Below are 58,640 nucleotides of genomic sequence, written 5' to 3' on the forward strand. Positions count from 1 at the left end.
AAGTCCATCTCCCCCACCCTGTTCCGTTGCCTCTGATGTGCAGTACCCAAAATCAACAGGAATTCTACCAACCGATCTTGAGCTGGGGCATCAACCTACAGAAAGCCAGCTGTCTGTGTGCTCACGGCCCCCGAGGCTTCACTCTCAGGCTGCAGAAACGTGAATCTGAGTCTGCGGAGGGCAGGGCTCCAAAAGCTCTCAACCCCGAGACATTAAATATACAGTACATCCAAAACAGAGTCGGTACATTCTGTACTCCAGACTATGCACGTGCGCAGATGTATGGGCTTGGACAGAACTAGGAAACATGCACAACAACACTCTGGGGGACACAGATGCTTGCTAATGTGACTATGCATGAAAACAACTGGACAACTTGAAAGACAGAAAGTGGTGTTAATAAGAATCTGGAGATGATGCTTCTCTTACAACAGATGTGCAGGGGAAACGTGAAACGGCACTGTGTAACTTAGTCATGTAAACAAATGTCTGTTACATTGTCAACTGAGTTTACACAATGCTGATTAAGCCTATCAGCTCCATGCAACTCGCGCTGTATTTCCCAGGAATAGGCGCGTTGAGCTCTTGTGTCGCCCAGTAACATTCCCACCCTGCACACAGGAAGTGACTTATTATGACAACACAAAGATAGTGAATTCTACTGCTAACACGTATTTGTATATAGAAGAGCTACGATTTAAATAATATCACTATCATTGTCATGCAGATATATAAATAAGATTATCCTTTATTATTCCATTATAAACTGAACATGTTGCACTGATTACATTGATATGATATTGCACTGATTATATATCTCACGGCTGTGTGGAATAAAATGAGGTGTGGTGCCTGTGGTCTACTGGGACAAACAGTGCCGGTGATGCATAAATCTAGCAATTTAGATCTGTTTTTGATCTCGTACTGGGGTTACAAAGTCAGTGCTTAACAGCCAGATCCCTGTCCGAACAAGTAATGGGAAACAAACGTCTTTCAAACAACAAATAAAGTCGCATGACATGACTCACAGAGAACATGTCAAAGCCAAGAGTCTCTGATATCTATCTATCTATCTATCTATCTATCTATCTATCTATCTATCTATCTATCTATCTATCTATCAAATCATATTCCTAATGCAATTTCCAGCTTGGACATAACAACTGTAGTTAATAAGGAGATTCTATCACAATAAGACCATGTTATTTCCAGATGAATATCAAGGCAATCGCATGGTAATGAGGATTACTGTAGGCTATTATTGAGTAATACCTTCAAAGATGATAATTAACATATTCTAACATTAAAATCCATCTTCATCAAAAGAAGATGACCTTACCCTAATATTGCTTTCTTATTACAAATAATTAATTCTGCTGGTGGATTGTGAGCCCATTTAACCCAAAGACACATCTGCCAGATTATTTCACTCTCGGAAGCGACCATGGGCAGAAATCTGCACTAGTTTAAGACTCGGCTAAGTTCTGAACTCTCAAGATGTGTCAGGCCTCCCTGTGCCATCGCACTGGGGCCATTGTATGTTTATAATTTCACCCTGTTTACGGGGGCCCGTGGCTTGGTCTTACGTAACAGCTCCCCAGATCTTCAGAGGATTGGAGGAGCCACGGCAGAGGATGTGCCCAGAGCAAGCCGAGACTTTAGAGTATACAACGGCAGGCCCACCATGCTCTCCTCTGTCAACTCTGTGGGGGGGGGGGGACAAAACTGAGGTATTGACAAACAGGGCAGAGGGGACGAAGAGAGAGAGAGAAGAAGAAGACAGTCTAGGTTTTCTCAGCTGTAATAACTCCAGTGATGGAGTGGCGGTGCAGGAGCCTACTTCTCCACTCCAAGGCTCGCAATTTCTCAACGACAGGCCAGACGGCTGAGGAAACGTTTGGTGTGTGTGTGTGGGGGGGGGGGGGGACCACACAGGAGCCCTCTACTCACAACGTCTGCTCACAAATCTCTGTCTTCCCCTCGCAGGAGCTACACTCTGCTGTCTGTGCTCTGCTGCAGAGGGTTTGAAAAGAGTGAGCGACGATGCAATTTACAGTAACTGTGGAAAACGGTGCAAGGTGGGGTAATCGCCGACATGATCCCTTACCCTTTTACGCCCCGTTGCAGATGTTTACAACATGCATTTGAGACGGAGAACCAAACAAAGCATTGAGCGTACGTAGCTCTAACAACAGAGCGAGAACTACAGCGCGAGAGCGTGATGAATACACAAAGAAACGGGAAAATAAGTATGATTTGCAGAGCAGAGCAGCTGCGTACGTGGTTTTTATGACCCATTTACATTTAACGGCCCTGAATTAAACGTGCTTACAACTCAACAGAGCTGGGAACGTACTGTATAAGCACACATCGCTTACGTCCACACAAGTGTGTTTGCGTTTGTGAGTGGAATTGTGGCTCTTACAGAGTTCAGAGTTCACCGTGCAAACAACATTCATTCAACATGATAAAGAAAGCAGGAATAAGTCAGTGCAGCAAAGAACCAGAAGGAATGAGTTAATAAAAAAGTGAAAATCACAACATTTTTATTTTTACTGTATAGCATTTCTCACGGGACTCTCTCTCTCTCTACGTTGAGTTCATCATATATCTCAGGATAAATATCACCTCCCCTCCGTTTAGGTGAATTAAATGGGGGGAGTCTTTCAAAAATAATGGGGGCAAAACGGGAGTCAGGATAGAGGAGATGGGAGCATGGTCATGGGCTAAGGGGAGAGGGGGGAGTGGTCTCCACCAAGCAAGGCTTCAATAAAAGGCTCTTGTCTGGACGTCTGAGGAGCCCAAACTTTCCAGTAGCACCCCAGGCGGCGGCTGCAGCACGAAGACAGACAGAGAGGGTTGCACCGATTGATGCGTCAAAATTCATTTAGATTTTTTATTATTCTCCACTTGGTGCAGTATTTGTAACTTTTAAAGTCTTTTTTTTAACTGAAGTGGGTGCGAAAAATCGAGAAAATGACCGGTCTGCTGTGCATCACAATCATCGCCGTGGCCCTGGCTGGCGGTGCATACAGTTTTGTGACTCCCCCTCCCTTCGCCCATTTCACAGGTAAGGTTGTCAGTGTATTCATGTTTTTTTGTTTTTGTTTTTTTTTGCATATGCATGCAGAAGAGTGTGAGGATGAGCCGGGTAAAGTGGTGCCACACAGAAGTGGCTTTGTGTGACAACAGGCTCATTGTGAGCCGTAGGTAACTCACTGACTGGTTTCTAGGGTAACACACACACACACACACACACACACACACACAGCCCCAGTGTGACTTACTCATTGACTTGCTGCAGACAGACCACCGCAGCACAGAGCGGCTGCTGAATAAATCACTGTGTCATTCACTGAGGCTCTCTGCCGACACTATAGTGAATGAGGAGGACCACACCATTCATTCATTCATTCATTCATTCATTCATACTGCTGATTATACTGTTAAAATAGGTCACAGGTGCCTCAGGGGGTCCAGGACTGGAAGTAGACTGTAGGTGCTCGTTCCCGTTTCTTAAAGTGAATTCCAGTCTGCTTTGTTTTGCAGGACGAGCCCTTAGCCTCAGAAATAAATCATGCCAGGAGGCAGCTGCACCGTATCACGAGGTTCAAACGCGAGTTTAATGACATCACGTGACGACGAAAAGTTGTTATTTTTATAGTTTTAGTTTAGTATTGACGTGGTTTTTACATGACGTTGCAAAACTCTTTGTGTGTGGTTTTGATTGCGCTGAATAAAAAAAAGATGTTTAAGTTCAAATTCCCGCACGTCTATAGGTTGACGCTCTGAGATTTTCCACTGCAAACCCCCCACTCCCCCCCACCCGCGAACTAGACGCCTTCATATTATATACTGAGCGGTATTGAATGTGCTTTCAGTAGCCCTGCGAGCTGACTCAGTAGATGTCAGATTAGGGATGCGTCAGGGCTCTCGCTCTTCCAAGAGGAAATTTGCTCGTCCGTGGGGAGAAATGTTTCACTCTGGGAGAAGAGTGAAATTATTCCCATTTACCAGTGATGTCACAGGTGTGTGTGTGTAGCACATATGTGTTTATACCGAAAATGACCTCACAGCGTACATTTGACTGGTTTACGAGTTTTCTCTGTCTGTCTGTTCACTGGGTGTTGCCCCGTCCTTGAGTCTTTACTGACTCACGCTGGCTCTCTGAGCTTCTGGAGACCGGCCATCGTAACAGGAGCACAGTAATAGATTAATGACCCACAGCCAAACATATAGAGCCACCGCCCCCCCCCTCTTCCAGAGGAGGTAATAGCCTGTTAAGTCTAAAGCCTACTGTGGTTGCTGGTTACTGAGACTTGGCCCCCGTTGCTAGGGCTGGGTGGGAAAAAAAAAAAAAACGGAGGTTTGGCTAAAGATCGGATGAGGAGCTGTGTTTAGTCTTGAGGATGAGACATGGAGAAGTTCACATTTACTCCTGCCATACATGTGCTAATGCAATTAATATGTGAAATGTGACATGATGACTCTGCTGACAGTTGGCCGCTGCAGATGTGTACCCGCGTAGGCCCCGAATCTCCGTCAGAGACCACCGGAAAAGGAGTCCAAATGGAAATACCGTGCAGCAGTTGGGCGTCTGCGTTTGTCCCAGCTGTGCTTGTTAATTGTTTTTCCACACTGAGCAGTCACTCAGCAGCAGCAGCAGCAGAGTAGAACATTTTCAAGAGGGCGTGGCACGCCGTGCACATGCCGATCGATGTGCGAATGCAGTCACTGCATTTTGAAGAACATCGCCATGATTATCAAATTAAAATGCAAAATATAGGTCAGTGAGTAGATTAGGACACGCGTCAGTGTCGCAAAGAAAGCAGATGGTTTCAATCATTTGCTAATATCGGGGGGGGGGCTTGTGAGCCTTGGCCACACAGCTGTTGTCTTTTCTTTCTTCTTTTTTTTGCAGCAGCACTATTAATGAAATTCATTAATTTAATTTGTTAAACATGTCAATTTGGCCCCGCCCTCTGACCTCTCTTATATAAATAGGACGCAGTGTGAGGTGTGACAAAGAAGAAGAAAGGGTTTTCTTCCTCTTCCCGAGACGACTAAGTAAACACACCAGGCTGTGGGCCCCCACACATGGCCACGGTCTCCGGTGAGACCTGTAACTGCTGGTAAACCCAGGAGCAGCAATTAGGAGTGGAATTACTTTTTTAACGTTCTGTCTGCTATTAGTAACATTAGTTTTAAGGGTTAATCTGGTTAATCTGCTTTAAAAAATCCCCCTCCATCCAAGTACAAGTAAAAACCAACAGTATTTGGACAGAAATAGTCTCAATCTGAGCGGGTGTTGATGTCACCGTCGCCTGCACCTTTGCCAGCAGGTTTAGTCATTCTGGATTCTTCAGGTTTCAAACCCACCTGGTGTGAAATGTTACCCATGCAGAGCGTTTTTATGAGGCACGCCAACAAGCCTGTGAGTCATTCCTCGCTGTGACAGAGCGGTCGGTCGTGGACGAGTCTTTGCCAAGATGACTCGTCAAGACTCTCGAAGATACTAATTAGTAGCAGCAGGACGGCGTCGTAAAAACACCTGGCATCTCGCTGACCGGTCGAGTAGAGCGAGCGAGGCGACTGGGTGTGGCCACTGGGAACGAATCCACGCACAGTTGAGTCACCGCAGCGTTTAATCGGACTCTTACGATCCTTGGCCAAGTCTACGAGCACTAACAGCTAAAGTCTTCCTACCGTGCATCACTTTTTAAAATATGCGATCCTTTGAGCTGACAGAGCAAAATCTCAGTAATTTGACTCTCAAACCGTGTTAAATTCAACTTTGGGAAATTAGATTTCGTACAATTTCAGTCAGAGAGTCGAGCTAAACACCGACTATGTAATAATCATGAAAGACAGGCCGCTGCCGATGAACCTCGTTCTGCAGGAGAGCTCAATACTAACGATCTAAGTCTAAGTTTAAAGCGTTGACTTGATGAGTTCCAGTCCCTCTCATTTTTAGAGCGTGTCGGCGACGGGCAAAAGGGCCGGATTAGCACAGATGGCAGTTAGCCACTCTAGCTCTTATTAATTCCTGTATTATGCATGTGGGAAACATTTCCCCATGCCGCAGAGCCACTGACACTATTCTATTCTTCCACCCACGGCTCGGATGTAGCCGCTCGCCGCGAGGAGCCTCCGCACTAACGCTTGGCATCCTCCATCGGAAAGCAGAGACTGATTGGTTTAGACACAGATCTTAGAGACTGAGTGAGCGGTAAGGAAATCCGAAACCGGTTTTCAGAGAACTGTGGACACAGGAACAATTAGATTTGTAAACCTGGATTTGTCCAATCCCACTCGCTTGGTCTGCAGACTACAGTTTTTTTTAAAGATTTAGGTGTAATTTAATTTACACTGTTAAGTAATTACCACATTATATACAATAATGGAGCGTGTTGACTCCTGTATCGCAGAGGTTAATTGTTTAAGGTTGGCCCCCACGGGGGCGGCGGTCAGGGATCCTGTATATCTGAGCATCTGTTCCTCGTTAAAGCCCAGTAAAGGTCACCTCCTTGCTGGTCCGGGGGCATCTTAACTAAGCAAACCCTGTGAGGTCCCAAAACACAGACGTGGAGAACCTGCGGTGAGTCACAAAAGGATAGTTTTACCTCTGACCTCTGGTTTTAAACAGGGAGGACAGAGCGAAAGGGTTCATTTTTCACAAATCGGCGAGAAATGAGCATGTGAAGGGTTAATGTGGAGGGATTACATGAACCAGGACTGACAAGAGCAGGAAGGAGACTGAAGCTGTCTGCTTGTACAGACTCTGTGGGCTAACGCCTGGCTGGTGGCCAAGACTGGGCCGCTCCAGACTCTTAAATCATTCTGTGAGGGAGAACACGTTTGATGGCGAGCATATGTGTATGCATGTAAATGTGCAACAGTAAATACAGTATATGTATGCATGCTTGCCAAAACATGCTGCGGAATAATTGGGGCCCCCTTTTTTTGGGGAGTTCAATCATCAGAAGCAACATTTTACAAACGGTACACCCTGATTTGCTTTATCATCTGTTTTCCTCTAAGTGGGACCAAAATTTACAGAACTGACATCATGCCCGATCGGAAAAGACACGAAACTAGCGATTCAAACCATGAACATGTCCTGGAAATGTTTACTGACGTTCTAAATCCAGTCCAGGACTTCTTTTTTCAAACATGCCACCATGCTCTTCTCTTTCTCCAGTTAAGGTTTTCGCCGACCTGGGCGCCAACGTCACCATGCCCTGCATGCTCATGTCCAAAGACCACTCGCTGTCCGACGCCGGCGTCCGCGTCAAGTGGACGAAGGTGGCCGACGACGAGGCGCTGAACGAGGATGTGATCCTCTCGATGGGAGTGCACAAGAAGACGTACGGAAACTTCGAGAACCGCGTCTTCCTGGAGGAGAAGGGCGACCACGAGGACGCCTCCCTGACGATACTCGACGTCTCCATGGCCGACATGGGCAAATACCTGTGTGAGATCACCAACGGGATGACGGACACCGTTCAGGAGGTCACACTAGAGGTGCTCGGCGATTTCACTGCTGGTAAATATGCTCGTTTTCATGTCTATTATTTTGCTTATAGATTTTCACACGTGTGACAGATTATAATCTGATTATAATCAGATTATAAACATTGTAGAAACGAGTAATGGTTGAGGGGGGAATAAAAATAACCTTCTATTAGTTAAAAACTAGGGAGGCAGAACTTAAAGGAGTCGCCAACGATCAGAGCATCTATATCATCGCAGAATTACGACTTCATTTCTTTCTTCTGAGTGCAGCAGAATTTAACACCCAGTTTCCCCTCAGATGATCTTCTTCCTTCTGCACAGAGGTTTAGTCAAGCACAAAATGAATGATTAAGCAAAGCCTGGCCTCATTTATTCTGGACCTACATTCCGTAACATAATACTTAACATATCGCAAAGAAAAAACGTGCCGAGCCAGCATTCCCGGAGAAACTGCAGCAGACTCAAAAGGATGCCATAAAAAAAAAAGTCATTTACAGAACAGATTTATCATCATCACATTCATTCCGTGCCGTCTGTGTCCCTCAGGTGTCGTCTTTCCGTACCACCCAGAAGAAGGCCGCTACAGCATGGACTACGACACTGCCGTGCAGGCCTGCCTGGACCAGGGCGCCGTGGTCGCCTCCCCCGAGCAGCTGTCCGAGGCCTGGGAAGCGGGTCTGGATTGGTGCAACGCTGGCTGGCTGAACGACGGCTCGGTGCAGTATCCCATCAAGAACCCCCGAGCACCTTGCGGCGGCTCCAACAACGGGCCCGGCCTCAGAAATTATGGCCAGATGGACAAAAATAAAACCTACGACGTGTACTGCTACACCGCTGCACCCAAGGGTGAGGCTTTTTAGGATTTGTTTGTCATTTGTTGTGCGTTCGACAAGAGCGACATTGACTGATGGCTGTGGTGAAAATGTGTCAAACGAATCCACAACGCTGATTAAACCATGCAGCCACTCCCCACAACTCCGTGGGTGTCTGCATGGTCTAAGTATAGCGGTGTTCAAATCTCGCGAGGGACGGAACAACAACATTGCGCTAGTAAATCCAAAGACACGCCGACAAAAATTGTCCATTGTCTAATCCTAATCTTGTCATGCCACAGTTTGACAGACTTGATAAAATGTTCTTGTCTCCACTCTACTCACACACAAACGCGCCCTAAGTCAGTGTCTGATAGTATTGCTTGACATAGCTTAGTCTTGAGATGAAGGACGCATCATGTTCAGGAAGAACAAACTAAAACTCACCGAACGTTACCCACTGCAGCTTTAAAATCAATCAGCAACATTTAGAAAGCTGATGTTCTCCTGTGTTTTCCGCCACCAGGGAGTTTCTACTGGTTGACCCAACCCGAGCACCTGACCTTCGACGAGGCCGTGCAGGCCTGCTTAGACGACGGCGCCGAGATCGCCATGGTGAGCCACATCTTCGCCGCCTGGAAGCTCGAGGGCTACGACCGCTGCGACTCCGGCTGGTTGGCCGACGGAAGCGTCCGTTACCCGATCTCCAGGCCCCGCAAGAACTGCAGCCCCACGGAAGCCGCGGTGCGCTCGGTCGGCTTCCCGGATAAGACCCAGAAGTCTTACGGGGTCTACTGCTTCAAGTCCCAGCAGTGAGAAAGGTGGATAGGATTAGACAGGCCATAACCACCAAAGAGCAGCAAGAACCACAACAAAAATAAGAATCAACAAAAAAGCAGATAAGCTTTGGATTTTGAAATTAGCATGAATCTCTTCTGATGCTGTGATAGCTGTTTTCCGATCATAATAATAACAAAAATTGTAGCCCTTCAATCCATATTCCTCTTTTCAACTTTGAGGCTGATAATGACTGATGAATAAAAAGATCAGGTGCTATTTTATATCATTTAGTATCTCATCAGTGAACGGCCATGAGTCGATGGACTCTAACAAAATAGATGCAGAGAAGTTTTTTCAGAATTTACTTTAGTTTTCTTTTAAATAAAGAAAATCAATATAAAATCTGACCGTTCCATCAGTTACAGTTTGAAATCCATATTATTTTTTTTAACTAATGTGTCCTTATGAATGTTTTAACAAAATTTTTTTTGTTAGGAGTTTTTTACGTTTGCCTCACTATTTTTCCCCTTTTATTAGATGTAAATAAATGAAATTCATCCCCGGTAACCACTTACACATGTCTACTACTATTAGTTATAGCTTTTATTCTTCCATGTGAGTAAAATAGAATCACAGTCGGACCAAATTCTGTTTCAATTGCCTTAAAAAAGAGAGCAGTTATTGTTGTGATGACAGCTTTGTTTGTGTTTTGCTTTTTGCTACTTTTTTCCTCTCCATTTTCTAACATATATTACTTACTGCAGGTGAAATGTGGTATGGCAATGTTGTTTGTAACAGCTAAAAAATGTACACACACACACACACACATAAGAAAAAGAAAAGTGGTGAAGGTATTTTGTATTTTGTACCTTTTTTCAACAAAGCAGTTTGAAATAAAAAGAAATACAACTCCAAAAATCAGCGTCGACGTTGCCGCTCCTTCCTTCCTTCATTCTTCCAAATCGAGCATCAGTATCACGCGACGATGATGATGATGCCGAGGTTTACCCACAGAGATTTACCAAGGCATTGTTTAAGGCGCCAAACTAAAGGGCTATTTACAGTATCTGGCGTGGAGCCACATCACACGGAAGGACTTAAGATCACATTCATTTGCTCATAGGCTTTCTACCAGCCCACCACTCAGTGAAGACAAAGGAGCAGTAACACAGTCCGTGGGAACTGGGTCAGATTTGGGCTCGTACGGCACTGAACTGCCAAAAACCCAATGACGCCGTGTGTGTCAGCGACCAGAAGCAAGAATTTCACTTTAACAAAGATCCTATAAATAAACGTTACTATTGCACATTTGCAGGGAAATGCACAAAACCTACTTTTTGCACACTTAAAGGGCAGTTTCACCCATTTTTTCCTACTTGGTCAAATGAAGACTTAAAATTATTCTATTCTAAAATTTGATCAGATTTTGTTTTATTATTTTGTTTTATTATTTATTAGGGGAAGAGCAGGGCTTTTATTTTCTCTGACGTCGACTTTTTGTCAATTTATTTTTTCTCTTCAATCCCAACTTCCTCTGTTGTTGTGGGAGTGAGACATGTGTCTCAGATCTACTCTCTGATGACCAAATAAGACATTTATCTCTGGGAATCTGTAAAAATTGTTAGGGTGAAGTGGCCCTTTAAAAACCTCAGCTGTTCCCTTGTCTCTGGATATGTTTACATAAGCCGACAACTGAATTGAATCACTTCTCTGACAATAATCGTCTCATTGTTGGCTCGTCCCGCAGTAGCAAAAAAAACGCTGGACATTCTATTTATTTTTTCCTGACGTGGTTCAAAAGAAACAACTCCTGTCAACTCCACGGGTAAACCGGATTAAATTACATGTGACAAGAAAATGACGCGGTAACGAGTGATTTGGAAACGGATGGACAGAATCCGAGATGCCTGAAATGGAAAAGGAAGTGGCAGGGTGAATTTCCTTCTCAAAACAGAGCCACTATAGGAGCTGTGGGGTCTAAGGGTTTTTTTTCCCCCACTAATCATACATGAGACATCTGTAATTCATGAAGCAAAGACTGAGAGACTTCACTCTCTCTCTGTGGGGGAAACTGAGGACCGACCTTTAATCTCAAGTAAAAACCACAGGACCCCCAAACCTGCACAAATTACCAACACTGAGGTTACGACGTTGGTTATGGCTGTTTCATGGCAACGTGAACTTCATGTCATTGCCGTCTGTGAAGGAGGTTATTTTAGAAGTGGTGAAGGATAAGTGCTTAAATGAATAAGCACCCACATGAAAGCACAAGAGGTGTTTGACATTCAGCGAACAGAAACGAGTAGTGTGGTCTACGCACTTCTGCAGCATCAGCCATTTCGGCATAATCCAGTTCTTTCTACACACATGTTACCAAGAAGGTCTGTGGAGCGTGTCTGATAGGGTTTTTTTTGCAAAAATCTATAATGCAATACTTTGGAATGAGACACTGGCGTGGTGGTGTGTGATTTAGATAATTGAGTTTAAAATCACATTATATTTAGTGTTTTGTCACAAGCTGTGAGCTGAGAGTGCTACAGGGACAGAAATGAAGCAGCTCTGCTCCCTGGGACTGAACTGACAAACACTCGCTGGCTTTGTCAGATAGCACTACCTGCTGGTGAAACCACTACAGGCTCCTGTTTACTCTTTCTACCTTGAGATGATAAAATAAAATAAAAAAATGCTCCTTTTATTACCCTACCGGAGAAATTCCAACAGTTTCTATGAAAGCTAAGAAATAGAATTTTAAAGCCAACGATGGTGGTTATTATGGACAATTTCACTGACAGCATAGAATGTTATCAAATATCTAAAATATATTTTGAGACAAATACTTCATTGGAAATAGGTTTTATGCTGCTCAAATTTCAAAATTAAAATGCAAAATCTCTTACTCGTGTACAACTACAGTGTTTTATCTCAATAAAAATTGTTTTCCTCGACTTTGAACTGTTCTATTGACATGCAGTAAATTGTAAAATAACTGCCAGATGTTGAATGTTCTAATGGGGCTTCAGAACATTCAACACCTGGCAGTTGTTTTTTTACCAGGTGGGTCCAGCCGGTGGAAACATTCCAAAAGTATTGTGGAACAACATTTTCTGGCTCTTTTATGGGTAAAATAAGCAATAAAGGCCAGACAGACACTTTAAGGCTTAGGTGTTAAAGGGTTAACAAACACAAAAAAACACAAACAATGATCCCCTCCCAACATGTTCCCAAAGTACATTGCACTGTTCTTAATATAATGTCTATATATATTTATTTTTATTTCTTTGGTGATTTAAAGCAGGGCGGGCAGGGGGGAAAAAAGTTGGATTTTCTGTTTTTTTTTCTTCTTTTCTTTCTTAAAAATTCACAAACGTCCCGAAAACATTCACATTGTAAAATAAAAACTGCTATAAATATGACATTATGTGCACATTAAGGCTGGAACAAACACACATTCACAGGCAGACAAAATAACATTGGTTCTCCCCCTCCCCCCCCACACACATTTACACAAAATGGCAGTAGACACACACAACCATCCACATGTACAAACATTTTTTTTGGTATAACATTATTGCAGCCAATGGGGCCCCCTCCATTTTTCTTTGGTCCACTGATGTTGGCATTAAAAGAAAAAAACAAACATATAAATTGCTCATATTATCTTAAATGTGACTCATTTGGATCGTCGCTGGTCTCCTGTTGAACATAGAATAATAATAATAATAATAATAATATATGAAGAAGCACTGCTGGGCTGGACAACAGCTTCATATCTTATTAACAAGTCATCATGAGCAGCTTGAAAATAAATTATATGTCTCTCTCTCTCTCTCTGTGTCTCTCTGTGTCTCTCTGCTTACACAGCCTTTACTACGTTCAAGTCTATTTGAGTGTTTCACAAAATACATTCTCTCAATGGCTGATTTTGACTAGAAAAATTTAAAAAACAACAACAGTAGAAATAAGTGTGCAGAAGGAAAAAACGACGAGCTACGGCACAGCAGCAACAGTTGAGAGACAGTGGAGAGCAGAAAATATTCCCTTCTTTCAATGAATGAATATTGATCCGTGGTTAAAGGATGTTTTGATCGGCACTTAAATGAGAAAAATCAAATGAAAAAATCAGTTTTGGAGGTAAAAAAGAAACATTGATGACATCCAGTGAAGGCTGCTGATGAGAGGCGGTCTTTAAATCTGAATTATGAAACCATCAGAATATGATTCTGTTCTTATATATATACACATCTGATGATTAAAGTTAACAGCAGACTTTAAAAGTGATAAAATACTCCACTGATGCCAATTTGATCCGAGAAGTCAAAGTTAAACAGAGTTAAAGGTTAAAAACAGCACACCCATATTATTTGACTTCTTTACATAACATAAGCGCTATAATTTCACAAGAGCATTGTTTTTTTTGGTGTTTTTTTTTTTGTTAAGGATCACTTGTGGTAATTTGAAATAGCACAGTCGGTGTACAAAGGTTTTTACACAACAGTCATGAATGTATAGGAAGAAATGGAGAAATGTCCACAGTTTTTAAAAAAAAACAAAAAAATAATCTGAGATTTCTTTTTTTTTTTTTTTCTTTGCTTTTCCAGTAGCCAGCTGAAAGTGTTTCATCCACGATGGCAACGATTATGAAAACGCTGCCCATTGGTAGGAAAACGTTGTCCGTCAACATCTCTGAAAATAAAAAGGCACTTCACGAGATTCCGTCGTCGTCCCACACGCAAGAAGACTGCAGGTTTATCCTCTGGTGAGTTCTTTGAGAGGAAATGATCTTTCCTCTTTTCACACAAGCATCGGCCATGTTATATATTTATGTATATATACGCCCATCACTGTCTCCTCTGCCTGTGTTCAGTCCTGTCCCTCCTCCCCCGGTAGCGCTGATGGCGAAAGTTAATGGCCTCCTCCGGCCGTCTGAAGTTGTTCACGCTGTAGAGACTTTTGTGCTGATGTCGTCTGACGAAGGGCCTTTGATAGCTTGATGCTGTCGGTTCCAAAAAAAAAAAGTCACATGTGAAAAAAGAAGCCACAACACAGTAAAAGAAGACAAGAACATGGCAAAAGTCCACACTGGTACTTTATTTACAGAGGAGGACGCCAAGTTTATGCTCTGCTACCTCAAAGAAATGAATATTTAAGGGGAGGGAGCCGTGCATCGGACATGTGCACTAACGGTCGCGATGTGCATCTGTTGTAACACGGCTGTTTTTCTATATATACACATTTTGGAATGCAGCAAGTACAGTTCAATGTGTCTTGGGCCAAAGATCCACTCTGAAATAAGATATGAACCTCCATCATCCAGATTATTATTATTATTTTGTTTCCACACATACCCAATTGTTAATTAGACACTTTAAAGCCGTGGTTCTCTTATTATTTTCTTTCATGCCCCTCTGAGGACAGAAATGTTTTCACGCTGTATGAGTTGTCCTGCCCTGCCTCTCACGCCCCCGACACCCGACCCACTATTTGAGAAGTACTGCTTTAAAGTGACCCCACAGCCACAGGAAGGCCACATCCAGTGGAAGCTCTTGTGCCGGTCCCAAGCCCAGATAAATGGCCGGGTTGCATCAGGGAAGGGCATAAAAACAAAATCTATGCCAAATCAAATATGCAGACCCCTAAAGAGGGAGAAGCCGAAAGAGCAAAAACAAACATGCAGTCTATCAAGTAGCAAAGCTGCTGTGAGGGGAAATGTGGTGCTAATTATTCATCGTCTTTGTTTTGATTCTTTTTCTAAGTTTAATGTGTTAATTCATTCAGTGAGGCTCGTCATCGCAGCAGCACAAACAGCCCCTAATACTAACTAAGCTGAAATGGAGACACATTGTCACCTCACGCAGTGAAAGCAGATGAAAGTTGTACAATAAATTGACTCTCTACTCGCGCTTGAATACCGGGACAAAGACGGTCAGCGTGGTCTCGACTTCACTGCGCACGGAAATGACTGAATGTGCATCTGTTGAGAGTAAAAGTGGTTATACTTACGGTTCATGCAGGTGATTTTAGGGATGTCCCAATGTCCGTCTCCGCGGCAGCGTATAGTCGGGATGTGTCTCTGGATGAAGCCTGTGCGACACTGGTACCTCACCAGCGTGTTGATCTCGTACCGCTCGCGCTTTTGACCAAAGGTTCGCGCGTTCTCCACCAGAGGGGGCTGACTGCAGGCCACTGTAGAAACACCAGGAAAACAGTTTGTAAAATGCATTCAGTAAAGTAAATTTAGAAAAAAAAAAAAAGGGAAAGATTTGTGCTATAACGTCTCGTTACCTGTGCCCTTCTTGCAGGTGTACGTGAGGTGGTAGTTGCAAGGAACGTCGTTCCACTGACCGTCCTCGTGCCAGATCATCACCACACAGTCCTCGCCGGAGGAGAAGAAGCTGTCAGGCTGGTTGGGCCTCCAGTTTTCATATTGCTGAAATAACAGCAGAGAATAAGGTCACAAAGTCTGTGTAACGTCTATTCTTTTTTTGAAATGGCAGTTTATCGTTATGCACATTTGGTTTTCAGTGCAACCCTTTATCTCATTAAAAATAAAACAGTCCTGGAGCTGTGTTTGCTGTGTCCCTTCGCTATCTTTTTTTTTTTTATTATTATTAATGGCCACAAGAGGGGGTAACAGTATCTATCTAAGAGTCAACATAAACTATGACATCACTCCTTTGCAGAGCTGAGGAGACACTTGCAGGTTGTGTATAATAATTCACCAAAATCATACAAACGAGGAAACATATGCAAGAAGTTCTGAAGCCACTCTACTGTATATCTAAGATTTGCACAGATTGTTTATATCATACACTCATGCGACGTCACGAGCAGTATCCGTGTTACGCGTGTTTCGGCATCAGCGGCTCTGTGATAGCAGACACACACGAGTGTGACGTCATGTCTTCACCGTCTGCATACCTGCAGTCCTCAGGCACAACATTCCCGACAACACAGATGCACACATGTGCAAAAATGTATACAGTACACACACACACACAGCTGTAGTGGTCAGAATTGGTGCTACCTGTCGTCTCTCAGCGAATTTCAAAGTTCAAACAGTTTCTTCAAAGCTGTGACCCCCCCACACATTCTTCCAATCATCCCCTGAGGCTCAGCTACCCTGTCATTATAGTTCACAAACACACACACACACACAAACACTGACTTCCTGCTCTGATTACTTCACAACAAATAGCACAGCAGGCCGACATCCTCGTCAAAATAATCAAACAAACTCTCATCACCCACTAATCAACACTCGTCAACCTGGATGTCTCGCTGCCTTTTCTGGAGTTAATAATCAATCAATTACAACTGACGCTTTAAATACTTAACACCTTTTTAAAATGTAGCCTCAGCGTTTAGTATTGCCGTTAAATCCTCTGGAGGTGATCACCCACCAAGACCCCCTGGGCTGCTGCCTCTGACCAGTTTGTTTCTCTTACTGAGGCCGAGCACAGGTGCTGTCCATCTGTGTCTTCCTGTCAGATGGCCCTGTCCCTGGGTGGCTGGGCCTCCTAATGTGAGCGGGGACAAAGGGGGGGGGTCCATACCTGTCTACGCCTGCCAAACACAGCAGAGCGCATACCCCGATCACCCCTCAATCTCTCAGCTGAGCAAGGATCTTCATAGGCGGTCTGTGCTTATCTTTGAACCCCCCACCCCGAGGCTGTCTTCCATGCTTCCCCTATCTCTGGTCCTAGAGGATTAACTTTGAAGTGAGGACATCAGTCTGTACAACACCAATGCACATAGTAATTAGCCACTTTCCTGTCTTTAGGGGGAGGTCATGTTGAGTGCTGCTTGTTTTCTTGTGCTGGTTTCACGGTGGATGAAAACATTTAATGGTGCCTCACAGCGTGTTCCATATCAGACTTACAGCCACAGCAGTCACCCACCAGTGTGTGTGTGCGTGAGGCAGCAGAGGAGAGTACGTCATGAGAAAGTGACCACAGCCCTCGCGAAGAACGACTCCCTAGATGACCGTGCCTGTTCACGGTATCCCCTCCAAATATTTACACGGTTCCTGTGCCATGTTTGTGGAAGCGAAACTAAGTGAGAAAGGAACCCCGTCTTACCACGGTGCTGCCATCAGTCCAGCGGAAGTCGCTGTCAAACATCTTATCATTCAGGCCGATCCACTGGTAATCCTGTCCAAGACCTGCAAGAGTGACACATAGCAGATTACATTTCTCTGCTCAGCTACAGAAAGTGAAACACAAAACGTTCAGTTTATGCTCCCATGCTTACTACAATTATCTACTGTACAACTGTGACCTTTGACTTACGGTTGACAAACAGTTGCTCCTCATGAGAGATGATGCTGGTGAGATGAGCCCCATGCATGCGACACTCTCTCTCTGCGGTGTCCCAGTTTCTCCTGTGGGGGAAGTACTTGTAGCAGTGGCCCTGGAACTTATGCCAGCCATATTCACACACTTCTGTGTCTGTAGGAAGAAAGGGCAAAAGAGAGATTGTAACATGTAACAATATTCAAAAAGGAGGATAAACTTTTAGCTGTGTCCATCTATCTAATTTACTGCCTCGGTTATCATGACATCTTCTAACCTGAGAATACCAGCCCCACAGGTCTGATGCTATCTCAAGTCAATTGTCTCTAATTAAGATGAAAGATAAGCATGATGATGGATTAGTTTCTGTGGTTTCTAACACCAGCACTGACAGGCAAGGAAGTGGAAAAAAGCAATAAAAAAATCAAAGGTGTCATCGTAAGTTAGACAATTATTTTGACAGAACCACATAAATATTGATATAAATTCAAGCATGGTAATTTTACTGTGCTTCCCACCTCAATCTAAGGTCACAGACAAGTAAGATAAAAACAGAGGAAGACATTTTTCTCTGGCTTATTCATCTTCAAGTTACATTTTCTCCATTTCCTCTGGCAAAGCGTTGCAAGACAGCAGCTGTGCCTGTGTACACAGACTGGGTGTGATTCACTTGTGAGTGATACTGACAAAAAAATGTAGGGTGTAGACACTGAGAAATCAGGCCAAGGCAGATGATGCCCCGAGTTCAACACACTGGGGATGAAAGCGGGGCGCAACTGGGAAAACCAAGTATGGATGTCAATATCAAGAAGTGACTAAGAGCTGCATACCTGAGGCATAGAGTATACAAGATCCAAATGCATGCAATGGGGTAGAGTAGGGAATGTTTCAACTGTTGGTAGAAAAATGGCAGGAGAACCAGGAGTACAGAAAGGCCCTCAGGTGGACGTAACCTGGGACTTTTTGCTGTAAAGCAACAGTGCTAGCCACTCCTCCTCCATGTGGACCACACATTTTTCCCAATGAATTAAAACAGAGGAGTCATCAATAATCCCAAACCTACCCTCTTCACAAAACAGCCCGGAGTAGCTTGGGAGGCAGACACATGTGAAGGAAGCCAGCCCGTCAACACATGTGCCTCCATTGCGGCAGGGATTTGACTGGCACTCATCAACATCTGCAGAAGAGATGGACATAATTAATAAAGGGAGATGGCTCAAAGACACTTAAATCAGCTAATGCAGAGAGATATTGTGAGTGCAACTCCTGATGCATATTTTCCTACCTGTCTCACAGCGAGCACCGCTGTATCCAGGAGCACAGCTACAAGTAGGGAGAGAACCAACTTTGTGGCAAGTCCCTCCATTCAGGCAAATGTCTTCAGTACATGTTCCTGTTTGGAGATTAAGAGTTGTGGAGTTAAGTAGATTTTCTTCTAGAATTACAAATTAACTTTTATGTTCGAGAAAGGCTATTTGAAAAACATACCTGCAATTTCAACAGCCTCACCGACAACAGTGGGTCCCAAATTGAGTCCTCCACCTGGCATTATGGTGACTTCCTCCCTTATTATCGGTGGTTTAACCTCAACAAATGATGGACGTGCAGTTGAGTCAATGTCCAGGTCTTCATCATAAAAAGATGATGTGGAAGTGGCATCAGATGGAACTAATGGTGACTGGCTTTGTGCCTGAGTCACTAACACTGTTGTGGACTCTGCATGGGTTCTTGTGGGCATTTCAGTGTAAGGCGAGACATCTCCTTCAAGGTCTTGTTTCCCATTGGTGTTCCCAAAAGTAGTTGACTCCACCTTTGGAGCTGAGGTAGTATCAGCCTTGAATACAGTCTTGATTTTGTCAGGAGACAGAAACTCTGTACTGTCAATATGTGGATTATTTGTCATCATCTCAGCTGACACACTGTCAGGCTTGACAGAGATACTTTCAGTCCCAGTGCCAAGGACATGTGGTGATGTAGATGGGGCTGATGGAAGCTCAGCAGTGATGTTATCAAACTCATTACTAGTGCTTTCTGGGGCCACACTTTCTTCTGAGCTGCTCTCAGAACTAGAGGAAGATGATGGACTAATGGGAGTTGATGACGAAGGCATGACAGCAATAGCTCCTGCTAATATAGGTTGCTGAGTTGGCTCTTCTTCTGAACTACTTTCAGTACTGCTAACTGAGGCAAGGGGTGAAACCTCAAGACTGTCACCAGAAGGTGTTATTTGGCTATGAGTGTGTGGGGATAACTGTGTAGTCTTTACACCATTTGAAACCTGGCCCAGAGTCGGTTTAACTGTCCCATCTTCAAGTGAGAAGGATACAGCTTCAGCCACCAAAGACACAACAGGGAGAGTTGTAGTCTGGATTGTTTCCCGACTTTCAAAAATGGGGTGAGTTGTGGTCAGTGACACTGAGGAAAGATCAGTGTGGGGACGGTGAGTTAGTGTGATCTCTGACTTCACTTGTTCAAATGATTCCTGGGGGGTTGTTAGGCGTTGTACAGGGGAAACTGTTGTAGCAAATTGGACCGTAACATCAGGCTGTGATGGTGCTAATGTGGAAAGGACAGCTGGACTAGACTCAATGGAAATTTGGTCAACTGGGCTTGTGGCAACTGCTTTTTTACTCTCTAAGCTTGTAGAAATGTCAGCAGCCTGTGTAACAGCAGTGGGTAGATCCATACTGGTTTGGTCTGAACCTTGGGTGTCTTCATGTTCAGAGCTCATTGATCCTGACTCAAAAGAAGTTGGCATCACTGTTGACTTGGCGCTGGTCTCAGCAGGGTGTTGTGTTGTATATGGTTCACTGAATAAGGTCTTAGCTGACTTCACATCTGTGGTTTGTCCATATGTAGATGGGGCTAGCCGATCAGTTTGGGTGATGCTATCAATCTTAACCGTACCAGACTGTGATGAAATCGATGGAGTGACAGAGTCGGAATCAAAGATACTTGATGTCTCATCACTTGAACCATCCTCTGGAATAATACTTGCTTCTGGTGATACAGAGATTTCCTCATTCTCAGATGATGAAGTGTTTTTATCGGTGGAAACTAATATGGAGGCCACCAATGGAGTCTCAGGGCTGAACAGTGACGGGACAGTAGAGGATATAGTATGTTGTGTTTGCTTTGTAACTGCTGATTCCTGAGCTTGTTCACTTGAACTCTCTGATGGATATGCTGAGCTTGACTCAACAACTGATGTTTCTTCTTCAGGGTTTGTAGACTTTTCAGCTCTCGGTTCTGGAGTTATAGATGTAGCATCAAAAGGCCCCCTAGAAACTTCTATTTCATCAGAAGTTATTACAGCAAGAGTTGAGGTTCCCTGGACTTCACTGTCTTCATCTGAGCTCCGCTGATTATCAGTTGAAACTTCTTTAGTTAAAGGCGCTTGGCTTGGTTGATGAGTTCTATCTTCCAGTGATGTGGCTGTTACACCAGTCCGGAGTGTTGCATCCATATCTATCGTGTCAGGTGCAACAGTGGGTTTCTCAGTGCTGAACAGTGAGGACGCTGTAGATGTCACTAGTTTTTCAGTTACTGCTGATTCACTCACAGTAACAGCTAAATTAGTCCATGATGTAGCCATCCCAGAGCCTTCCTCGGAGTGATCAGTGCCAGTGTAATTATCATCAGATTCTTCACTGGATGTTTCAACTGTTCCAGGTTCAATTGACACAGGTGTAACAGGGACTGAAGCGGAAAAGGAGGAACTTAAGGTTTTATCTGTAATGTCAGTATTTGTGGTTGTATGAGTCTCGCTAGAGAAAACTGTATGTGATGTAGGTAAATCATTTGCTTCCTCAAAGCCTGACTTTGTGCACACAGTAGTAACTGAAATAGAATGTAGTGATGATGTGACCATCTCTTCACTTGATGTCTCAGTAGTAGAAACGGGTTCCACAGCTGATGTATTCGAAGTGGGCTGTGAATATTCAGAGGATGTTGAAACAAATGATACAGGTGAAGTGGTGAAAAAGGTGGCACTATCACTTCCTGAACCCTCTGGTTCTACTGTTCTCTCCAGTGTTTGTGTCATTGTAATTGCTGTGACGCCTCCAGCTTCTTCTGTCTGGATGGTTGGGTGATCTTGAGAGGGTACCATGGAGATAGTATCTGCATCAATGATAATTTTGTCTTCGGTGATGAGCCTAGGAATGGTGATGCCTTCACTCATACCACCTGTAACTGCAGAGAACAGCTCCTCTTCATCTGTGGAATCCTCTGTGAATATGACGGTTGTGCTGGTCGATGGTTTAGACATATGCAAGACCATGGTAGGGGTTTGTTCAGTTAGGTCAGTCTTGGGTTTGCTGCTACTGGGAGTGATTATCACGACCTGTTGGTCTGTAATGCTCTGATATATAATGGAGGGAATTGGGGTGGACATTGGTGTGAGTTCATCTGGCTTTTCACTGCTAGAGCTAAGCGTGGTGAAGTCAGATGTAGAGTGATCACTAGCTGAGGCTTCAGTTGTATGAGAGGACATAGATGTAAACAAGGTCTGCGTTATATGTTCACCTACAGTACCTTCAACCTTCTCAGTACTTAATGCAGGTCGCTGAGTTGTTTCAGACATGAAGGTACCAGAAGTGATTTCAGACACCTGTGAGGAAACCTGTTCATGAAAATCTGGCGTGACTGAAATAAGGGTTTCAGTTTCACCTGTTGCTTCACCAAATGTAACACTCTTAATCACTGATGGGTTTGAAGTAAATATCGCAGTGGTTTGGTCACCAGAAGCCTCCTCGTCTGTGAAAGGAGTTGATTTATCAGTTGTAAGTAATGTGCCGGTTGGCTGGGCAGGTATGACAGTTAACAATGTTGTGATATTTGGCTTCTCTGTGACAGATGTTATTGCTGTTAAAGGTGTCTCTACGCTGAACGATGGAGATGCTGTACTCTTTTCAGTATCTGGAATCCCCGTGTTGTCAACAGCTGATGGTAACACTGAAGATGTCTCAGAGAATATATCAGCTGAACTGCTTAGAGCTGTTGATGTGTGGATTTCTAGAAACATTGCTGTAGTCTTTTCTGTGCTATATAGGGAAGAAGCTGGAGTACCAGTGAGAGCTTGTGCATTGGCATTGTCAACTGATGCATTTTTCATTTGCTCCTCTGGGGCAGCAACATCACTAACAGGCACTGTGGTTTGCATGGTAGTTTCTACAGTAATGGACATCAGAGGACTTGTTACTGGTACAAATGTAGTAGAAACGTCAAATAAGCCATCACTTGAAGTCTTATCCTCCATAAAAGTCTCCTTACTGATGTAAATGTCAGTGCCTGTCATGTGTGGATATTGGGTTGATGACAATCCTTCAATAGTACCTGTGCTTGAGTAATTTGAGGATCCAGTACTTAAGATATCAGATGTACTCTCAGGCTCATCTTTTTCAGCCTCATCTGTTACAAATCTAAATCCACCCTGGGGTTGTGCGGTACTTTCAGCTGGTAACTCTTCACCGGAACCATCTGTACTTGACTCCAAATCTTCTGCACCAGAGCCAGAGGCCTCCATGTCAATGTAAGTAGATGTTTCCATTAAGGCGACACTGGGGATTGCCAAGGGTTGTGAGGTTCCAAATGTAGAGGGAATACTTGTGACAGTAGCAGTGCTCTTTGTACTTTGTGTGGAAACAGGGAAAGTGGCAACACCAGACAATCCTGTAGTCTTCTCTGTGCTGAGTGATGAAGCAGCAGGAGCTGCAGTTGAGTCTTCAGTAAGATCAGTTGTGCCTTCTGCAGAACTCTCTGTAACGGTTGTGATGAGGAAGGATGCTGTTTCAGATTTTATGGTTGATGACATGATGGATGGACTAGACTCAACCATTGTAACTTCACTGACAAAATCTTCATCAGTGCCCTGTATGGTGGGTGAAATAGAAATAGAAACTCTTGGAGTCATTGTTATCTGGCTCCTCAATGACTCATCAAAGACTGTAGAATCCAGTGGTTCTCCTGAAGGTGATGGTATTGTTGTCTGATCTGTTCCAAGACGTTCTGTTGATCCAGGTGATGGTGCTGTTGGGGTCAGAGTGGTAAATAAAGATGATGGATCAGGGACAAAAGAGGATGAAGTGAACATTTCTGGTGTTTGGTCACCAGATCCTTCTCCCTGTGTTGCAGTGGTGGAGGAAAAATCATCAGTCTGATATGAAGGCTTTGCAGTCTGATCTGTGACAGCACTGTCTTGGTCCCTAACTGGCAGTGCTGTTGGCTTATCTGTGCTGAACAGCGATGAAACAGAAGGAGATGCAGTGTCTTTGATTGATGCATCAGTTGTCTGTTCACTTGAGCTTTCTCCATCAGTTGTTGGGGAGGCAGAACTCTTTTCAGGCGTCACTGAATCTCCCTCTGTCTGACTCATGGTAACGGTTGCTTGTGTTTTAGATGGCAATGAAGTTGGTTTGTCAGTACTGTAAAGTGATGAAGCAATTGTACCAGTGGCTGATGAAGAAGCACCTGTTTTGGATTCCTGTGATGCAGTAACTGATGGGGACTGTGAACTCAACTTTGAAGGGAAAACAGTTGTAGTGAAGACTGAGTCTTCAGTAAAGTCCGTAGTGCCTTCTCCAGAACTATCTGTGTCTGTTGTGATGAGGAAGGATGCCGTTCCAGATTTTATGGTTGATGCTAGGATGGATGGACTGGACTCAACCATTGTAACTTCACTGACAATATTCTCATCATCAATACCCTGAATGGTGGATGATATGAAAGAAGGTGGACTTTGAGTCAACATTATTGAGCTTCTTAGCACCTCATCAGAGACTGCAGACACTGGTGGTACTCCTGAGGGGGGTGATATTGTTGTCTGATCTGTTGCAGGACTTTCTTTTGCTTCAGGTGTTTGTGCTGTTGGGGACACAGTGCTGTATAAGGATGAAGATGTATCAGGGACAAAATAGGATGAAGTGAACATGTCTGGTGTTTGGACACCTGATCCCTCTTCATGTACTGAAGTGGGGGAAAAAGTAACAACAGTCTGATTTGAGGGCTTTGCAGTCTGATCTGTGACAGCACTGTCTTGGTCGCTAACTGGCAGTGCTGTTGGCTTCTCTGTGCTGAACAGCGATGAAACAGAAGGAAATGCAGTGTCTTTGATTGATGCATCAGTTGTTGGGGAGGCAAAACTCTTTTCAGGTGTCACTGAATCTTTCTCTGTCTGACTCATGGTAACAGTCTCTTGTGTTTTAGATGACAATGAAGTTGGTTTGTCAGTACTGTAAAGTGATGAAGCAATTGTAACAGTGGCTGATGAAGAAGCACCTGTTTTGGATTCCTGTGATGCAGTAACGGTTGGTGACTGTGAACTCAAGTTTGAAGGGAAAACAGTAGTAGTGAAGACTGAGTCTTCAGTAAAGTCAGTTGTGCCTTCTCCAGAACTCTCTGTATCAGTTGTGATGAGGAAAGATGCTGTTTCAGATTTATTTGTTGATGCTATGATGGGTGGACTAGACTCAACCATTGTAACTTCACTGACAATATAGTCATCATCAATACCCTGAATGGTTGATGATATGAAAGAAGGTAAACTTGGAGTCACTGTTTTTGAGCTTATTACCTCATCAGAGACTGTAGAAACTGGCGGTTCTGCTGAAAGTGATGGCAATTTTGTCTGATCTGTTCCAAGACTTTCTTTTGATCCAAGTGATGGTGCTGTTGGGGTCAGAGTGCTAAATAAAGACAATGGATCAGGGACAAAGGAGGATGAAGTGAACATTTCTGGTGTTTGGTCACCTGATCCTTCTCCCTGTGTTGCAGTGGTGGAGGAAAAATCATCAGTCTGATATGAGGGCTTTGCAGTCTGATCTGTGACAACACTGTCTTGGTCCCTAACTGGCAGTGCTGTTGGCTTCTCTGTGCTGAACAGCGATGAAACAGAAGGAGATGCAGTGTCTTTCATTGATGCATCAGTTGTTGGGGAGGCAGTATCCTTTTCAGGTATCACTGAATCTTCCTCTGTCTGACTCATGGTAACAGTCTCTTGTGTTTTAGATGGCAATGATGTTGGTTTGTCAGTACTGTAAAGTGATGAAGCAATTGTAACAGTGGCTGATGAAGAAGCACCTGTTTTGGATTCCTGTAATGCAGTAACTGATGGTGACTGTGAACTCAATTTTGAAGGGAAAACAGTTGTAGTGAAGACTGAGTCTTCAGTAAAGTCAGTTGTGCCTTCTCCAGAACTATCTGTGTCTGTTGTGATGAGGAAGGATGCCGTTCCAGATTTTATGGTTGATGCTAGGATGGATGGACTGGACTCAACCATTGTAACTTCACTGACAATATTCTCATCATCAATACCCAGAATGGTTGATGATATGAAAGAAGGTGGACTTTGAGTCAACGTTATTGAGCTTCTTAGCACCTCATCAGAGACTGCAGACATTGGTGGTACTCCTGAGGGGGGTGATATTGTTGTCTGATCTGTTGCAGGACTTTCTTTTGCTTCAGGTGTTTGTGCTGTTGGGGACACAGTGCTGTATAAGGATGAAGATGTATCAGGGACAAAATAGGATGAAGTGAACATGTCTGGTGTTTGGACACCTGATCCCTCTTCATGTACTGAAGTGGGGGAAGAAGTATCAACAGTCTGATATGAGGGCTTTGCAGTCTGATCTGTGACAGCACTGTCTTGGTCGCTAACTGGCCGTGCTGTTGGCTTCTCTGTGCTGAACAGTGATGAAACAGAAGGAGATGCAGTGTCTTTGATTGATGCATCAGTTGTTGGGGAGGCAAAACTCTTTTCAGGTGTCACTGAATCTTCCTCTGTCTGACTCATGGTAACAGTCTCTTGTGTTTTAGATGACAATGAAGTTGGTTTGTCAGTACTGTAAAGTGATGAAGCAATTGTAACAGTGGCTGATGAAGACGCACCTGTTTTGGATTCCTGTGATGCAGTAACGGATGGTGACTGTGAACTCAAGATTGAAGGGAAAACAGTTGTAGTGAAGACTGAGTCTACAGTAAAGTCAGTTGTGCCTTCACCAGAACTCTCTGTATCAGTTGTGATGAGGAAGGATGATGTTTCAGATTTAATGGTTGATGCTATGATGGGTGGACTAGACTCAACCATTGTAACTTCACTGACAATATCGTCATCATCAATACCCTGAATGGTTGACGATATGAAAGAAGGTAAACTTGGAGTCACTGTTTTTGAGCTTATTACCTCATCAGGGACTGTAGAAACTGGCGGTTCTGCTGAAAGTGTTGGTAATTTTGTCTGATCTGTTCCAAGAAGTTCTTTTGTTTGAGGAGATTGTGCTGTTGGGGACACAGTGCTAAATAAAGACAATGGATCAGGGACAAAGGAGGATGAAGTGAACAATTCTGGTGTTTGGTCACCTGATCCTTCACCCTGTGTTGCAGTGGTGGAGGAAAAATCATCAGTCTGATATGAGGGCTTTGCAGTCTGATCTGTGACAGCACTGTCTTGGTCCCTAACTGGCAATGCTGTTGGCTTCTCTGTGCTGAACAGCGATGAAACCGAAGGAGATGCAGTGTCTTTCATTGATGCATCAGTTGTCTGTTCACTTGAGCTTTCTCCATCAGTTGTTGGGGAGGCAGAACTCTTTTCAGGCGTCACTGAATCTTCCTCTGTCTGACTCATGGTAACAGCCTCTTGTGTTTTAGATGGCAATGATGCCGGTTTGTCAGTACTGTAAAGTGATGAAGCAATTGTAACAGTGGCTGATGAAGAAGCACCTGTTTTGGATTCCTGTGATGCAGTAACTGATGGGGACTGTGAACTCAATTTTGAAGGGAAAACAGTTGTAGTGAAGACTGAGTCTTTAGTAAAGTCAGTTGTGCCTTCTCCAGAACTCTCTGTGTCTGTTGTGATGAGGAAGGATGCCGTTCCAGATTTTATGGTTGATGCTAGGATGGATGGACTAGACTCAACCATTGTAACTTCACTGACAATATTCTCATCATCAATACCCTGAATGGTTGATGATATGAAAGAAGGTGGACTTTGAGTCAACATTATTGAGCTTCTTAGCACCTCATCAGAGACTGCAGACATTGGTGGTTCTCCTGAGGGGGGTGATATTGTTGTCTGATCTGTTGCAGGACTTTCTTTTGCTTCAGGTGTTTGTGCTGTTGGGGACACAGTGCTGTATAAGGATGAAGATGTATCAGGGACAAAATAGGATGAAGTGAACATGTCTGGTGTTTGTACACCTGATCCCTCTTCATGTACTGAAGTGGGGGAAGAAGTATCAACAGTCTGATATGAGGGCTTTGCAGTCTGATCTGTGACAGCACTGTCTTGGTCCCTAACTGGCAGTGCTGTTGGCTTCTCTGTGCTGAACAGCGATGAAACAGAAGGAGATGCAGTGTCTTTGATTGATGCATCAGTTGTCTGTTCACTTGAGCTTTCTCCATCAGTTGTTGGGGAGGCAGAACCCTTTTCAGGCGTCACTGAATCTCCCTCTGTCTGACTCATGGTAACGGTCGCTTGTGTTTTAGATGGCAATGATGTTGGTTTGTCAGTACTGTAAAGTGATGAAGCAATTGTACCAGTGGCTGATGAAGAAGCACCTGTTTTGGATTCCTGTGATGCAGTAACTGATGGTGACTGTGAACTCAATTTTGAAGGGAAAACAGTTGTAGTGAAGACTGAGTCTTCAGTAAAGTCAGTTGTGCCTTCTCCAGAACTATCTGTGTCTGTTGTGATGAGGAAGGATGCCGTTCCAGATTTTATGGTTGATGCTATGATGGATGGACTGGACTCAACCATTGTAACTTCACTGACAATATCTTCATAATCAATATCCTGAATGGTTGATGATATGAAAGAAGGTGGACTTTGAGTCAATGTTATTGAGCTTCTTAGCACTTCATCAGAGACTGCAGACATTGGTGGTACTCCTGAGGGGGATGATATTGCTGTCTGATCTGTTCCAAGACTTTCTTTTGCTTCAGGTGTTTGTGCTTGTGGGGACACAGTGCTGTATAAGGATGAAGATGTATCAGGGACAAAATAGGATGAAGTAAACATGTCTGGTGTTTGGACACCTGATCCCTCTTCATGTACTGAAGTGGGGGAAGAAGTATCAACAGTCTGATATGAGGGCTTTGCAGTCTGATCTGTGGCAGCACTGTCATGTTCCCTAACTGGCAGTGCTGTTGGCTTCTCTGTGCTGAACAGCGATGAAACAGAAGGAGATGCAGTGTCTTTGATTGATGCATCAGTTGTTGGGGAGGCAGAACTCTTTTCAGGTGTCACTGAATCTTCCTCTGTCTGACTCATGGTAACAGTCTCTTGTGTTTTAGATGACAATGAAGTTGGTTTGTCAGTACTGTAAAGTGATGAAGCAATTGTAACAGTGGCCGAGGAAGAAGCACCTGTTTTGGATTCCTGTGATGCAGTGATTGATGGTGACTGTGAACTCAACTTTGAAGGGAAAACAGTTGTAGTGAAGACTGAGTCTTCAGTAAAGTCAGTTGTGCCTTCTCCAGAACTATCTGTATCAGTTGTGATGAGGAAGGATACTCTTTCAGATTTAATGGTTGATGCTATGATGGGTGGACTAGACTCAACCCTTGTAACTTCACTGACAATATCATCATCATCATCATCAATACCCCGAATGGTTGATGATATGAAAGAAGGCAAACTTGGTGCCACTGTTCTTAAGCTTATTACCTCATCAGAGACTGTAGAAACGGGCGGTTCTGCTGAAAGTGATGGTAATTTTGTCTGATCTGTTCCAAGACTTCCTTTTGTTTGAGGAGAGTGTGCTGTTGGGGACACAGTGCTGAATAAAGACGATGTATCAGGGACAAAGGAGGATGAAGTGAACATGTCTGGAGTTTGGTCACCTGATCCTTCTCCCTGTGTTGCAGTGGTGGAAGAAAAATCATCAGTCTGATATGAGGGCTTTGCGGTCTGATCTGTGACAGCACTGTCTTGGTCCCTAACTGGCCGTGCTGTTGGCTTCTCTGTGCTGAACAGCGATGAAACAGAAGGAGATGCAGTGTCTTTGATTGATGCATCAGTTGTTGGGGAGGAAGATTTCTTTTCAAGCGTCACTGAATCTTCCTCTGTCTGACTCATGGTAACAGTCTCTTGTGTTTGAGATGACAATGCAGTTGGTTCGTCTGTACTGTAAAGTGATGAAGCAATTGTAACAGTGGCTGATGAAGAAGCACCTGTTTTGGATTCCTGTGATGCAGTAACTGATGGAGACCGTGAACTCAGGTTTGAAGGGAAAACAGTTGTAGTGAAGACTGAGTCTTCAGTAAAGTCAGTTGTGCCTTCTCCAGAACTCTCTTTATCGGTTGTGATGAGGAAGGATGATGTTTCAGATTTAATAGTTGATGCTATGATGGGCGGACTGGACTCAACCATTGTAACTTCACTGACAATATCGTCATCATCAATACCCTGAATGGTTGATGATATGAAAGAAGGCAAACTTGGTGTCACTGTTCTTGAGCTTATTACCTCATCAGAGACTGTAGAAACTGGCGGTTCTGCTGAAAGTGATGGTAATTTTGTCTGATCTGTTCCAAGACTTTCTTTTGTTTGAGTAGATTGTGCTGTTGGGGACACAGTGCTGAATAAAGACGATGTATCAGGGACAAAAGAGGATGAAGTGAACATGTCTGGAGTTTGGTCACCTGATCCTTCTCCCTGTGTTGCAGTGGTGGAAGAAAAATCATCAGTCTGATATGAGGGCTTTGCAGTCTGATCTGTGACAGCACTGCCCTGTTCCCTAACTGGCAGTGCTGTTGGCTTCTCTGTGCTGAACAGCGATGAAACAGAAGGAGATGCAGTGTCTTTGATAGATGCATCAGTTGTTGGGGAGGAAGATTTCTTTTCAAGCGTCACTGAATCTTCCTCTGTCTGACTCATGGTAACACTCTCTTGTGTTTTAGATGACAATGAAGTTGGTTTGTCAGTACTGTGAAGTGATGAAGCAATTGTAACAGTGGCTGAGAAAGAATCACTTGGTTTGGATTCATCTATTGCAGTAAATGATGGTGACTCTGGACTCAACTTTGAAGGGAAAACAGTTGTAGTGAAGACTGAGTCTTCAGTAAAGTCAGTTGTGCCTTCTCCAGAACTCTCTGTATCAGTTGTGATGAGGAAGGGTGCTCTTTCAGATTTCATGGTTGATGCTATGATGGATGGACTAGATTCAACCATTGTAACTTCACTGACAATATTGTCATCATCAATATCCTGAATGGTGGATGATATGAAAGAAGGCAAACTTGGAGTCACTTTTTTTGAGCTTATTACCTCATCAGAGACTGTAGAAACTTGCGGTTCTGCTGAAAGTGATGGTAATTTTGTCTGATCTGTTCCAAGAAGTTCTTTTGTTTGAGGAGATTGTGCTGTTGGGGACACAGTGCTGAATAAAGATGATGTATCAGGGAAAAAGGAGGATGAAGTGAACATGTCTGGAGTTTGTTCACCTGATCCTTCTCCCTGTGTTGCAGTGGTGGAAGAAAAATCATCAGTCTGATACAAGGGCTTTGCAGTCTGATCAGTGACAGCACTGCCCTGTTCCCTAACTGGCAGTGCTGTTGGCTTCTCTGTGCTGAACAACGATGAAACAGAAGGAGATGCAGTGTCTTTGATTGATGCATCAGTTGTTGGGGAGGCAGAACCCTTTTCAGGTTTCACTGAATCTTCCTCTGTCTGACTCATGGTAACAGTCTCTTGTGTTTTAGATGACAATGAAGTTGGTTTGTCAGTACTGTAAAGTGATGAAGCAATTGTAACAGTGGCTGATGAAGAAGCACCTGTTTTGGATTCCTGTGATGCAGTAACTGATGGAGACTCTGAACTCAGGTTTGAAGGGGAAACAGTTGTAGTGAAGACTGAGTCTTCAGTAAAGTCAGTTGTGCCTTCTCCAGAACTCTCTGTACCGGTTGTGATGAGGAAGGATGCTCTTTCAGATTTTATGGTTGATGCTATGACGGATGGACTAGACTCAACCATTGTAACTTCACTGATACCATCTTCATCATCAATACCCTTAATGGTTGATGATATGAAAGAAGGTGGACTTTGAGTCGCTGTTATTGAGCTTCTTTGCACTTCCTCAGAGACTGAAGAAATCAGTGGTTCTCCTGAGGGGGATGATATTGCTGTCTGATCTGTTCCAAGACTTTCTTTTGCTTCAGGTGTTTGTGCTTGTGGGGACACAGTGCTGTATAAGGATGAAGATGTATCAGGGACAAAATAGGATGAAGTAAACATGTCTGGTGTTTGGACACCTGATCCCTCTTCATGTACTGAAGTGGGGGAAGAAGTATCATCAGTCTGATATGAGGGCTTTGCAGTCTGATCTGTGACAGCACTGTCTTGGTCCCTAACTGGCAGTGCTGTTGGCTTCTCTGTACTGAACAACGATGAAACAGTAGGAGATGCAGTGTCTTTGATTGATGCATCAGTTGTTGGGGAGGCAGAACTCTTTTCAGGTGTCACTGAATCTTCCTCTGTCTGACTCATGGTAACAGTCTCTTGTGTTTTAGATGACAATGAAGTTGGTTTGTCAGTACTGTAAAGTGATGAAGCAATTGTAAAAATGGCCGAGGAAGAGGCACCTGTTTTGGATTCCTGCGATGCAGTAACTGATGGTGACTCTGAACTCAACTTTGAAGGGAAAATAGTTGTAGTGAAGACAGAGTCTTCAGTAAAGTCAGTTGTGCCTTCTCCAGAACTCTCTTTATCAGTTGTGATGAGGAAGGATGCTGTTTCAAATTCAATTGTTGATGCTATGATGGGTGGACTGGACTCAACCCTTGTAACTTCACTGACAATATCATCACCATCATCATCAATACCCCGAATGGTTGATGATATGAAAGAAGGTAAACTTGGTGCCACTGTTCTTGAGCTTATTACCTCATCAGAGACCGTAGAAACTGGCGGTTCTGCTGAAAGTGATGGTAATTTTGTCTGATCTGTTCCAAGACTTTCTTTCGTTCCAGGTGATTGTGCTGTTGGGGCAACAGTGATGTATAAGGATGAAGCTGTATCAGGGACAAAGGAGGATGAAGTGAACATGTCTGGAGTTTGGTCACCTGATCCTTCTCCCTGTGTTACAGTGGTGGAAGAAAAATCATCAGTCTGATATGAGGGCTTTGCAGTCTGATCTGTGACAGCACTGCCCTGTTCCCTAACTGGTAGTGCCGTTGGCGTCTCTGTGCTAAACAGCGATGAAACAGAAGGAGATGCAGTGTCTTTGATTGATGCATCAGTTGTTGGGGAGGCAGAACTCTTTTCAGGTGTCACTGAATCTTTCTCTGTCTGACTCATGGTAACAGTCTCTTGTGTTTTAGATGACAATGAAGTTGGTTTGTCAGTACTGTAAAGTGATGAAGCAATTGTAACAGTGGCCAAGGAAGGAGCACCTGTTTTGGATTCCTGTGATGCAGTAACTGATGGTGACTGTGAACTCAACTTTGAAGGGAAAACAGTTGTAGTGAAGACTGAGTCTTCAGTAAAGTCCGTAGTGCCTTCGCCAGAACTCTCTGTATCGGTTGCGATGAGGAAAGATGCCGTTTCAGATTTAATGGTTGATGCCATGATGGATGGACTAGATTCAACCATTGTAACTTCACTGACAATATCGTCATCATCAATACCCTGAATGGTTGATGATATGAAAGAAGGCAAACTTGGTGCCACTGTTCTTGAGCTTATTACCTCATCAGAGATTGTAGAAACTGGCGGTTCTGCTGAAAGTGATGGTAATTTTGTCTGATCTGTTCCAAGACTTTCTTTTGTTTGAGGAGATTGTGCTGTTGGGGACACAGTGCTGAATAAAGACGATGTATCAGGGAAAAAGGAGGATGAAGTGAACATGTCTGGAGTTTGGTCACCTGATCCTTCTCCCTGTGTTGCAGTGGTGGAAGAAAAATCATCAGTATGATATGAGGGCTTTGCAGTCTGATCTGTGACAGCACGGTCTTGGTCGCTAACTGGCAGTGCTGTTGGCTTCTCTGTGCTGAACAGCGATGAAACAGAAGGAGATGCAGTGTCTTTGATTGATGCATCAGTTGTTGGGGAGGCAGAACCCTTTTCAGGTGTCATTGAATCTTTCTCTGTCTGACTCATGGTAACAGACTCTTGTGTTTTCAATGACAATGAAGTTGGTTTTTCAGTACTGTAAAGTGACGAAGCAATTGTAACAGTGGCCGAGGAAGAAGCACCTGTTTTGGATTCCTGTGATGCAGTAACTGATGATGACTCTGGACTCAATTTTGAAGGGAAAACAGTTGTAGTGAAGACTGAGTCTTCAATAAAGTCAGTTGTGCCTTCTCCAGAACTCTCTGTATCAGTTGTGATGAGGAAGGATGCCGTTTCAGATTTCATGGTTGATGCTATGATGGGCGGACTGGACTCAACCATTGTAACTTCACTGACAATATTGTCATCATCAATACCCTGAATGGTTGATGATATGAAAGAAGGTGGACTTTGAGTCGATGTTATTGAGCTTCTAAGCACTTCCGCAGAGACTGAAGAAATCAGTGGTTCTCTTGAGGTTGATGATATTGTCGTCTGATCTGTTCCAAGACTTTCTTTTGTTCCAGGTGATTGTGCTGTTGGGGCAACAGTGATGTATAAGGAGGAAGCTGTATCAGGGACAAAAGAGGATGAAGGAAACATGTCTGGAGTTTGGTCACCTGATCCTTCTCCCTGTGTTGCAGTGGTGGAAGAAAAACCATCATCCTGATACGAGGGCATTGCAGTCTGATCTGTGACAGCACTGTCTTGGTCCCTAACTGGCAGTCCTGTTGGCTTCTCTGTACTGAACAACGATGAAACAGAAGGAGATGCAGTGTCTTTGATTGATGCATCAGTTGTTGGGGAGGCAGAACCCTTTTCAGGTGTCACTGAATCTTCCTCTGTCTGACTCATGGTAACAGTCTCTTGTGTTTTAGATGACAATGAAGTTGGCTTGTCAGTACTGTAAAGTGATGAAGCAATTGTAACAGTGGCCGAGGAAGAAGCACCTGTTTTGGATTCCTGTGATGCAGTAACTGATGGTAACTCTGAACTCAACTTTGAAGGGAAAATAGTTGTAGTGAAGACTGAGTCTTCAGGAAAGTCAGTTGTGCCTTCTCCAGAACTCTCTTTATCAGTTGTGATGAGGAAGGATGCTGTTTCAGATTTCATGGTTGATGCTATGATGGGCGGACTGGACTCAACCCTTGTAACTTCACTGACAATATCATCATCATCATCATCATCAATACCCCGAATGGTTGATGATATGAAAGAAGGCAAACTTGGTGTCACTGTTCTTGAGCTTATTACCTCATCAGAGACTGTAGAAACTGGCGGTTCTGCTGAAAGTGATGGTAATTTTGTCTGATCTATTCCAAGACTTTCTTTTGTTTGAGGAGATTGTGCTTCTGGGGACACAGTGCTGAATAAAGACGATGTATCAGGGTCAAAGGAGGATGAAGTGAACATGTCTGGAGTTTGGTCACCTGATCCTTCTCCCTGTGTTGCAGTGGTGGAAGAAAAATCATCAGTCTGATATGAGGGCTTTGCCGTCTGATCTGTGACAGCACGGTTTTGGTCGCTAACTGGCAGTGCTGTTGGCTTCTCTGTGCTGAACAGCGATGAAACAGAAGGAGATGCAGTGTCTTTCATTGATGCATCAGTTGTTGGGGAGGCAGAACCCTTTTCAGGTGTCACTGAATCTTCCTCTGTCTGACTCATGGTAACAGTCTCTTGTGTTTTAGATGACAATGAAGTTGGTTTGTCAGTACTATAAAGTGATGAAGCAATTGTAACAGTGGCCGAGGAAGAAGCACCTGTTTTGGATTCCTGTGATGCAGTAACTGATGGTGACTCTGAACTCAACTTTGAAGGGAAAACAGTTGTAGTGAAGACTGAGTCTTCAGTAAAGTCCGTAGTGCCTTCTCCAGAACTCTCCTTATCAGTTGTCATGAGGAAGGATGCTCTTTCAGATTTCATGGTTGATGCTATGATGGGCGGACTGGACTCAACCCTGGTAACTTCACTGACAATATCATCATCATCATCATCAATACCCCGAATGGTTGATGATATGAAAGAAGGCAAACTTGGTGTCACTGTTCTTGAGCCTATTACCTCATCAGAGACTGTAGAAACTGGCGGTTCTGCTGAAAGTGATGGTAATTTTGTCTGATCTGTTCCAAGACTTTCTTTTGTTTGAGGAGATTGTGCTGTTGGGGACACAGTGCTGAATAAAGACGATGTATCAGGGACAAAGGAGGATGAAGTGAACATGTCTGGAGTTTGGTCACCTGATCCTTCTCCCTGTGTTGCAGTGGTGGAAGAAAAATCATCAGTATGATATGAGGGCTTTGCAGTCTGCTCTGTGACAGCACTGTCTTGGTCGCTAACTGGCCGTGCTGTTGGCTTCTCTGTGCTGAACAGCGATGAAACAGAAGGAGATGCAGTGTCTTTGATTGATGCATCAGTTGTTGGGGAGGCAGAACCCTTTTCAGGTGTCACTGAATCTTTCTCTGTCTGACTCATGGTAACAGACTCTTGTGTTTTCAATGACAATGAAGTTGGTTTTTCAGTACTGTAAAGTGACGAAGCAATTGTAACTGTGGCCGAGGAAGAAGCACCTGTTTTGGATTCCTGTGATGCAGTAACTGATGATGACTCTGGACTCAATTTTGAAGGGAAAACAGTTGTAGTGAAGACTGAGTCTTCAGGAAAGTCAGTTGTGCCTTCACCAGAACTCTCTGTATCAGTTGTGATGAGGAAGGAGGCTGTTTCAGATTTAATGGTTGATGCTATGATGGGCGGACTGGACTCAACCATTGTTACTTCACTGACAATATTGTCATCATCAATACCCTGAATGGTTGATGATATGAAAGAATGCAAACTTGGTGTCACTGTTCTTGAGCTTATTACCTCATCAGAGACTGTAGAAACTGGCGGTTCTGCTGAAAGTGATGGTAATTTTGTCTGATCTGTTCCAAGACTTTCTTTTGTTTGAGGAGAGTGTGCTGTTGGGGACACAGTGCTGAATAAAGACGATGTATCAGGGACAAAGGAGGATGAAGTGAACATGTCTGGAGTTTGGTCACCTGATCCTTCTCCCTGTGTTGCAGTGGTGGAAGAAAAATCATCAGTCTGATATGAGGGCTTTGCAGTCTGATCTGTGACAGCACTGCCCTGTTCCCTAACTGGCAGTGCTGTTGGCTTCTCTGTGCTGAACAGCGATGAAACAGAAGGAGATGCAGTGTCTTTCATTGATGCATCAGTTGTTGGGGAGGCAGAACCCTTTTCAGGTGTCACTGAATCTTCCTCTGTCTGACCCATGGTAACAGTCTCTTGTGTTTTAGATGACAATGAAGTTGGTTTGTCAGTACTATAAAGTGATGAAGCAATTGTAACAGTGGCCGAGGAAGAAGCACCTGTTTTGGATTCCTGTGATGCAGTAACTGATGGTGACTCTGAACTCAACTTTGAAGGGAAAACAGTTGTAGTGAAGACTGAGTCTTCAGTAAAGTCCGTAGTGCCTTCTCCAGAACTCTCCTTATCAGTTGTGATGAGGAAGGATGCTCTTTCAGATTTCATGGTTGATGCTATGATGGGCGGACTGGACTCAACCCTGGTAACTTCACTGACAATATCATCATCATCATCATCAATACCCCGAATGGTTGATGGTATGAAAGAAGGCAAACTTGGTGTCACTGTTCTTGAGCTTATTACCTCATCAGGGACTGTAGAAACTGGCGGTTCTGCTGAAAGTGATGGTAATTTTGTCCGATCTGTTCCAAGACTTTCTTTTGTTTGAGGAGATTGTGCTGTTGGGGACACAGTGCTGAATAAAGACGATGTATCAGGGACAAAGGAGGATGAAGTGAACATATCTGGAGTTTGGTCACCTGATCCTTCTCCCTGTGTTGCAGTGGTGGAAGAAAAATCATCAGTATGATATGAGGGCTTTGCAGTCTGATCTGTGACAGCACTGTCTTGGTCGCTAACTGGCCGTGCTGTTGGCTTCTCTGTGCTGAACAGCGATGAAACAGAAGGAGATGCAGTGTCTTTGATTGATGCATCAGTTGTTGGGGAGGCAGAACCCTTTTCAGGTGTCACTGAATCTTTCTCTGTCTGACTCATGGTAACAGACTCTTGTGTTTTCAATGACAATGAAGTTGGTTTGTCAGTACTGTAAAGTGATGAAGCAATTGTAACTGTGGCCGAGGAAGAAGCACCTGTTTTGGATTCCTGTGATGCAGTAACTGATGATGACTCTGGACTCAATTTTGAAGGGAAAACAGTTGTAGTGAAGACTGAGTCTTCAGTAAAGTCAGTTGTGCCTTCTCCAGAACTCTCTGTATCAGTTGTGATGAGGAAGGATGCTGTTTCAGATTTAATGGTTGATGCTATGATGGGCGGACTGGACTCAACCATTGTTACTTCACTGACAATATTGTCATCATCAATACCCTGAATGGTTGATGATATGAAAGAAGGCAAACTTGGTGTCACTGTTCTTGAGCTTATTACCTCATCAGAGACTGTAGAAACTGGCAGTTCTGCTGAAAGTGATGGTAATTTTGTCTGATCTGTTCCAAGACTTTCTTTTGTTTGAGGAGATTGTGCTGTTGGGGACACAGTGCTGAATAAAGACGATGTATCAGGGACAAAGGAGGATGAAGTGAACATGTCTGGAGTTTGGTCACCTGATCCTTCTCCCTGTGTTGCAGTGGTGGAAGAAAAATCATCAGTATGATATGAGGGCTTTGCAGTCTGATCTGTGACAGCACTGCCCTGTTCCCTAACTGGCAGTGCTGTTGGCTTCTCTGTGCTGAACAGCGATGAAACAGAAGGAGATGCAGTGTCTTTGATTGATGCATCAGTTGTTGGGGAGGCAGAACCCTTTTCAGGTGTCACTGAATCTTCCTCTGTCTGACTCATGGTAACAGTCTCTTGTGTTTTAGATGACAATGAAGTTGGTTTGTCAGTACTGTAAAGTGATGAAGCAATTGTAACAGTGGCTGATGAAGAAGCACCTGTTTTGGATTCCTGTGATGCAGTAACTGATGGAGATCCTGAACTCAGGTTTGAAGGGGAAACAGTTGTAGTGAAGACTGAGTCTTTAGTAAAGTCAGTTGTGCCTTCTCCAGAACTCTCTGTACCGGTTGTGATGAGGAAGGATGCTGTTTCAAATTTAATTGTTGATGCTATGATGGGCGGACTGGACTCAACCATTGTAACTTCACTGACAATATCGTCATCATCATCATCAATACCCTGAATGGTTGATGATATGAAAGAAGGTGGACTTTGAGTCGATGTTATTGAGCTTCTAAGCACTTCCGCAGAGACTGAAGAAATCAGTGGTTCTCCTGAGGGTGATGATATTGTTGTCTGATCTGTTCCAAGACTTTCTTTTGTTCCAGGTGATTGTGCTGTTGGGGCAACAGTGATGTATAAGGATGAAGCTGTATCAGGGACAAAAGAGGATGAACGAAACATGTCTGGTGTTTGGTCACCTGATCCTTCTCCCTGTGTTGCAGTGGTGGAAGAAAAACCATCATCCTGATACGAGGGCATTGCAGTCTGATCTGTGACAGCACTGTCTTGGTCCCTAACTGGCAGTCCTGTTGGCTTCTCTGTACTGAACAACGATGAAACAGAAGGAGATGCAGTGTCTTTGATTGATGCATCAGTTGTTGGGGAGGCAGAACCCTTTTCAGGTGTCACTGAATCTTCCTCTGTCTGACTCATGGTAACAGTCTCTTGTGTTTTAGATGACAATGAAGTTGGTTTGTCAGTACTGTAAAGTGATGAAGCAATTGTAACAGTGGCCGAGGAAGCGGCACCTGTTTTGGATTCCTGTGATACAGTAACTGATGGTGACTCTGAACTCAACTTTGAAGGGAAAACAGTTGTAGTGAAGACTGAGTCTTCAGTAAAGTCAGTTGTGCCTTCTCCAGAACTCTCTTTATCAGTTGTGATGAGGAAGGATGATGTTTCAGATTTAATTGTTGATGCTATGATGGGCGGACTGGACTCAACCATTGTAACTTCACTGACAATATCATCATCATCAATACCCTGAATGGTTGATGATATGAAAGAAGGCAAACTTGGTGCCACTGTTCTTGAGCTTATTACCTCATCAGAGACTGTAGAAACTGGCGGTTCTGCTGAAAGTGATGGTAATTTTGTCTGATCTGTTCCAAGACTTTCTTTTGTTTGCGGAGATTGTGCTGTTGGGGACACAGTGCTGAATAAAGACGATGTATCAGGGACAAAGGAGGATGAAGTGAACATGTCTGGAGTTTGGTCACCTGATCCTTCTCCCTGTGTTGCAGTGGTGGAAGAAAAATCATCAGTATGATATGAGGGCTTTGCAGTCTGATCTGTGACAGCACTGTCTTGGTCGCTAACTGGAAGTGCTGTAGGCTTCTCTGTGCTGAAGAGTGACAAAACTGTAGAGGCTGCAGTGTCTTTGATTGATGCATCAGTTGTCTGTTCAGATGAGCTTTCTTTTTCACTTGTTGGGATAGCCGAACCTTTCTCTGGAGTTACTGAATCTTCCTCTATCTGACTCATGGTAACAGTCCCTTGTGTTTTCGTTGAAAAGGAAGTGCTTGTATTGTATCCGTATGATACAATTTCTGTTGATGAATCTTTACTAGATACTGTTTCAGATTTCATGGTTGATGTCATGAGGGAAGGCATGGATGTGGAAATGTCTCTTGTACTTTCTGTTATTTTTGTCTCATCTGTCTCAACACTTTCCTTTGTTCTCTGTGACAGCGTTGTTGCAGTGACGAATGAAGATGAAGTCATAGCTATGACTGAGGTTAGGCCAACTGAGCTCTGTTCTACTGGAGTGACAGTAGATGTTCCTGTTTTGTCACCAACTGGAGAGAGAAGATTGTCTGCCTGTTTTGTGACACTACTGATTTGTTCCTCACTCATCTGATCTATAGGTGTTACAGAACTGATCAGCAGGGACGCTGTAGGCATCACTGTTACTTCCCTTGTCTGATTTGTAGTTTGTATATCATGAGATACTGAATCTGGTCGTTTCGTACTGAAAAGTAATGAAGCTGAAGTCACAGATTCTGCTAATGAAACATTTGTTTCAGTTTCAGTCCCAGTCTTTGTGTCAAGCATGTCAATTGAGACTTGATCACCTGCACTCTCTCCAACAGTGCTAAGATGTAATGAAGCTGTTTCTGTACCTACTAGACTCACAGATGAAGGTTGTGTTTGAGCTGTGGTCACAGGTGAGTAAGTTTGATTTCCTGAAGGCCCATTATCTGTGACACTGGTAGATGTTTCCTCACTGGTAACTGCCTCTTTGTCAGGTAAATCACTTTGTGATTCACTTTGCGTCGAGTACTGAGTGAAAAATCCTGTGAATGAAGCCATAGTTGTCTTGACAATTTCAATAGCATTGTATAACGTGGAAGCAGTGGTTGTAGCAGATTCATGTGAGGGAGAAGCCGTGTCCTGTTGTTTCTTCTCATCCTGTACAGTCGCGGTTGCTGGAGTTTCACCTGGCTCAGTGGCAATAACCGATGTTTTATCTACGCCTGCTGTTTGTACAGTTTGTAATGTTAGATCTCTCTCCCTTGTTGCTTCATCTGTTTTATGTGTAGTGCTTAACGGTAATAAAGAATGTGCAGTGCCACCAACTGTGTGTGATGGAGGACTGGTTCCAAACGTGCTTTCTCCTTGGACTCTTGAACTATCCTCAAAAGAAGACACTGCATCAGTTGCAGCTTTCTCAGTGGGTGATATGGAAGGTAATTGACTGACTGTATGTCCTGCCTGGCTTATGACTGTTCCCTCTGATGTGCCAGCCAGGGTATGTGCAACACCTGATGATGATTCAGTGCTTTCTACATCTAAGGCTGGTGTTATCTCAGTCTTGGCTGTTTGTTCAGGAGGAGCAGAACTTTCAGACACTGAAAAAGTGGTTGTGCTGAAGGCAAATTCTTCTGGGGTTCGAGTCTCCTTCCCGTCCTCCACACCTTGAGTGGAGCTCTCAGAGTCATCAGCGTCATCAGTGGAGGGATGGGATGCAGTTTTGTGTGTAGACTGAGTGCTGTCTTCTGCAGCTGGAGTGGCAGATGTGCTCTTTGTTTCCTCTGTGGTTTCTGCTGTATATCTGGCTGTGTGGATCTCAGTTGGACGTGTAACAAGGTCCTCCTCCTTTTCTGTCTGAGTCACTAATGAGTCACTTTTCACTGAAGTGGGAGTCCTCCCTGACTCATCTCTCACGTCTTGTACAGATGCAGAGATGATAGTGGTGGTTTCTTGGTCAGCTTTTATTGTCTGGCTTTCTTCTGCTGTTTTGGTGACCTGTGGTTCAGCTGGTGTTGCCGTAGAGGCTAAACCAGCAGAGACGATGGTGATATCACTCGTTCCCTCTATGGCAGCTGGTCCTGCCTCAGTCGTTTTTGATGTACCCTCCACTGTTGTGACTGAAAGTGAGGTTGAGTCTTCGTGTGTGGGGCCTACTTTGGTGATGTCATCCTCTTGAGGGAATATGAGAGGAGGCTTTGATTCAACTACTGAGATTGTATCAGTGTCATATTCATCAACATTTGGTATCTCTGTAGCGATTCCTCCTTCGGTGGGTTCCTCGATAGAATCAGTGGAACTATCAACAGGGAGCTTGTTCCATTGATAATCAAATACTTCATCACTTATCGTCACATTTGTCATAATCTGGGTGCCTATGGCCTCTTTTTCGCCAGGACTCTGTGGCTCCAATGTGATCTCTTGTTTACCATTTATAAAACTAACGGTTGGAGTGGTGAGGGTTACAGCACCTTGAGAGACAAGGTCCGGGTCTCCACTCTGCAGAACAGGCTCACCATGGGTAGGAGTGTGTTGGTCTGGTGCAGGTGAAATGGCAGGAGACAAAGAACCTTGTGGAAGTAGAACCTGGCCCACTGAAACGAAAACAAAGGAAAACGTGTGACGATTTGATTGCAAAGTAAAAGGACACTGAAAAAAAACCTGTATGTCAATAAAAAAGTCTTTGAAGAACCCTGAATTTTAACAACAGCTGTGGTTAATCCTAAAATGAACAGTTTATATCTGTTCAGAATTGACCATTTAGCAATGTTTGCAAAGAGGAGGAAAAGATTAACTACACAAAAAAACCCTGACAAACCTTTTGTTTACCAAACTTAACTATACACCCTCTCCCTGCCTTGTCCGCCCATCTCTCTGTTTCCCACAAATGGTGACTCAAAAAGATTATTGGTTGCAACTACGAACACCTGCTCCACCTCAGCTCTAGAGAAAGACACACATTCACTTCAGAAACCCTGGAAAATCTCTTTCTCTGTGCGGAGTGTGTGTGTGTGTGAAAGAGACATATTTGCACTTCATTTGGACAGTCTAAATAAAACCTTATCCTTACCCTTGACCATAACCATTAATGCCTGACAATTTCACCAGTTCCCTATAAATTAGGATTTGCCTTATTAGGACAAGATTTTGGTTCCTAAAATGACTACTGGTTTATGCCAGAAATGGTAATAAATACAGAAAAGGTAATAAATACAAAGACAACATAACTGTATTGTACTAATGAATACCTCAGCTGGCAATCAGCTTCATGTCGTACAAACATTATTTTCTGAATTCTATTAAGACGTAGACAAGGACACATCAGCATGTAGACTAGCGGGGCCAGGAATAGAACCGACAACCTTTCAGTTGACATACAACTTGCTCTATCACTCAGCCAACATCACCCAAACTATGACGATGAATGCTCAATTACTTAAGATGTTATTGTATCAGACCACTTGTTTACGACTGATTTGTTTATTCCTTTGCCAGAATGTGCCAATGCACTTTGTCTAAATTTAGTTTTAATGAATGTCAAATACATGTTATATTTGAGTAAGCATGCAACAGCGGTTGTTCTGTGAATCGCTTTGTGACATTTGTGGCTTGTGACACACCTCGGATTATTGATATGTTTGGTAAACAATGAATTTAATAGCTTTCGATTAATGTGGGCGTTGCCCATGTGATCATTTTACGACACATTTTTAAGCAACACCACGCTGATATATTGTGCACTTAGTTGCCATGCAGTCACCAGTTTGCCACAATACTTTCCACAAACGCTTCCCACACAAACTGTGAAGGCAGAAAGACACGTCAAGTGCCTCAGCTGAGCCACATCACATGATGGAGCAGTAAAAAGTAGCTATAATCACCCGCTACAGGCAGCCTCGCAGCTGTCTTCATGCAATGACCTCACCACGTGTTGTGGTGTCCAGTCTGTGCTGAAGCATCTGTGCTTACTCAGGTAGTCTGCCAACACACCTCCTTTTGCTGCCAGTGAGCTGGTACATGAACACGTAAGGCAGGAAATACTGCAAATGCAACAACTGCAGAGTATTTTGCAGTGCAGACTCACACAAATTATATACGCGCATGCTGATTTTGTTTAGGTTAAGTACTATACATGCGCACACAAACACAGAGTACATGTTTATTGGCAGCTAACCTGACCACACTGCATATACGCAATGCAGTTTGAGTGTAGTCAATTTGGTTTTATTTATAAACCGTAACATATATAATCTGTAAGTGGTTTACATTGTAAAATCACAACTTACACTATTAGGGAGCGAAATCCTCACCTTTAGCAAGCTCTTGGAACAATTAGAGAAGGAAATTCCCTTTACATATGGAGGACAGATTACAACTCTCACGGGCAGACTTAGTACCTACCACAAAGCCAGACCAATTCAGTGGTTGGAAACTTTCCAATTCACCAGATCCCTTTCCTCTAAGACAAGCTGCTCTTCGGGAACAAGGAATGACTCACCACGGTAATGTTTGTAAAAGAGTTAAAAAATGATGCAGCTGCTGTTTGCATATGAGATCATGTGCTGTTGTTGTGAAAGCCATGGCCTAAATGTGCATTTCAACCAAGTTTTCAGCAGCCCAAAATCTATTAAACGAAGAAAACGGAAAAACTTTCCAAGAAAAATCCTATTTGCAGAGAAAGACACTCAACTTCCACTAGAGAGCAGCTGAGCAAATGCAGGAATAATAGCAAGAATCATACTAGTAAAAGTGACACTAGTTTGTGCCTTTGCTTCGTAAATCTAAACTAATGTAAAGCCAAATGCACTTCACTGTGCGTTGCCTATGCCAAGTTTGTTTACTCCAACCACTGAAAGTGCCAAAGCGGTTTCAAATAAAACCATCTTTTAAACTTCAGCACCCTGGACAGCACAGCCTCCCGCAGCTCCCAATAACAGCATCATAAATCAGTCAAAAAACAATACTGGGAAACAACATGGCACATTGTTTGTTGTCATTGTTGTGGCCTTATAAAGATAAGTGATGGCATTTCTCGATTTGCAAAACCCCAATGACATTTAAAGGGGATATACTGTATGTAAACATGTTTAAAAAAAAAAAAAAAAAATTAAATTAAAATTAACATCTAAAACAAGAGCTACGGCTAACCCAATTCAAAACATCGTGGTCCATGATTACCAAAGTCTGTAGAAACTACAGTATTTAGTTAATTATCCTTTTCATCTAAGCGCACATGTTAACGTATGGAAACATTCACACTGCCCGTCTCATGAGTGAGCTGCATGACACAGCCAAATAAAACAGTAAAGGAAATGATCTTTCTTCACTGTTTCCAGCACTTCAGTTCCCTGATTCCATTCAAGTTAGCTTTGTCAAATATGCCCTGGCATTTAATTGAGTACAGAGGAGTGTTTGGAGGATATAAAGGTACATTTTGTGACTTTCAAAGGCAAACAAACGCTATGGAAAACATAGCAAAAGGTGCCAGCTAAGAGGCAGGTGAGCAAGAGACACAAACATCTGTGCTGCTATATATTATATATACAATATGCTAGTATTGAAACCGGACTAAATGAGCATCTCTGCTGGGAGCCTGGCTGTGGAAGTGCTAAGAGCTGTTTTATTGGGTAAGTGGCGAAATATTTTTTATATATATATATATATACATATATATTTTTTTTCATATATGCTCTTTAAATGATTATAATTTTAATAATAACCATATTACTGGAATTGTTACCTGATACATTCTGCGTCTGCGTGACTTGGTTGGACCGCTGTGCTGGAGTGCTGGTTTTGTGAGCCACAGCTGTGAAGAACTCCGGTTCAGTGTCGGTCACCGTTTTGTCCTCTGCCATGCTGTCGACGCTGTGTTCGTGCACCTGATAGGTGGACTCGTCAAAAACACTTGTCGACGACGTGGCCTCCTCGGCTAAGTTTCCGCTCTCGGTCAGGATGGCGGCGGGCGTCCTCTCCTTGTCGACGACAGCCGGTGTCTCCGCGTCCTGCCGTGGAGTTGTGGTCTGCGTCTCCTCTGGTGGTTCCGTGTGGTGGCTCACATCGCTGCCCGGTCGGGTGTTACACATATAAGTGGTGTCAGGGGGAAGAGTTGAGGGGATTTTGGTTCCGTCTAATGGGGTGGATGAAAAGATGTGTTCGGATGGTGGAGTCGGCGGTCGTGCCTCAACGCCAAAGAAAGGGTCAATCCCATCCACGTCGAGATCATAATCGGGGAATGGTGTTGTTGAATGAAGCCCATTTGGTGAGTCTGTTGACTCAGAGGAGCTGAACGCTTCCTCGCTGGTCAGTTCTACGAATTCTGTTGGACTGTCGCTGAGATCGGAGGTCATCGCGGTGGTTAGCACGTCACCTGGAATAGTTTCCTCAGTCTTCCCTATGACAAACATGGACTTTGTGCCGAGAGACTCCACTGTAACTTGGACATCAGGTTGAATTGTAACTATATTGATCACTGACTGATCTTTGGGATCTTTCACAGCGTTAGAGACCGATTCTTTGATAGCAGTGCTCTCTGTTGTGTACTTGAGTTCTGCGTCTGGGGAAACTGGGTGATGACTTTCATCAGGTTCCTCTCGGATCGTGGGTTCGACTGTGGTGAACAACTCCTCTTCTTCTCCCGCTGGCGTGGAGCGAGGTGGAGCCATACTGGCAGAGAACATAAATGTGACATCATCTGCCTCTGATGCAGTTTCAGGTTTCGGGGTTAGCGTAGAGGTGCTACTCTCCAGTAGAGGGATGGAGGAAGTGGAGCTGACGACGGTGGTGGAAGACATTTCTACCATGGACACTTCCACAAAGGACGTGTGGCTGATCACTTGTCTCAATCTCTTTCCTGTGAAACACACAGAACCCACACATTAGGACTTTGACTTGAAAGTTGAACATTTGTATACAATGTAAAATTAAAGCAATTTTTTTATGAAGCAGTTAAAAAAAAAAGTTTGTGAGACAAGCAAAATGAGTCCAGGCTGCATGAACAAACATACCCAGTGTTAAAAGTTTCCTAGAAACCCTAATGTACAGGACCTCCTCCTCCCTTATCGATCTATAGCTAGCACTAATATCAATCACTTGTGCAATGGTTTCCAAAGACAGAGTAGCTGATGCTACTAATGCTACCAGCTGCTACAGGAAGCAGCTGGCTTCCTGTAGCAAAAAAAAACAAAAAACTTATATATCGCACTTATGACTAGCACTTCATAGTTTGGCTTACTTGAAGCTCTTACTTACTTCTAGATCTTATTTGTACCCAAATGTTTAAATGCACTTATTGTAAGTCGCTTTGGATAAAAGCGTCTGCTAAATGACATGTAATGTAATGTAATGTAAAAGGTCGCACGCAATAGTTTTACTGTGCATTAGAGAAGCTGGCAAATGACCTCAAGTACTGTTGAGGATATACTTTTGAAAATATCTGTCATCAGCTTGATACAGATGTGGTTATTTTAAAGTTTCTCTTTGTAATTCTCACTGTCAACTGCCAAGAGTTTTTCCTTTTCTTTTCTTTTTTCAAAACTGTCACTGATGGAACAAGTAACATCAACTTTGGTGGGTCGACTGTGACTCTCTAATAAACCACTCTGCCTTTTCTTTAAGTTTTATGGAGTAAATCCCCCTAATGTTTCTCTCGAGCATGTCTCCTCTTCCCCGCGTGTCCTCCAATGCTCTCTTGAACCCATAAAAACTTGAGAAAGCTTCTCACTGTGACGCAGACAGATTGTGTAAATCCAGCTGTTGACCATTATTATGCACTAGCCCTCTGTTTTCTGATGTCAGGTGTCGCACACATTTTCCCCTAAACTGGAAAACAGGGCCTGCTCTCAGAGGGAGTCCATTATCTCACTGGTGCATTAGAGCTGAGGCCTTTGTTTTCTTCTGGGGCCCATTCAGAGTAAAAAAGAAAAGAAAAAAAATCCCATTTTTCTCTTTGCACCCCATGTATAACTGCGTGGACATAGGTTTACATAACGCTTTCATTTCTGAAAAATTATTGGTTGTGGGAAAGCAGGAAATGATGAAGCGAGTGCGGCCAAACGCGGGTACTTGAAAAGCACTTAGACGTGGTCGTAAATACAACATGACTGAGAGAGCTGACATGGAATACACAGAGCAGGAGGTGAGGGTGGCCTGTTTGTGTGCCCTCTGAACTCCGCGGGGACTTATCACCGCGAGAGTTAACATGGCTCAGGGGCGTTTAATGGCCAGGGCAGGGGGGAAGGCTTATCTATCCAACCTCTCATTTGTAAAGATGGAAAGGCCAGGTCAGGGGTCGCCGGGGATGACTGAATTTAGAAGTCCAGCAGTAGCTTTGTCCATTATCCAAATGTCTGCTCTGATAAGTACAAGTGAGAATGACGGAGGACAAACTCTGACAGCGGAAATGAGAGGAGAAAGGTGAACAAGGGGTTAGATAGTGAGACTAAAAAGGATGACAGGTGTGGTATTAGTTACTTTTGCTGCTCCTCTAAATGCCTACATGACTATCATCAGTCATTTGGTTTCTCACCCTGGGGATACTGATTAGTTAAGACCACTTAAGCCAAATTCCGCAAACTTCCAGTTAGGGCTGGGCGGTAGTTCAATAACAATAGTGAGCAAAGGTTAAACACATATATATACATATACATATATATATATATATATATATATATATATATATATCGATATGAGGTTTATGCACTATGCAAAAACTAAAAAAAATTAAGTAAATCCTCATTTGACATATATAACGTGATCGATTCATTTTAAAACTCTCCTTTCTCTTCTCTAAAATTTGAATTAATTTGTAATTCCCCATCACCCTCACTACTCCATTTTATTTGGAGAACTATGGATGATTACAATAAATATATATAAATGTTGAGAGCAATACCCAAGCACTGCTCTCCTTTGTTCCTCAGCAGCGAGGTTGAAGAAGGACAAAGCTTCAGAGGCCTAAATTAGCCCAGCTGGAAGTAATAGAGATAAAACAAACACAGACACTGACTTTTATACACTGTCACAAACTCTCATTAATCCCCCATTAGAAAAAGGAACGGTCTGACCATTGCATGAAGAGTGAACAGAGTTTACCAGTTTTTATATCGTTAAGTTGCCAGAGAGACGGGCAGGAAACTAACATCTGAGATGAGGGAGGTCAACCAGACATGAGACGAGTCCGGGCCACACTGTACGTGCAGTGTTCATAAGAAAACCATTTGTCTACTTTGGTCTGGTCTTTCATAGTTCTTGAAATTAAAAATGAGCACAGTAGCAGACACAAGTGGACGCATTGGTGTAGATGTGGGAAGTGATAGAGCAAAAAAAAAAGTAAAAGGATGAAGGAGGAGAAGTGAATACAAGAGATGAGATCATCTACAGCCCAGGCCTGGTTTTATACAAGCCAACATACTCTATATACAACACCTTATTCCATGACAAACCGGAGTAACTTGGTGGTATTTACCTTTGAAACAGTAGGCTCCAAGCTTCTTAGTCGGTTCTGGGAAGCCGGTCTGGTTTCTGTAGCGATACATGGTCCTGACACCGAGCAGGCCTCCGCCACACTGCAATCTGGGCACCGCGACAGGGTGTCGTACGCTGCCATCAGACAGCCAGCCGTAGTCACATCTGTCCAGGCCCTTTCGCCAGGCAGCATGGAGTTGGCCGGGGGACGCCAAGACAGAACTCCTCATCGCGCACTCTTCGCGGGCCTCGTCCAAAGTCATCTTGGTTGTCACGGGAGCAAAGAATACTTCACCTAAAAACAAACAGGGCGGGATTCAGAGACTTGAATTGGGACAGAGGCAACAGGAACATTGCCCTAGTAAAGTGAGGCAGTGGCAAACAGGATGGAATAAGACTGAAAACACAAAGAAGCACACAGGAAAAGTTAGAGCAGCTGCTCTATAAAACACTCTGGTCATTTAGCAGTTTGACAAAATAAACATCCACACCTGCACTGCTGTATACACACAACATTCTCACTCATTCAGGTCTGATAGTATTGCTTGACAGAGCTACATCCTTTCTGTTTAGAAAGACCTAAAAGAAGCAGAATAACAACACTGACAAAAACAAAAAAAAAAAACACCAAGAATCACATAAAACCGGCTGCAATGATTGTTTGTTTGTTTTTTTTACACCATCCTGACCTTTTAGAAAGAGACATAGCCCAAAAACAGCTGAAAAAAGGGACAGCTGTGCAGGGCACACACCCAAAAAATCTCCCACCAATCATATTTAGGACAACAGTAGTTCATTCATTCTATTAGTCTGAGGTGGGTTAGCTATGCAGACAATGTTCCTGGCCCTTCAATGAATGTGTCTGTACTGCAGGACATTAAATTTCCCCTAACTGGTGAATGAACTTGACTCCAAGGTCAACGTTTCCCTTCCTTCCTTGGTGTTGTTCATGCAAGGATAACAATTATAATTATATATACTGTATGTATTGTGTGTGTGCTTTCGCCTACAGGGGCGATACAAATAAAAAGGCTATAGAAAAGCATTTCAGTCAAAGCCGATAAAACTATTACAAGGAAGGACGACTCTCTGACTACATGTTTTCAGTTAGTGCTGGGTGTAACATTTCAAATATCCCACATTGGTTTCATCCCACTGATTTACAATAGCACTGAGATTAAGAGATGCTTTCCACTCTGAAACGCACTCCCTCTTAAAAGCAGACAAGGGACAAAGAAACTCCTACAGACAAACATTTTACATGGCGATCTGACTTTATACATTTTAAAGTAATTCAAAGGGTTCTAGGAGAAGATAACCAGCGAGATAATGATGAATAGTAACGGCGGTTTGGTGGAGGAGCCATGCGACCGCAGTGTCCCGAGGAGAAGATACTTTCTATCAACAATTAAATCACAATAATGATCCGGCGGACATTCAATAAATCAAGACAAATAACTCTAAATATGTATTTGACGCACAGTTTAATAAAACTGCGGAGAAATTGTGGAGCTCAGTGAAAGGAGGTTTCCGACTGCTGTGATACGGGATGGGGGGGGTGACGTTGCCTGGCTGCCTCCAGTGTGCTTATAAGACCGTTAATAGTAATGTCACAATACAGAATAATGGCTTCATATTCACAAGCAATTAGTTTGCAATGTCTGTCAAAATAAAGTCAAACTTGTATAAAGTTCCGTCGCAGCAGGGAATGCACTGCACACATCCCCTGCCACGGCGAGCCGAGTGGAGTGGATGTGACAAGGAGTGGGTGGTGGAGTGTCGCCGAGTACATCAGCAGTAACCAAGTGGATAATAAACAGAGAGAGAAAAACACTGTTGGCTGAGAAGTGAAAACTTCCCGTGAGCAACGCCAAAGACAATTAAAACTCCCATTATCACATACTTTGGAGACCTTTTAAAAAACCACTATGGCTAAGAGAGAATTTCAGTGTCTGCTATAAAGGCAACTTAAAGGGACAGTTTAGGATTTCTTGAAGTGTGGTTGTGTGAGGTATGCATTGTTTACTAAATTCACCAAGTGCGCTGTCAAACGCGCTGCCTTTTCCATAAACCAGCCCGGGACCCAGACACTCACTCTCACTGATAACAAGGCACCAGGGACAGATGGGAAAACAGATTTGTTTTGCCTCTTTTTTTAAAAGCCTGACCTAATAAAATAATAAAATATACGCCCGGCCAAAGTCTCCAGTGTCTTAAAAATATGGTTGCTGCCTTTATCATCAGCATCGTCGTTGATGCTTCTGCCAAAACTGCCTCATTTGTTAAGCCTGTGTTGCTTAGGTGAACGATTCCAAACACTAATGTCACAAAATAACTGCTGTGTACCATGATGTAAATTTGCTGATTCTGTGCAGGGAGAGAGCAGGTTACAAATTTCAGCAAGAAAAAGTAGTGAAAATATTCTTAGAATAGACTAATGCAGACATAGATTTCATTCTGGTGAGCCTGTTGTTGGCTAAAATCTTCTTTTTCCTTCTGTCTCTGCGAGCAGCCGTGTTATCAGTGTGTGAGTGAGTGAGTGTTAAGGTTCTGGGCTGGTTTCAGGGAAAATGTTGATGCACTCAAAGCAAAGTCAGTGTTGATAATGTGTCAACCCCACTTCAAAAAAAACACACAAACTGTCCCTTTAAGGGAAGCTTTTTCCTGTAACCCTCCCTCGGGCTTTCTACAACTCCCAGAACTGTTTGGCATTACAAAAATAAATATAAAAAGGTAACACTTTATATGAAAGGATAATAGGTCAGATAATATTTGCACACAAAACAATGTTATGTATTTTCACAGTGGGCTTATAAACATTGGAAAAAAAGAAGAAAAAAAGCTCTTGCTTTGGCAAGTCTGTGATAATTTGGGGGTTTAGTCATTTTAGCCAAAGGGTGTGCCAATGCCTCTCTCTCTCTACACACAACACCTCATTTCTCAGAGCTAAAGGGCTTGATTTTGTGGCTGACTTACCATCCAGTTTATCTACATAACAGTACACATCATAGGTCTCCGTGGGCTTCCTGACTCCATATGACCTAATGCCAGGTTTGGCCTTTAGGTTGCCATAGCAGCCGGCCCTCGGCTTTATAATTGGGTATCTGTGGAGTCAAGAGAAAAGTGGAGGCCTCCTTTTGTATCACAGAAGTCAACTTATTTTTGTGTGAGTATTTTTACATCATCACAAAAAAGAAGAGTTTGAACGCAGCTAACCTGACCGTCTGGTCAGCGACCCAGCCGGCGTCACACTGATCAAAGCCGTCCTCGTGGGCCGCTCTCAGCTGATCATGCGTCGCAATGGTTGCTCCAACATTCTGGCACGCTCTGACAGCGCTCTGGTAGTCCAGTGTGTACCTGCTGGTGCTAGCCCGGTAGTGAAAGACAACACCTGAAAACAAAAAATGTCGGAGAAGGAAGGAAGAAAGGAAGAAAGAAAGAAAGAAGGAAATGAAACATAATGAGAATTTGTAAACAAATATTGACACAGTGTTCTGGAACTCATCAACACGTCAGTGCCATCAATTATGTTGCCATAATGTCACATAAAGCAAATACCATGAGTGAAATAACGGAGTCTCTAAGCTTCTCTGGAAAAGGAGGAGCCTTTGCAATAAACCGAGAGGATGAGTAAAATACTGTTCGTTCACCACAAATGAACAATATGGCTGCAGATGATGCCACGGCTCTGAAATCCCCATATTTGTGGACAGCAAACAGACGCAGAAGATATGATTGATTGTCCCAATTAACATTGCAGATAGTTGGAAACGAGGTTGTGAAGATCGTTAACCAGTGAAAAGTCAAACTATCCCACTACACCCCCCCCCCCATCCCCACCCCACCCCACCCATGTTTTCTAAATCCTCTTAAAAATGAGTTATATCTCCCAGTTTGCTTGTCAAGTGAGAAAATCTAGACTCCCCCCCCTCCCCAACCACCCCCACCAAGGGGACCGTATCATCTGACTTGGTGGTAGTGCAATAATGTTGCATTATATACATAATTTAAACATTATGCACTGGGAGTTACTCATATTGGGCAATTCTTTGTGAGGGCAACATGAGACAACTGGGTGACGCCTACCGACGGCCACACCAAAGACAAAAAGGAAAAACTCCTCTGACACCATGGCACCCAAGCTGACAAGGACGTGTGACGCTGTGCAGCTTCGCCCCATACAAACATCTGGAATGTAAATCCACACGTTCAACACTGGGATTTACAGTAAGTTGTTGCAGCGCTTGGTACGGACACGGAGGACACGGAGGACACGGAGTCAGGTCCTTTTAAACGGCGCGTTGCCTCTAAAAATAAGAACAACTAAAAGCTGTGGTTACGCCGTGTAACTACTGGGTAGCTGCTGCTATCAAAGTGAGCAGCAGGCAGCCCAAACTTCTCTCATAGCGTTTACATTTCTATCACCACTCGTATTACGTTGCATCACAGGGTATGTTAGGGAAGTTATTCAGAGTCTGAGTCAGGGTTGGGGCGATATGAACCAAAAATCATGTTCACTGGGAAACTGCCCTGGTCTGATTCTATAAGGGCAGCACGAGCATCTTACCGTCGACATCGAGGTTCACCGTGTCCTGTGTGTCCTCAATGCCGTATATGACCTCACAGCGATAGGTGCCGGCATCACTGGCGCGCAGTTTCACCATCGTCAGTGAGGCGTCGCCGACGTCTTCAGGGTGACTGGGCACCGACACGCGGTTCCTGTAGCTGGAGCCAATCTTGATGACGCCATATTGCGCCACCAGCACCGTGGATTCCACGTCGCCCTCCATTTTGACCCATTTGATTCGCAGGTAGTCTTTGCTCAAAACGGTCGCCCCGTTGGGACTGACGACCGGTGCCGTGGTCGGGATGGTGGAGAAGAAGCAGGGCAGGTTTACCTTCTGCGAGAGGGACCCGGTCACTGGCCTGATTATGGATAACTGGTTGGAGTCTGAAAGCAAAACAAAGATGGATTAAATGTACCTTCAGTTCACATTTATATGGTTTTCCTTTCATTTAGAAAAACACAGATCTTCTATTCACCCTCAGGCTCACACACACACACTACGAACTACTCCACTTATTTACATTATCAGGGTGTAACAACTACACCCAGGCTAATAAAGAAAAGATGCATCATGTCTTGAAAACAAATTTTGGGAAAGTCAAACTTCATCCCCTAAATTGAGTGTGGGTGTGGGAAAACATCTTTGACAGAGACCATAGTGTGTTTGTTAAAAATAAAAACAGAATAAATAACATAAACTTTAAAAGGTAATTGGTTAACAAGGTCGCATTACTTCATGCTTCGGTGTTTTCTTCTATAATAGCTTAAGGACTAAATGTCTCGGTGCAACTGCAGTGCAGTACAGCGTAAGGACACTTGATCTGATCCTCTGTCATGCATGTGTCAGTGGCTGTGCTTCCAGATTACACAGGGTTAACAATTACTCCTCTTAATCACCCTCCCCCCCACCAAGCACTGCCCACACTTTAAGCTGCATCTCCATACATCCAGACAAAAATGAATGGCAACCTGCTGAATCACACTTAAGCCTCTTTTTTTTTCTTTTTTTAAAGGGAAGGGGGGTTGCAGTCACAGAAACAATGTGGGCAATGCTGTGGAAACAGCGGTGGGACAGCCCCAGAGGCATGAGTGTGAGTGTGTGTGCTTTAACAGACGGTCTTATTAGAACGAGGGGTTAAACCAGCTGTTGCTTCCAGACTGCGAGCAGAGACTAATTGAAAGGTGTCCACATGCAGAGACAGAGACAGACACTGTAGGGGCCAGGAGAGCCAGAGGGGGGGGCCGAGGGGGGCCTGAGACACTGACCTCCGTGGTCATGTCACCTTCACCTTAATCTGCAGGTTTCACAGGACGAGGACTGGATACAACCTAACACTGACTTTAACTTTATGAGCATGTGATGAGCTGTATGTAACCATGTCGAGCGATTCCATGCGTGCGGGAAACACAACGAAGACGAAAAATGAGGGGTAGGAAGAAGGTAGAAGAAGATTATACAAAAAAAAAAAAGAGGGGGGAGGGAGATGGGGGAGGAGGAAGGTGCTGGAGAGGAGCGAGTGAGCAATATTAACTCTGTCAAGACTCACCTGTTGCAGCTGCAGCTTCCCAGAGACAACTTAGCCATAGGATATGCTTTATATTTAGTATCATCTGTCAGAGAGAGAAAAGAGAGATAAATAAGAGTTGAGTCACATCCTCTGTTACTGTAAAATATCACAAGTGCAATGTATCAATACTGTATGTATAGTTTAACTGATCGATGACTGCTTTTATATACAGTATAGTAGTTAACTGTTGGCTTTAGACACTTTGATATCTTTGACTGCTATGATAGACAGAGGGATTGGGACATACGTTAGATTAGATTACTGTTAAATCAACAGATCGTCGTTCACGACCTGGAACATCGAGGGAATATTTTAGAAGCTTGGATACTTATTATATGCTGACAGAAATGTAACTTGGATGAACGGCAAGTGGAAATAAATGAGGAAAAAACCCTTCCCATGACTCTTTCTTGCCTTCCTACGCTTGTCAAGTCCATAGGAACCTGCCAATGCCACTACACCTGTGTCTAGTTCATCCACAAGCATGGATCCTAGAAACAACGCAAGAGTTATTTCACATTTAGTCATGCCTTTATCTTCATTTCCGAGCTGATTCAAATAAAAACTTCCCCTAAGCCTTATGTGTGTATGATAATTGGTTGATCTATAATATCATTGCTAACACAGAGAAGGAAATGTTGTATTTTTGAGGCAGACATGACAGAGATGAAATTAAATATGTCAGGCTCATAGTGCAATTGTGAAATTGTGGGTGGCAGAACTAAAAGACTAAAAACTTCCTGTGAGGTCAAAACAGCAGAGTTTCTTTGGAGACAGGAGGACAGCAGCAGCAGTGAGCCTGCACCCCACTGTATAAACACAAGTGTCCACTCACAGTGGGAGCTGAAAACTGTGTTTCTCTTAAAATATGAGAGAGAGAGAGAGAGAGACTACATGATGACATTTTGCATAGACAAAAGATTAAGATGTTTCAGGGTGGATAAAGTCTGTGACTGTAGTCGATGCCAGTGCTCTGACACAAAGTCTAGCCTACCCTGATTTAACGGGTCCACCCTAATGGAAACTTAATGAAGTAAGAATTTTGGTAAAACAACAAGAGCAAGCCCCTGGCCTCATGTCCAATTTCACATTTGTTTTTGGTTTATGCAAAATTGTTTTTGGTTTATGTATTTGTATAATGATGTAGGCTTTGTAAACTACACACTGTTGCAAGAGATGTTCTAGGAAACTGACAAAAAAAAGAGCCATTCAAAGGAATACTGGGCATCACACAGGCGTTTAATTGGTTGCACATTTGTGTAGCCAGTGGCCAAGAGGGCATTAATGCCATGCGCTCTGCAATGAAACACTCATACTTTGCTACCGGCATTTAAAACACTCATACTGACATCCTGTTTGGAATTGGTTAAAATATGATTTTTGTCATGGAGCCGTTGAAACTTTAAAAATTAAAAAAAAAAAAAAAAAATCCATTAACACCTGTTGTGGATTATCAACAGAAAATGTTATTTCAAAAACAAAGCAAAACATAATATTGTTGAAAATTCAGAATGAGGGGAGAAATTCACTCGCGCTCTCTATGCCGGGACATGGCTGTGTGGGTTATTTAAGGACACCACGGCATCACACAGCGCGTTTGTGTGGAATCAGTCAGGCTTTGTAGTTTAAACTTTTACAAGTTAATAACCGATTCATTTCAAAACATTACTCTCATTCAAACATCCTCAGTATCACAAGAACTGAAAGAAGTTGTGTTAATCATCATGAAAAATCACATCACATCTCAAAGGGAAGAAAAAGAAAAAAACAATACTTACGTTTAAAGGTGTTTTAGTCCATAAAATGTACATGAATACAGTTAAATGCCCTTAAATTCCGTTAGTCCCGGTGCGTAACATGCGTGCGTAAAAAGTGCCCAAATATGTCCAGTCAGAATCGGCGCAGCAGCACTTATCTCCCCGGTGCGCCTTCCTCTTCTGTGTGATGCTCCAGAGTTACAGGGTCCCAGTCCCGGATGATCCTGGTTCTGCGCGGAGCGACAGAAACTTGTGAAGTGCTGGCAAGCAACAAGTAAGCAATTTTTCCAAACGCACGCTGTTATTTCGTCAGTGTCGGAGAGGTGGGGCAGAGTGCCCATCTGAAAAGTGAAAGAGACACCTTGGGGGAGGAGGGAAACAACTTAATATGGCCATGTGCCTGTATCCTCATCCAATCATCATGCAGCGGATCTTTGTCAGGTAACACTGTAAATCTATCCTAAGTGCATTTCCATATATATATATATATATATATATATATATATATATATATATATATATATATATATACATACATATATATATATATATATATATATATACATACATACATACATATATATATATATAAGTTATTTAATTTTTTTAAAGAAATTAAAAAAAAGTTAATACTGTAGGTGTGCCATGTTTATATAGCTTGCTGTTCTGGATATAATCAGCTATACCTCATGCTGTGGTGATGAAGTTTCACACTGATGCCATATGTGGAGCGCAGCAGTCACTTCACATCGCATCCAAGATTGCGCGATGGAAAGAGGGTGGTGCACACGCGCGTCTGGTTGCATTTGAGTCACAATCTGTAATTTCTCTCAACAACACATTCATGTCAATGATTGTGAGTTCTTTCCATCCATCCATCCATCTCTCCATCCCACTGACTCACTTTGGACACTTCACAAATCATGCACAAAAAAAATATGAGTACCAATCAACTGTGTCTTTAGTGGACATCTTTTGTTTATAAACTGTGTAAGATACAGTGTTCAGGGAAACCGAACCGAATGTGTTCAGGGAAACCGAAACAGAAACTGATCATTTCAAGTTAAAGTGGGTTATCTCTGTTTTACATGACAGTCAGCAAACAGTGGTTAACAGGATCCTCTGTGCTCCTCATTTCCACAGGGGGGAGAGGCTGGACCATATCAGCTGTTGCCTAATAATCACCACTATTGGCTACTGGTTAGGTAGGAGGGATAAACTGAGAATTGTGTGTGTGTGTGTGTGTCCTGTTTCGGGCATAAACACTGACTCTGTCAGGACCAGTAGTCCTCATGGAGACCAAAATCGGATTCTAATGAGGGGGAACCACATTTTCGAGGCAAAAGCTGAGATTTGCAGTGTGGTTCGGTTAAGGTTAGACATTAACTGGTTATGGTTAAGGATAGGAATAATGCTTTGTTTAGGCCGGCCAAATGACTTAAACTCAATGCAAGGTCCTAAGAAGTGTGTGTGTTACTAATTACACAGTGAGGTGTCTTTTCCACTTGGTCTTGACAGAGGAGTGAATGATTTGAGTGACAAGGACATA

The 58,640-nt window shown here is 43.4% G+C and overlaps 2 protein-coding genes across 2 annotated transcripts; one reads left to right on the forward strand and one right to left on the reverse strand.

Moving 5' to 3' along the window:
* The first annotated feature begins 2,790 nt into the window (after window positions 1–2,790).
* LOC131464576 (hyaluronan and proteoglycan link protein 1-like) lies at window positions 2,791–10,028 on the forward strand. Its single transcript, XM_058637138.1, has 4 exons — window positions 2,791–3,070; window positions 7,202–7,546; window positions 8,062–8,361; window positions 8,854–10,028. Exons 1-4 carry the CDS (start codon window positions 2,977–2,979, stop codon window positions 9,141–9,143), a joined length of 1,029 nt encoding a protein of 342 aa, XP_058493121.1. The 5' UTR covers window positions 2,791–2,976; the 3' UTR covers window positions 9,144–10,028.
* Window positions 10,029–12,355: 2,327 nt separating this feature from the next.
* Window positions 12,356–57,420, reverse strand: vcana (versican a). The gene is made up of 15 exons (XM_058635349.1): window positions 57,113–57,420; window positions 55,314–55,377; window positions 53,767–54,150; window positions 52,416–52,590; window positions 52,176–52,303; window positions 49,201–49,494; window positions 45,475–46,587; window positions 18,887–42,328; window positions 18,684–18,791; window positions 18,462–18,575; window positions 17,396–17,554; window positions 17,186–17,268; window positions 15,390–15,534; window positions 15,108–15,290; window positions 12,356–14,100 (listed from the first exon to the last, which is right to left on the reverse strand). Exons 1-15 carry the CDS (start codon window positions 57,143–57,145, stop codon window positions 13,946–13,948), a joined length of 26,580 nt encoding a protein of 8,859 aa, XP_058491332.1. The 5' UTR covers window positions 57,146–57,420; the 3' UTR covers window positions 12,356–13,945.
* Window positions 57,421–58,640: the final 1,220 nt, after the last annotated feature.

The sequence above is a fragment of the Solea solea genome, chromosome 8 (assembly GCF_958295425.1).
Source record: "Solea solea chromosome 8, fSolSol10.1, whole genome shotgun sequence".
NCBI lineage: Eukaryota > Metazoa > Chordata > Actinopteri > Pleuronectiformes > Soleidae > Solea > Solea solea.

Bases quoted from the DNA above. Each gene is read 5' to 3' on its own strand.
- vcana (XM_058635349.1), bottom strand. From the start codon at position 57,145: ATGTACATTTTATGGACTAAAACACCTTTAAAC. The intron at 18,792-18,886 runs GTATGTTTTTCA...ATCTCCAAACAG, and splicing joins TGAGGCTGTTGAAATTGCAG to GAACATGTACTGAAGACATT. The intron at 14,101-15,107 runs GTAAGTATAACC...TGGAACCGACAG, and splicing joins TAAAATCACCTGCATGAACC to CATCAAGCTATCAAAGGCCC.
- LOC131464576 (XM_058637138.1), top strand. From the start codon at position 2,977: ATGACCGGTCTGCTGTGCATCACAATCATCGCCGTGGCCCTGGCTGGC. The intron at 3,071-7,201 runs GTAAGGTTGTCA...CTCTTTCTCCAG, and splicing joins TCCCTTCGCCCATTTCACAG to TTAAGGTTTTCGCCGACCTG. The intron at 7,547-8,061 runs GTAAATATGCTC...TGTGTCCCTCAG, and splicing joins GCTCGGCGATTTCACTGCTG to GTGTCGTCTTTCCGTACCAC.